Source organism: Patagioenas fasciata, chromosome 4, assembly GCF_037038585.1.
Source record: "Patagioenas fasciata isolate bPatFas1 chromosome 4, bPatFas1.hap1, whole genome shotgun sequence".
In the NCBI taxonomy this organism is placed as follows: domain Eukaryota; kingdom Metazoa; phylum Chordata; class Aves; order Columbiformes; family Columbidae; genus Patagioenas; species Patagioenas fasciata.
Genome location: NC_092523.1, coordinates 15,916,957 through 15,989,045, shown reverse-complemented (window position 1 = coordinate 15,989,045; position 72,089 = coordinate 15,916,957). Strand labels below are relative to the sequence as shown.

At 39.2% G+C, this 72,089-nt stretch overlaps 1 protein-coding gene across 1 annotated transcript; it reads left to right on the top strand.

Annotated features, from left to right (window-relative positions):
• Positions 1–34,485: 34,485 nt before the first annotated feature.
• BOD1L1 (biorientation of chromosomes in cell division 1 like 1) lies at positions 34,486–71,605 on the top strand. Its single transcript, XM_065837947.2, has 25 exons — positions 34,486–35,146; positions 35,572–35,696; positions 37,010–37,200; positions 38,435–39,067; positions 39,548–39,697; positions 41,259–41,428; positions 42,570–42,693; positions 43,045–43,189; positions 43,879–43,954; positions 44,827–50,971; positions 52,181–52,248; positions 53,724–53,793; positions 56,313–56,356; positions 57,275–57,362; positions 58,242–58,321; positions 58,942–59,026; positions 60,015–60,088; positions 61,400–61,475; positions 61,556–61,590; positions 63,930–63,975; positions 66,860–66,894; positions 67,009–67,093; positions 67,535–67,688; positions 68,870–69,013; positions 70,211–71,605. The coding sequence occupies exons 1-25, from the start codon at positions 34,943–34,945 to the stop codon at positions 70,317–70,319; spliced, it is 9,156 nt and encodes a 3,051-aa protein (XP_065694019.1). The 5' UTR covers positions 34,486–34,942; the 3' UTR covers positions 70,320–71,605.
• The last annotated feature ends 484 nt before the right edge of the window (positions 71,606–72,089 follow it).

The window sequence follows — 72,089 nt, the reverse complement described above, 5'->3', positions numbered from 1 at the left end:
CAAAGACACCATCAGGATTCTTTCTCCTGCAAAGCTCTCAGGGAAACCCAGCTGTTAACCACTGAAATATTATCTGCTGCTCTGTCTTCCCTGCCCTCCAAAATGGCGTGACAACAATAAACTTTTACAGCAATTTCAGTACCAAGGCCCATTTTAAATAGCATCAGATTGTTTTAAACCTCATCTTATGAACACACTGTGCCCTGGATCTCCCCTTGAAGTATCATGGGAAATACAGACAGATCATCACCATAATTGCTTAGGTTCCCTTCTCCTGTCTTTTCTGTTATTAATACTTTCCCCAACCATCACAGCTTCTCACCACAATGGTGCAAGGGGAGGTTTGTCCATGGGGCTGGACAGGTTCTGCCCTCCCTTCCTTGCCTCCCTGCTCTCACCCCCTCATCTTCACCTGGCTTCAAATGTAATGTATGCCTCACAATGTAATTTTTCCTCATCTGTGATTTTTTTTCACAGTAGAAAGAGAATATAGTTTATTAGTTGGATTCTGTGTGTTTTTCTCAATATTACTAGAAGAAGCCAGTATTTTACCAACTAAAGGAAATTTATAAACAGCCAACTTCTAAATTAAGCAGATGGCTTATTAAAAATGAGCAGTCACTTCTTTGGCACACAAAAACAGTTTTAATTATTTTTGTATTATAATATTACTGGCTGTGTGAGTGTTACAAGTAAGAAGAATGACAGTTATCATAGATGCACAATGTTAAGCAACAAATAAAGAAAAAATCAGTTTTGTGGTTTTGTTACAAATTGCAAATATCTTATTACCTAGCCTTATATGTATATAACACAACTAAGTAAAAAATCAAACTTGTAGTGAATTCACGAAAAACTGGTTTCATTTGTTGCCAAATATTTGCAAAACTGATCCAGACTTGCTAGACATAAAAATCACCGTACTAGACTTGTGAAGGGACTGCTGACACCATGGTGCCCCTTCTTCAACTAACTCAGTTAGATTGCTCAGGCAGGATGTAAGTAGTCTAAGTTAGCCTGAAATATAGACATTTTTCTTCTTAGAAAGTGAGCAAAAACCTCTTAGCATGCGAACAAAAACCTCTTAGCATGCGAACAAAAACCTCAGTAATTCAGACAGCCCAAACATGTAGCCTAAACAATCCCATATGAGAAAGTCTTAACTTCATAATTGCAAAAATTAATAAAGACACATTTTCTTGCAGTGCTGGACAAAAATCTGGAGGACTTTGTTTCACTTTTCATCAAAACTCTCCAAGAAAAGCTTCACACTAGCCTCATACATATTATATATATATGTATATATATATATGAACAAAAATGTATTAGTAAGCTGTAGGTCTGATATTAGAATACAGCTTTAATTTCTACAAAGTTAGGGTATTTGTTTTTTCTCCATTTATCACATCTTATCAGAAGACTGGAAACAGCACACTAGTCTGAGTCAAAACCTCACATGCCCAATATTTCCTAAGAGATAAAAACAAATTAAAAGCAGACAAGCTTGTCTACTACTCAGCTAAAGACTGTGGCTGTTCATCTGAACCAAACACTTGAGTCAAATCCAGAAATTTGGGAGATTTCTTTTTTTTCATCAGTGTACTGTATGAAACAAGCAGCTTTGAATATATTTGTTTGAAACTGAAGAATATTACTACCTAAGAATATTAATACACTTAAGGAATACTAAAGCATCTATATCTAGGTGTTAGGTATGATAATTCATCATCTGAAATCACTATTGGTATTTTCTTCACAGACAGAGAGCAACCAAGCATTGTAGAATTCTTTTCAGCAGAAAAGGGGGATTATTGCAAAAACTCTATACACACAAGCAAGCTGGCATTTTTATGGCCAAGTATTTGCATGTTCGTTGATTATTCAGTGTCTGCAGCTTCTAGAAACTTTAACCAAGAACTCACTGTGGCAGGGGAAAACGTTATTACCTTAGTCACAAATATATTCCCACAATGGATAGTTTCCCTAATTTCTCAAGTTAGCCCACACTGTACTTTTCTAGAGTGATGTTGCTGACACTACCATGAGATATTGGTATATTTAAGTTAAGCCTGAGGATTTAAAAAGATTTTCAAAGAAAGAAACCAAATGACTTTCTACAACTGAGTCTCCGTCTTGATGTTATGAATAATGAATTTGCAGTAATTTCATTTAAAGAGAAGCAGAGAAAAAGGTCAGTTCAAACATAGGAAAGTAAGCATTGTGATTCTATCAGAAATCATGTTGAAAGGATTCATTTTTTCAAAAACAAAATAAAAGAGCAGCTAAAAATATTAATCTTCTTCCACAGATCTTTGATAAAAAAGCATGAAAGGAGTCCCCAGCCTGTACAGACACACTGCCACATCCAGTCTATGATTCAATTAGACAAAGAAAGCACATATACGTAGGCTGCATTTTTCCTCATACATTGCCCACTTTCCATAGGATCTTACAGGTTGGAAACGCTGCAGAAGCTCAGTGCCACACCGAGGGACGCAGCACGGGCTCCCACTGCTGCAGGATTTTAACCACAGTAATGGGAGACACCGTGGCATTTTCTTGCCACCTTTTCCAGGTGTTAACAGAATAGTACATGGGAAGAGAGAACATCACAGTTAGAGTGATTTGATTTTTGAAATGTCTTTAGCCAGCAGGGCAGCAACTGAGTGCATTTCTAATACTCATATTTTATCAGATCATCCTCTTTAACCAACAATTGTTTTAGACACTGGTGGGTGTCTGCATATCCTTTAAATAGCTGGCCTCTCCTTTAATAAAGCACGATGTTTTCTATCTTGTAGCTGCTCTCCACCCTAAAGGGCTGTCACTTGTGCATTGGCCATACTGGATAACATTTATCCAGAGTAATAGTGATTGATATTTTTAAGTCTTAAAATATTAGCAATGTGGCAAGTATCTAATTGCTATATTTGGTCTAAAACCAGAAATAATATCCAGTCTGAGCTGAATTAGAAGCTAGACAGTGATAAAACCAAGAGGATTTGTGTGTGTGACAGTGCACTTGATTTATTGCCTCAGATTGCAAGCAGTAAAAGGCAGTGTCAGTACTCATTTTCAGGTGACAAAAGGCATAAAGAGGTTATTATAAGGACTCTAACAAGTTTCTACAGGCCTGATCTGGGAGAAGATAGTCATGTCAGTTGTTAGATAGGGATGGGGCAGAAGCACAAGAAGTTAACTGGCCAAGGAGGAGCTTCCCAGAAAGCAGCTGAGGGCTTCAGCCCCCAAGAGCTGTTTATACCCAAAACACAGATTTTCAAAGCTTTTATCTAGTCTTGAGACATTTTAGCTAACAAATAGTAAAATCCCCAGGCAAAAAACCCATGCTCAGAAATGAAGAGCTCAGCACTAGAACTCATGCCTAATTCCCAGCAGGATTGGTGCAGTAAGGTCCCTTGTCTCTCTGCCTGGTGAAGCCCCACAGGGTCACAAATCCTGGAAAGATGTACCCCAAGTAGAGCAAACAGTGTTCCCTTTGGGTCACTCATGGGCCCTGTCAAGGGAAACATGCTCAGATCCCTGACACACAATCCATTGCTCAGAGCAAGACCCAAGCATCCAGCTCCAGGATACCCAGAGGTAAGCTGCTGGCAATAAAAATCAATGGCAAAATCTCAGCAGAGCCACATATTTTACACTTGTCTCTTTTATGCTTTTGGTGGGTCACTGAAAAAACACAGTCAGTTAGGTTTCACCCTGTCTAATTTCAGCTGCCTGAAAGTTAAGTGTCTGTTCAAGGGGATATTGCCAGCACAAGGAGAGAGACATTTGCAGGAGGCAATTTATTCCGTGCATCTCAAAGAGCAACCTTAGGATCAGACAGCTCACGGCCCAGAGGGGTGTCTTTCTCCCAGTGATGTGGGATCTATCTGTACTGCAAGATGGTGCAATCCATGGTGTGTCCTGTAGTCCAGGTCACCCTGTCATCAGCCCAGAGAAATGCTGAGGCTGTTGGGGTTTCCCCCCAGCATGAGGGCTCAGGTTTTCCTACAGAAACAGCCAGGGCATGCAGAGGGACAGCAAAAATTCCAGTTTTGCCCTATGATGCAGCTGGGTTGCAGCTGGAGTAGATATCTGAAGATGAGGACCATGGAGGTTATTGCAGTGCTATTTATTGTAATATAAACACAGCCTGTATTCATAGCTTAGGTAAGGACCATTTTAGCCAGATGGCTAAGGTGAGGGGAGATGAATCCAGAATTTAATGATACATACCTTAATGGTACTTTTAATGTCACTTATGAAACAACACCAGAATAAACGCTGAACACACACTCTCACTGTCTTTCAGACTGAACTCATGCTAATGTCAAATATGTTTTAATGCTGATTACTTTCTCGAAAATGTAATATATTACAGTAGATTCCATACGAATATAGTGCTGAATATGAAGTAGCTGCATTGAAATTTCACTTAAAGGGAACTTTACATAAAGAAGAAGAAAGCTGGTAATATTTGGGTTTACTTTTTTGGTGACATTTAATATCACAGTGTACAGGTACCTTTAGCAGTGCTTAGTTTACCATGATTAAGTCTTTAACATTATGTTACCCCAATGTTAGGGGAATTCTACACAAAATGAATGGTATTTTGCATATTATATTCTTTACTGAGCATCACAAAGAGGTGAACTAGATGAGGACTGGCCTGTTAACCAAGTACACTTATTCTCAGGTTTTTACAGGGATTTTTTTAATTGTCTCAAGTTTCTGCAGGATTTATGAGCTCAGCCATAGAGCTATCTGCATGACATAGGGTAGATGAGAGAAGAGACATGCACCGTCAAAAAGACTTATTTTCATTTACAAATGCTTGCTAAAGAAAATGCTTCAAAAGGTACTGGAATAGCTATTCTGTTGCAAAACAGGAATTTAACTAAGGTGCTTTGTTTTACAAGCATGTAAGGTAAAACTAATGTGTGTCTGACGTACAGCAATAAAATATGGGCTGAAAAATCAACTATTCTGAGCAAATAAAATAATTCTCCAAGAGATGTCCTGTGTAATCCCAATTTATTTTAGGAAAGCAAGTAAGTTAAGACCTTCATGGCCTCTTAGAGAACTGAAGTACACATGCAGCTACCTCATCCAGCCCATTCCAGAGGTAAAGGGCTATCACTCAGCTCTTGATCTTGGGTAACATCCACGTCTGTACCACCAAAACACTATCCTAGCAGACTTTTGCTTAACAACTATATGAGTTTCATACCAGCTTAACCAAGAGACTGAGTGAGCTTGAAGATCTTTGGTTTTCAGTTATTACCAAAGTCTTCTTTTGAGGCAGCAGTAGGAAACTGTCTCCCTCATTTTTGCCCTTTCTTCAGTTATTTGGGGGTTGGTGACACTTTGGGCTGTACGGTCTCTTCTCCAGACATGCCTGGCCACCAATAAACAGAACTGCCAATAGCCTTGGGGAAAAAGAAGAAAACAAACAAGCAAACAAACAAACAAAAATATATATATATACACACATAGTTTGACAAAGTGTCTGGCAAATTCAGTCAGTAGCAGTAACTGTATAGCTATCTGGAAATCCTGGACAGCTGCAAATTTCTGCTACATGGGTTGACTCTACAGTGCATGGAAACCTCAACACTTTTTGGCTTTGTTTCTTATATCTGCTATCTTTGCTGCATTGGACATTCTGCAGTCATACCTGAATTACAGCGTCCTCAACACATCAACAGATGTAAAACCTCTCTTATTTACAGTAATCATTGTGTACATGCTACATGGCACATACACATACAGCCTTGCCCAAGAGAAAAAGAGAAGCCCAGCTTCCATGGAGCTGAGCCCCTTAGAAAATACTGGCTATGAAACCATCAGGTAGGAAGGCAATTGGTTCTCAGGCTTAAGGAAAGAAGCAAAATAGGTGCATATGCTACTATTACAGCTTTAAAAGAACATTTTCTCTTCTGAGGATGCAAACAGGACAGAGCCCTGCTGTCCTGGACCAGCCCTGCTATCCGTTCATTTCTTTGAACCTTTGTCCGGCAGATGTCGTATGAAAAAAAAAATATAGCTTTGTACCATCTACCTGCAGCATGTGCCGTCATGGGTTCACTAGAGCAGTTCTGATTTACCGTGTCTGGTCAGTGAACAGTACACTGAGCCGGTCAAGTCTTTGCAGCCAGGCGAAAAGCAGGACAGACAGGAACCTGGTGAGGCAGATCATTCTCAACAATAGTCTCTAATGTAGAATGAAGTGGCAGAAACAGTACATTATGGATATTATCATCATTATCTCTTGCTACCTCTAATAGGTTTTTATATCATTTTGCTCATTTTTATAGCTTGCTGGCTCAGAACCGACATTCTTCGTAATTCACTGGAAGAAATGCTTCATTTCAGCTCCCCTTGTTCTAACCATCCCCAGAATGGATGAAACAGGGATCTGACCACTGGAGTAGAACAACCTTTTCTTGTGTGATTCAAACTAAGACATTTCTAAAGCATGGTATTTTTTATACATAAAGGTATAAAGGAAGCTTCTTTTTACATTTCTTTTGGGATAGATTTTTTTTTCCCTGTCTTTCTGCTTAAGAAAAATCTACAGAAAGGTGCAAACTGGGCAAAGCACAGTCCTCATGAAACTGCAAGGGATTAAGCACTGAAAAAAATCTCAGAAGACATTGCAAAATGGTTACACAAACCCCTGAACCGATATCTGTAGGATTTTCCCAGAAGATAATTGATAGTCTGCCTCCTTCAAACAGCCTCAGGACATGGAACAGAATGATACCTCATTATAGAAATATCATAAATTGTTCCAGTATTTTTTCTCATCTGAAAATGAAACCTTTTCTCTGAGAAGGGTTAGCAATCTGTGTTATGATAGAAACCCCACTATAAATACAAAATAATTTAAAATCACCTCTCTCCAATATATTCAGTATATTCATCAGTTACTTGGATGAGGGAATAGAGTGCACTGTCAGCAAGTCTGCTGATGACACCAAGCTGGGAGGAGTGGCTGACACGCCAGAAGGCTGTGCTGCCATTCAGTGAGACCTGGACAGGCTGGAGAGTTGGGCAGGGAAAAATTTAATGAAATATAACAAGGGCAAGTGTAGAGTCTTGCATCTGGGCAGGAACAACCCCAGGTTCCAGTATAAGTTGGGGAATGACCTGTTAGAGAGCAGCGTAGGGGAAAGGGACCTGGGGGTCCTGGTGGACAGCAGGATGACCATGAGCCAGCACTGTGCCCTTGTGGCCAGGAAGGCCAATGGCATCCTGGGGTGTATTAGAAGGGGGGTGGTCAGTAGGTCGAGAGAGGTTCTCCTCCCCCTCTACTCTGCCCTGGTGAGACCACATCTGGAATATTGTGTCCAGTTCTGGGCCCCTCAGTTCAAGAAGGACAGGGAACTGCTGGAGAGAGTCCAGCGCAAAGCCACCAAGATGCTGAAGGGAGTGGAGCATCTCCCATGTGAGGAAAGGCTGAGGGAGCTGGGGCTCTTTAGCTTGGAGAAGACTGAGGGGTGACCTCATTAATGTTTATAAATATGTAAAGGGTGAGTGTCACGAGGATGGAGCCAGGTTCTTCTCCGTGACAACCAATGATAGGACAAGGGGCGATGGGTACAAACTGGAACAGAGGAGGTTCCACTTACATATGAGAAGAAACTTCTTCTCAGTAGGGTAACAGAACACAGGAACAGGCTACCCAGGGAGGTTGTGGAGCCTCCTTCTCTGGAGACATTCAAAACTCGCCTGGACATATTCCTGTGTAACCTCATCTGGGTGTTAATGCTCCAGCAGGGGGATTGGACTAGATGATCTTTTGAGGTGCCTTCCAATCCTTAACGTTCTGTGATTCTGTGATTCCTGGGGGTGTGCCAAGACCCTGCATCTGGGCAGCTCTGGGGAGCAGGAAGCGCGCGCTACTTTTTACCTTTTTCTTCAGCAGTTTATTAGTCTTCAGCATCTATTTGCTGAGATAAGCAATGTTCAGGGTTTCTGTGTGCTCTGCAGGGATGCACATCTGAGGGGGCACAGGGAAATCAGGGAGGTGCCAGTTTGGGGACCCAGAGGGAAAGAAGTGTTGTAGAGCATGGGTGGGGGAAAGCAGAAGCACCAGGACTGCAGAGTGGGAGTGGGACTGGAAGGAACATGATGGCAGAGAGGTACGAGCATGGGGTTCCAGAGGAGGAAAGCTGGCTCTGGAAACACAATGCTAAGATGGGAGTTCAATGGGAAAATGGGATTGTGCATGAAGCATCTGAGAGGTAGGAGGTCTGAGATGAAAGAGAAGGAATCTTCCAAGAGTACAGGAGAAAGTGGGATACAGCCACCTGCAACGCACTGCAAGGCTAATGGTCACCTGCAGTGTGGGCATTAGCTGCTTGCAAAATAAAATCTAGCTACTGAGTGTCATTACTTAAAGAGGCAGTTTCAGGTGTCACATCCACTGCCATTTCACACTGCTAAGTCTTTATTAACCTGCCTTATATACCCCACCCATACTGTTATTTCTGACTATTCTGCTAGCCCTGTGCTTATTGCATTTAGTATCTTTCAAACTGGTGGATGCTTGGTCTGTTGTGCAAAAGGAACAAGCACTCACTGGGGAATACAGGTGAGTTTTCTGCCTCACTTGCTTTGTGTCCTTTTCCAGACCATGCATATTCTCTTAACGTGTTTTCTTATTTTTTAAGGTAAGTACAGTCAATTCCTTACAGTCGCTCTTCTTTAGAGATTCTTCTTATGTTGTTTATTACTGACAGTGTTCTTTGGTAACCCCTCGTAGTCCTGCTTCTAGCGGGACTGGGCCAGTATTGCACCGGCTGTTCTAGGTGAGGTCAAACCAGGAGTGTTCTGGGTGACATGACAGATAACAGTCACACATCCCCTGAAATACTGTATACACATACATGCATTGTATATACATACATGCATATGTGTTCAGTGTTTGGTTTTGGTAGGAGTTTATATATCATCTCTAAATGTTATCATGCTACTTAGATAAGTACAAAGACTTGCACTTGAGGAGGAGTATAGTAGGTTTGGGATTATCCTCATTTCCTCTGGATGTTCAGTCTAATCTTAGACAGGCTGTCAAGCAATCTCTATTCCCAACACAGTCAAATGTAACCTTTATCTGTAGGAAGTTCTGTTCAGCCAGAAACATAAAAACCTTGAGACCACATTCTTTATCACAAAGTTTTAGCTAACGCTATATGTAAACTGAACCCCAGCCATCGGAGATCTGAAGCACGACATCCAAAGCCTTGAATTTTGGGGCCTGGGTTGGAGAAAAGAAAATATATATATATATTGTGTGGGTTCATGCTGTTGTTTTCTGCAATTTGATGGGATGGCCAGAGCACCAAGACTTTCCTTGTAGGCTTAGGGGATTGCCACTGCCTGCAGAAAAACAGAGTCATGGGGAATGGGTTGATGTTTTAGAGATGGAGCTAGAGTCCTCAGGATAGCTGAGGACGGTAGAAAGCATTCTATACTGCTACACTGCTAAGCAACAGCTTGTCTGAAATCTGTATATTTGGCTGGCACTCAGGTGTCTATTGTCTAGCCTCTTGTCTAGTGGTTGCAAATATAAGCTAAATAAGGGAGAAAAAAAAAGTCCTTCAGGGACTCTACAAGAGAAAGAGTGTCCTAGGGAACACCGACAGGTCCCAGGTATCATCCTCAGGGCTTATGCTGTTAAATTCTGTTCACAATGCATGCTCACACTCTGTTGTTTTTTAAGAAGGACTGAAACATACATAGTTTTTTATCCCTTTTTGGCAACTGGTGCCACTATAAAGTTTCCTACATATTTCTCAGAGATACTATCCTGCTATATAGTGCTGCATTTATTCTGGAGTGCCCACATGTAAATTAAACCATCAGCACCAAGGAAGCAACAGATATATCAGCCAAATACTGTTTTCTTCTTCAAGTTCTAGAAAAAAGTTCTATTTAATGAACAGATATTGATATGATTATTACTTCAAGACCTTTTGTCTCATCTGAGAGATACAAAGTTGTGTAACAGTATATTTTCGATCCATAGTTGACTCTGTGTTTTTTATGCATGCAATGATGTTTTGCAAAAAGAGTGAAAACCTCATCTTTTCCCTTTGAGTTCTCCCTATTAAAGTGGATGTTGAAGGTTTGGTTTCATCTGTTGAAACTCGTATTGAGAATGCATTAAGGCCAGACATTACTCACTGGTAGTTTGCTCATTAATACCACCAAAACTGTAGAAGCACATTTTTTAACTGGTGGCTTCTCACACCACTGGTTTTCTTTTCTAAAACTGGGACTAAATTCTAATGAAAGGGATGTGCAGTTGCTAGACAAGAGCTCACACCTATACAAAGCAATGGACCTGTGCCCACAGACTTCTTCCAGATGTCAGTAAATGCGCCTATGTGTATTTTTCACAAATAAAAATACCCTTGAATCCTGTCCATAAATCAATCCACTATAATTTTCAGTCTCAATAGTGGTACAGCGTGATAGATACAATAGGTTGCTACTCCAATTTCTTGATCCCAGTTGACTGCCTTGGACAACGCTGTGAGTAGTAGGAAAACAAAGTATTTCTATTTCATAGTAATGCCATGGTACCTTAATGACATTGAAGATTGTTGCTGAGAATCCTGCTTGCAAAACTGACTTCATACAGTTCCATCCTAGGATACATTTCTCAAGTTATAATTATGTAATCATGCATTCATTCAACGTGAACTTTGTCTTTTCATGAAAAGATATAATATTATATGGTTTAAAATAAAACATGGAACTGCAACCATATATTTTAGCTTTGCTTGCAATACTAGAATACACACAGTCATTCTAGCTTTTGAGAGGAGGCACAAATTAAATATGCATGTTATGAAATGCATTTCATGTGAATAAATGTCAAAGCAGCACATGGTTTCACCCCTTGACTAAGCTGACGAACTCATTTAATATATTAAAATGAAACTATATAGATGAAAATGGAGAAGATAATAGCAGAGTATCAAATTCAGATTATTGTTACCTGCTATCCTACAGAGATTGTCTAAAACCGAAGGCTCCTATTTTCTTGTTTTTGTACTTCAACCCACCATCCATCCTGCTCACTTTTAGAAATCATACAGTTTGAAAAAGCTATAGTGGGGTGGCAGATATAGCCCGCACACGCCTATGGGTGAGCTAGTAATGCAGAGCTGTTAAATCAAGAGAGCAGATCTTAGGAGCAACACTGCGCATTACAACCTCTGCATCACACAGCCTGGAGCCGTGACTGCAGGGATGCTGCAGGGTGAGAGCACACCAAAGGTACAGCCCTGTTTACAAGCCCTTCACAGTACTTCGCTAATACAAATTATGGTTAGATGGAAAGGAAAAAGAAGATATAGATTACCCTGTGCTGTATTAACAAATTTTCCTACAGCAGTGTGTTTTTTCAAGGATAAGCAGAATCTGAAATCTGCTGTGTTTTTTAAAGATAAGGAGAAAGAGCTAAGGCATCTGCACAGGTACAGGAGGCAGCTAATTTGAGAGTCCTTTTCTGTACCTGTATCTGCAAAAGACAAACATAAACATTCACAGTAGAAGCCCCAGTTTGGAAGTCTCTTCCACCAGGAGGAAGTATGTCACAACACAATCTCACAGACAGCAAATGCACATACCAGATGTGAAGAAGCTAGAGAAAATAGTTCGATTAGATAGGAAAGCATATTGAATTTAGCTGGTCCTTGCATGACCCTGAATCATGTTTAGTCCATTAGGTAAGAGCACAAATAGTTAAACAATAGCACTTACTGCAGCCTCAAGTGCTGGGCTTGCTCAAGGGTGATACAGGAGAAACTCTCTAGCCAATGGCCATGTATGCCTTCCTCCTGATCTGCTTACTGAAATGTTTTTCCCCACTGACAAAAGCAGTTAGGCATGATTTTCCATGCACCTGCTTTGGGGACTTGCACAGCTCTATAACCAGTTCAGCTGCAGAGAAAGAAGGCTATAAGTAACTTGGGTTTTGTTGTTTAAATTTTTACAACATTCATTAATGTAGCTGAGATCAGATCTCATCCTAAGAGAGAACAACACCAAGCAATGGTTGCTAAAAGATATGAGTATTTAGGAAGAATAGACTCCTTCCTTATAAACAGGAAACAACAGAGACAGAAACTGCTTTCTGCTGGAAAAAACGTGCCACATATGCAAAACTGGAAGATGCCTAGGGGAAAAGACAAAGTTGGTATCAGTGTGAGTGGCATCTTGGGGAAAACCCCAGCTGACAGAAGGAGGTTGCATAGAGGGAAGAGTGCTGGGAACTACTAGACGACTGACTGGCACATATGTGATTTCTGGTGATTAAAATAAGCCATTTAAAAACAGACCTGCTTGAAAAGCAAAAAAGTAAATGACATTATACTGGATGGAACAGCTACCAGATGGTCCAGTTACCAGCAGCTACTAGATTTTGGAGTGGTTTTTTTTTTTTTTTTTTTAAATACACACATGCACTCACATGAGCAAATGCTCATGGGCCAAACTGGACTGTAAAAGCCATCTGGCACTGACTGTGTAAGTTTACTACACTGCAAAACCTCATTTTCTCTGACATTATTTGTGGTTAGAGGACTAATTCTAGTTTTAGCCAGGCAACTAGGCTGCAATCTGGAGCATGAGAATTGGAGGGCATGGAAACAAAGCATGGAGCCACAGGCTGGATTCTCAGCTGTGAAGAGTCAGCTTCCAAAAGGAAAATGAACTTCACTTTCTCTGTTCCTAACGGGACAGTAAAAATAAAATTCCCCTAATTCTTTCCTACAAATCCAGACCTGTTAGAGCCTCCCCCCACCCTTTACAAATGGTAGAGCTCCGCAGTCCTTTTACAACTAGGATTTTTTAAATTTCTATTTCTATTTTATTATATATTTATAATTTTATTATAAATATATATTTGTGGATTTTTTACACTCACCTACTGCTTTCTTCTGTCTTCTCCAACTTCTGTCCATTAGGACACCACAGTATTCAATGAGTTTCTATTCTTCATTCGCTCACTTACTACCAGTTCAATTTCACTTCCCTGCTCTGGCATATTAAGGGGGTTGTGATCATCTCCGAAAAATGAAGAAATATCTGCCACCATGTATAAATTACATTTGATATGTCATCACAAAGCATCGATAATATATGCTTATAGCACTCATCATATTAACATCTCCTGTATATATTTTTCTTAATTTTTAAGGAAGAAGTTTAACAATGTGTATTCCTCAATGATCTCATTCTGCTAGGAACTTGGCATAATCTTTATTAAACAATCAAAGAATTTTTAAAAAATTTGAACACCTATCTATTATTGTACTACAGACAACGTCTTTGTCCTGGGGTCTAATTGGGTGAGTGACCCAATACAATCAGAGTTCAGTTTAGTTTCATTAAATACTCTCTTTGGCTGCAATGTAGAAAAGTTTTTTTGGTGTAAGGAAGGAAAAGAAATATACACAAACAACAAACTTCAGATCTATAAATGTCCATCAACAATCAGTATAGAGCCTATTCTATTTCTAGTCTATTAAGAATTAGATCTGCATCATATATGTTAGGTACATATTCCCTCCCACCTGTGACCTGTATCCGAGGATGTAATAACAGTACTTCATGTCTGTTGCTGGACCAAAGTCCAGAGCCCAAACTAAGGCTTAACACATGGTACAAACACAGCCCAAAGTAAATACTTGGCCCATGTTTACCTTACGATCCCTGAAATTCACTGGTAAAGTTTTGAACTGTGTGAACGTGAACTAGCTCTGATCTACAGAGCATCCTGACAAAGCTTAAATCACTGCAATCAATGTCCAAGCTACTAACATTGCCATACAGCCCACTTGTGAGGGCAGAGAGGCTCAGCTTTATTGAATTTATCTATATAGACTTGCCCTTGTCATACTTCACCAAGAAAATTGAAGTTACCTAAATAGTGGCTGAGGGCATTTACACAGGGACTGGATGTGGTTCAGTTTGTTTTCAATATTCTGAGATGGCAATTTAGAACTCTAAATTATGAGGTTATAAAATCTATGTCTTCAATATAACAAGAAAAATATTTGTGAAGGAGATCGTGGAAGCCTCAAGCTCCCCTCTGTAAAGCTGCTAACACTTTGTAACCAATTCAACTCAAAACATTCCTCAGAGAGTAGCAAGTCAGGAAAAATGTTATAAACAGCCAATTATCGCTATATAAACCACTCTAAAATTAATTCAAGTTACAGATAAAACCCAGAAATGCTCTGGTGACAAAAGATGACACCCGCATTGCTGCTTAGCCATTTTCCCCCCAGAAACACTTGGGGAAAGTAAACCAGATAAACTAATGTGAAAGCTAGGATGTCTCACTGGCATTTTCATATTCCCTTTTCCTCTCTCCTCCATCTTAAATGCTCTGTTTCATGCTTGGAAACATCTGTTGAGGAGGACAATCCACAGAGCTTCAGTCCAGTTCTCTCCAGAGGTCAAGGACAACTGCTCAGCCACACCTCTGGTTACTGATACATATTTTAGACTAATTATTTAAAGTAGATACATCACTATTTTGACAATAGTCATCTGAATCATTATCATGAGGCTGTCAGCATTTCATTTTATGGTAACAGAAACACTAAGCTTCTGTTAGGATAATTTTGTGGAATTTACAAAGATCCATCCTGCAAGGACCTGTGTATTTACCGAATGTCAGAGCAAATCTCTGACCTCTTCAGGACAACCCACAAAGCCTTCACACTTACTCACAATGCCTTTAATGGAATTTCACTGATGGAAGATAGCTCGTCAAAAGTTCTTGTTATAGGACTAGAGGATGACAAATATTCTTTGCCTTAATCGCTCAGAAGTTGTATACAAAAATGTTCACAAGTCAGACCAGAATTTCTCAGCCCTTTCCCAATTCCATTGCAAACAAAAAGTAGGTTGGAGGTTTGTCTCACTTCTTCAACTTGTAATAACCACTCTAGTGAAAAATAGTGGCACTAAAAGTACACTTCATATGAGATTTGATGTATTTTAATGATTTCTGGTTCATTTGGACTCAGGTGGAAAATGCAACTTTGCTGATGGAACTGTTGCATATAGCTGGTCGACAAACTAATAGATATTCCTCTGGATTTTTAAATTTTGTACAAAATTAACCATTGAGGTGCATTACTAGCATCAGCAAGCCCTACCAAAGATGAGATCCCTGAGGCTTTTCCCAAGGAAGACATAATCACATGTGCCATAGCACTGCATGCTCTGTTCCTGTGCTGCTGGAATCCCAGGCTACTTAATATGTCACCTCCTATTTACAACCAATTGCTCCCACCAAAAGAAAATACACCCCCTACCCTTCTACAGGAACCTTTCTTGCCTTTTTCTCCTTGCAGCTACAGGGCATTTTCTGATGGAGGGAAGAAGGGGTTAAAAGAAAAACAGCATAATCTCCACTCACACATTTTTCACCTTCCCCAAAATAGCTGCAGAATTTGAGCATAGCATGCCATTTTCCTTCCTGACAGGTTAATCCATTTATTATTCATCCATTTAATGAAAATACTGTGTCTCCATGCTAAGAACAAAACAAAACCTCCAACAACATTGGTTCTCTTTAAATCACATTCGTAATCTTTCACTATTTGATTTGTCCTTTAATTCAGCCTTATTTTTTAACTATAAGTGAAAAGCAGGAAACCTATTTCTTCAGATTTTGCATTGTTGCCACTAGTCACATTTATAGAATGTTTTTCTGGGTTTTGCAAAATTATTAGTGTTTCATTACCTGCTTCTGCAACAGCCATGCATCTACTGTGAAAAGGTCACCCAAAAGTTAATGAACCTCATGTTTAGCCAAACTGCTCTCCTCCCATGGGACAGAAATTTTCATGAAACTCTGCAAGGCTCATCTTGCAAAGTTTCATGAACATGCTCCAATAAAACAATAGTTAGTAAGTCACAGAGCAAATCTGTCCCCTTTTTGCAGGCAACTGGCTCTATTAAGCTTTCTGCAAAAACAGGGGTCTTGACTTTTCAATGGCATCATTTCTAAAGGAAAACTACAGAAGTGCTTTTAACACAGAAGTATTACAACCACATAGATATACAGAACAATCATATTCCCTTCCAGGCTTTAATTCTTCTAGAGAATTCCCTATCTTCATGGGAAGCATCTCTTTTGATGCACCACATATGGTTTTTTTTCACAGATTCATCATGTTGTAAGACTGGATTCCTGACCCATTCAGGTAGTATGCCTAGATCTATCTCTTCCTTAGGCATTTCCTCATGATAATTACCTTGAATACAGAAGAATTCTATAATATGCATTTTGAACTACAGAATTTCATACCACTCTTCTTACTCCAGTCCTCATTCCCATCTTATATCACAGACATTTTCTGTATGAACAGTGCCTCCAAATTCCAGTCAGCCAGCATGGTCCCCTATGTTTCAAATAAAGTATTAATGAAGGTATGAAATAGAAAAAGCCCAATGAGAACAATATTTGACTCTCTTTCTTGACACTTCCTTTCCGTGCACTGATGATTGTTGTCCTGTTCTCTGGCTTCCAGGTCCCTCAGGTCACTGCTGCTCCAGCAGCTTTTACTTTGGGACCACACCATATGTTTGCTTTTATCAAGGAGTGACATCAGAGAAATCCAGTAGAATCTGTTCTTCATGAGCCTGTTCTATTACGCCACACATTGCCTTCCTTGGGTCCAAATATGAGTGAAAAATCTGTGGCCATTTATTGCACATTTAGTTGGAGGTCACAACATCGTAAAACACCTTTGTGGAACCTGATGCTGTCTCAAAAGTGAAACACGGCAGTTAGTTGGATTTTGAATCTGATCTACTATTTAGACAGAATAACTGCATGAACAAATTGCTGGGAAAAGATGACTACATTATTATTGTTTTTTTAATTTAATTTTGGAAGGAATGTTCTGAATGTTCTTGCACCAAGGAGTACCTGTTTTTTTTATATATATATAAATATATATATAGGTGTAAAAGACAAGGGCAGTTGTTTTGAGGTTGTTCTGTTCTGCATTAGAGGCAAATCGCTCCAACAAGAAAAGGCATGTTTTGTCTTTTTACTCTTAGAGGAAATTATTACAGCATTAAATGTCTGTAGGCAAACTAGAAATAGAGCAAGACTTGAGGTTAAGAGATGTTAATTCAACTGAATGTAAAATCTACTAGACTCTACCGTGTCTGGATTTCATTCACTGATAACCAGAGTTTCTAGTTCAAGTGAACTGTGATTTCCACCTACAACAGCCACTCAATTTAAACAATGCCATTCCCAAAAGAAAGAGAATATGTTCTCTAATGTTTTCAGCTCATGATTAGGAGCTGGAATTTAATAAAAGGCATGTTCTGATAAAAAGACAGATTAACAACAAGGGAAAATATACGAGGACTCTGTTGTTTCAGGAGGAGAAACCAAAATAAGTCTGTAGAAACTGGAAAAACTCCTGGTAACCACTGGAAGAAGACTGGGCAACCCCAGAATACCTAGAGGTCAAAAGATCTGTGTTGTGTCTTATCGGCCTGGAGATGTTAACCTTGTCTCCTGTATGTCCCATAAGTGCCCTTCCCAGTTAGTTATTAGGTATTCTTTGCTCTGAAAAAAAGGTCTTCCTCTTTATCTTTCCTTTGAAGTGTCCTGGTTTCACCCTAGTACAAAGCAAGAAAAGAATTTGCCGTGGGAAAACAGTTCCTTCTCCAGGGGCATTGCCCTTACGGGGCTTCAGCTAGGGCTGCCTTTTCCATGGTTTCCAAACAGTAACATGAGACAACAGCTCACAGAACTACTGAAGGTTGACTGCTGTTTGAAGCATACCTTGGAAATTAATAGTACTGGCAGAGGTGTAGGTCTCAGGGCCAGCACATGTAGGGGAATAAGAGGTCTTAACCAGGTTCAAGCCTGGAGGCATTGCAGCAGTCCATGTGCACAACCACAACCACTCAAGCTGGAAGGGATCTCCAAAGGGCTCTGGTCCAATCTCCTTATCAAGGCTGGGTCAGTTGTGAGATCAGACCAGGTAGCTCAGGGCTTTATCTAGTTGGGTTTTGAAAACCTCTGGGGACAGAGACTGCAGAACCTCTCCAGCCAAAATGTGTAATTTAAGACATCTATTGTTCAAGTGCTGCCTCATAACAGCATTTTTTCCAGGCCTGAATATAAACTGGTTTTAAGTCAGCAACTGTTTCCTACTTATCTGTCTTGATAGAAGTCATCACCATAGCATCCAAGCATCTGGAACAATCACCTGAGGGACAATATGGAAACTGCAAGGCATCTCCCAGCACAGCTAAGAGGATTCAGGGCAATGTAATGCCCAGTGCATCTGCTGGGGGCTAACAGCACCCTCTCATTTCACCCTAAACCTGGGTGACTCCGGTGTGACACCTCCAGTTGCCCACCTGCTGTGAAAGCAGACAGCGCTTCCCAAGCTGTCAGCGGATGCTCGGGTATCATCACCAGCAGCGCACAAATACTCCTGAGCATAGGCAGAGTGACGAGGCAGGTCATAAGCAAAATAGATGAGCTCTTAAAAACAGGAGCCCTCTTTGAGAGATTACACTTGAAAATGTAGTGACCTGCACTTTTTTTCTTTATCTGTTAATGTTACTGCACAAATTCCAGAAAATCATCACTGTACTTCTTTAACTGAGCAAAAATAGTTTCATGTTCTGCTTTCAACCAACAGACATAATGAATCTGTGCAGGTTCATTTGTTCTGATGGACCGCATGCCCTCAGCATAATTGTTTAACTTAGCTGTAACTTAATTTCCTAGTAATCCTCATCAAATTTCCTCAAGCTGTTAGAATAGAGACCATATTTAAATAGCAGATTCTAGGTATTAATAGTCCAGAGCAAATGGCCGCTTAACAATAGAAAACTTTTTTTTCTTGCCACTGTCAATAGACAAGCAATCAACAAGCTATTTTAGCTTGCTTGTGTCCCTTGGACAGCAAGGCTAAAATAAAAATACCTGTTGTGAAAAGACTTACATGTCTCTCCCAGTCACAAAGAGAAATTCAGATTTCCCACAAAGGTTAGGCAAAAAAATCAGTATTCATCCATTTTCATATGAAACCATGCACTGCTGAACATTTTGGTATGCAAAAGAGATCTCAGAGTGGGGCAGGGAGAGGGGATGTCAGCACTGAAATAGCTTTAGAGCTGCTTTGCAAGACTGGCACTTACCCAGCAGAGAGCTCAAGGACTTGCTGACCTTGCCAATTGTTTCACAGGGAAAGGACATTAGATTGCTTGGACCTAACAAGCGAGACAAACGCTCAACAACAGGCACGGAAATACCTGTAATTTTCTCTCATTCCATCATCTGTTTACAAGATTCATTTGAAATATTAATAAGTGACATTAAGTCTGGACGCTAGAACATGCAAGTTTATGAGGTCTGAGTACTGGCATATTAATTAATGTCTATGGTTGACAGTAAAAGATATGATACACACAACTCAATTTATATGGCTCAGTTCTGAGTTGTGGGAATTCCTGTCTTTAACCGGGAGCTGAGGATGGGAAAGGAACAACTACAACTTGTAAAGCAATAGGCTTTCTAACTTCTGCTTTTAAAAATATTCAAAATAAGCGTTTAAATGTTAAGAGAGATTTGAAATGAGATCTCGCACAGCTCCCAGCCAGAATACCCGATGCAAAGCAAAACCAGCTATTTGAATAAAGAGTTTGTGTTGCACACGAACTTTTCTGAAGTTCAGACGAAAAGTAGAGATTGCCACCTGCTGACCAAACGGAGGGTAGCAACGGGGTCCAGAAAGAGAAACTTGCTATGAAACAAACCCTGGCTCTGACTAAATCAACGGGGATTTGCCGCTGCCTTCAGCAGAGTCCAGACTCCACCCTTGCTCTTAACTTCCCTCGCCAGCCAAACCAAGACATGCACTCGTAAAATCCCAAAACTGTCTACTTTATCTGCAGGAGAAAACATCTGACAGAACAAGAAACTTATTCAGCCAACAGGTCTCTGCTTCTGTCAGCTTCAGCTGATGAGCTCTTATGATCATAGTGATCAAATCATAGAATGGTTTGAGGTGGAAGGGACCTTTAAAGACCATCAAGTTCCAACCCCCCTGCCATGGGCAGGGACACCTTCCACTAGCCCGGGTTTCTCAAAGCCTCATCGAACCTGGCTTTCGACACTTCCAGGGATGGGGTATCCACAGCTTCTCTGGTCAGCCTGTTCCAGGGCCCCACCACCTTCATGGTGAAGAATTTCTTCTTTATGTCCAATGCAAACCTACCCTATTTCAGTTTAAAAGTGCTGCTCCTTGTCCTGTCAGTGCAGACTTAGTAAAAAGTGCGCAGTTCTGGGCCCCACAATTTCAGAAAGATGTTCAGGTACTCGAGTGTGTGTCCAAGAGGGCAACAAAGCTGGTGAGAGGGCTGGAAGGAATGTCCTGTGAGGAGTAGCTGAGGACTCTGGGTTTGTCTAGTTTGGAGAAAAGGAGGCTGAGGGGCAACTTCATTGCTCTCTACAGCTTCCTGAGGAGGGGACGTGGAGAGGGAGGTGCTGAATGGAAATTATTCAAAGCTGCGCCAGGGGAGCTTTATACTTAGCATTTCTTTACTGAGAAGGTTGTCAAGAACTGGAATATGTTTCCTAGAGAGGCAGTCAATGCCCCAAACCTGTCAGTGTTTCAGAGGCATTTGAACAATGCCCTTAATTACATGCTTTAGCTTGTGGTCAGGCCTGAAGAGGTCAGGCAGTCGGACTGGCTGGTTGTTTTAGGTCCCTTCCAACAGAAATTATCTGTTCTATTCTATTTAGAACTGTATGTTAAGCAAAAACAGGAGTTTCCAAATTACCAGAAAACAATTTATTCCCGTGAACAAAACGTTGCTGCAGTTATGCTCCAAGTGAAAAGCACTTTTCTGTGCTGCAGGCACAAGCGTTTGTGTTGAGCCTGAAGAACTTCCACCACCACCATTTGTTCATGACTCTTAAGCAAGTTATTTATTTTAGGTATGTATTAGTCATTCATTCTTCTACTCTCTTGCCTCCTCCTGCCCACCCCCCCCCCCACCCCAGCCAACAGACTTATCACTCCCTAAACAAGCTGTTGATGTTTGTCTCAGAATTGCCATTTTGCTGCAAGTGGCACACAAATCCCAAACTGGCTATTATACTTGGTTTTGATGAGGGCCTAACAATCCTGCCTGCTTCAGAGAGTCTAGCCAAAATGCATAAGTCACACAACACTGCACAGACTGCTTTGTCGTGGAGGTGAATTTTGGGCTGAAGAAGGTTAGACGAGCTCTGTGGATTACTGCCTGCCTCTTGTTATAGGGAATGTGGGAACAACAAATTTTAATTTTCTGGCTATAGGAGGGAATGTGCCCCTTTATATAAATACTGGAGAGGTTCTTCCTCTGAAGACCTATGAAATTAGGTTCAAATATACTTAGCTATTGAGTTACTTGAGTGTCCCCAAAGGAAGACTGACACAGCATCTTGGAGAAGACATAAGGACAAAAAACATAAGGGAACTGTCATCCTTGGGAAAAAAAGTGATGACCATTGTTACAGATCAGAAGAAATGGAATTACATGGTCCTTGTTTGGAAAATTAAGATAATAGGGAAAAAAAAGTCAGATATAAACCTACATATTGGCAGAAGAAATAAATAGATTACAATAAACAGACATGTAAATACGATCAGTATAGACAGTAGCTTATCTGAACTGTTTAAAGTTTGTTACTTTATGTCACACTGAGGGAACTATGAAGGGAGGGTTAAATGAGAAAGCACAAGGAAATAAACAATTGCAAAGTTTTAATGAGTTTTGCAGACCTTTAACAAACATGAAAGACCACTGGAGATTTAACAACGAACAAAGGCAAGATAGAAAAGGAAATCAGGTGCATGTTAGTGGAGATAAGAGCAGCATGCAGCCAAACAGCACATACTTAACGAAAATTTTCACTTCATTATATTTAAACCTTGAAGAGAAAGTTTGCTCTTTTACACTATCACAATATGAAGCCTAAAAGTAAAATTGTGCTTTGAGACTTTAAATAGATCATGTCTCCCCGGCAATTTTAATTAGCATGCTTCTGTTTATACAAATGTGTCTGTGGGGAGCTGGTTTGAAGAATGGAAGAATAAGCCTAGATGAGTATGTGGAATAATTTTAGTATCCATAACTTAAGTTTTCTTTGTCTACCCAGGAGCAAAAGGATCCCAAAAAAGCATAAAATTAGTATTTTAAAATGATCCAAAATCCCTGTTCATTTAATGCACTACTTACATTTCTAGCTTCCTCATATGCTAGTGCGAATAGCCATCTCAAATATGTTGCGATTACACAGAGTAGTATTTCAATAAAATGTAATTGTGAGAAACAAGTTCTAACTGCAGTGAAACTGGAGTGAAACAAAGATAGAGGGAGGGACAGAGAGAGAGAGAGAGAGACAAAGAGGGAGGGAGGGGAGAAGGGCGGAAGAGAGGAAGGGTGGGAAGGAGGGAAGGAAGGAGGGAAGGAGGGAAGGAAGGAGGGAAGGAGGGAGGGAGGGAAGGAGGGAGGGAAGGAGGGAGGGAAGGAGGGAGGGAAGGAGGGAAGGAGGGAAGGAGGGAAGGAAGGAAGGAGGGAAGGAAGGAGGGAAGGAAGGAAGGAGGGAAGGAAGGAAGGAGGGAAGGAAGGAGGGAAGGAAGGAAGGAGGGAAGGAAGGAAGGAAGGAAGGAAGGAAGGAAGGAAGGAAGGAAGGAAGGAGGGAAGGAGGGAGGGAGGGAGGGAGGGAGGGAGGGAGGGAGGGAGGGAAGGAGGGAGGGAAGGAGGGAAGGAAGGAAGGAGGGAAGGAAGGAAGGAGGGAAGGAAGGAGGGAAGGAAGGAAGGAGGGAAGGAAGGAAGGAGGGAAGGAAGGAAGGAAGGAAGGAAGGAAGGAAGGAAGGAAGGAAGGAAGGAAGGAAGGAAGGAAGGAAGGAAGGAAGGAAGGAAGGAGGGAGGGAGGGAAGGAAGGAGGGAAGGAAGGAGGGAAGGAAGGAAGGAAGGGAGGGAGGGAGGGAAGGAAGGAAGGAAGGAAGGAAGGAGGGAAGGAGGGAGGGAGGGAAGGAAGGAGGGAAGGAAGGAGGGAAGGAAGGAGGGAAGGAAGGAGGGAAGGAGGGAGGGAGGGAGGGAGGGAGGGAGGGAAGGAAGGAAGGAAGGAAGGGAGGGAGGGAGGGAGGGAGGGAGGGAGGGAGGGAGGAAGGAAGGAAGGAAGGAAGGAAGGAAGGAAGGAAGGAAGGAAGGAAGGAAGGAAGGAAGGAAGGAAGGAAGGAAGGAAGGAAGGAAGGAAGGAAGGAAGGAAGGAAGGAAGGAAGGAAGGAAGGAAGGAAGGAAGGAAGGAAGGAAGGAAGGAAGGAAGGAAGGAAGGAAGGATCTTCGAAATTCTTGGTCAGAAGACTCTCTCTTGGCTGTGTTGTGACAGGAAGAGAATTTGAGAATAACTCTATAGAGAAAACAGATGTGCCACCCCCCACCACCATGGTTTACTCTGAGTGTTTTAGTATCAGAGGAGTAATCTATAATATATATCCCAGGAGAATCTAGAAATACTTGCACCTGCCCCAGAGGTTTGGATTACTTGTCTAATAAATTATTTTAATCTGTCCCCCAGGCAAAGAGAGAAATTTGGCATATGGCAGCTCTGTCCTTCCTGCCTCTGCTATACATAAGGTAAAATCTGACTCTGGTTTACATGCAGTACTCCACCACTGCAATTAATGGAACTGTGGCAGGAAAAGTCAAGGTATAATCTAGTGCTATAGATATTTTTTGGGAATGGTAGATTTCACAAACTTTTGCTATTAACCAGCCTTCATTGAGTTCTGAGTTCATGTATCTTTCTCCTGACTGCCTTCTGCTCTTGAGATATTTTATTGCAGGCTTGTAAAGAAAGTTCTGTTTATGCTGTATAGGATTTGAGTTTATGGGGAGCGTGTGTACATCGTATTTTTGATAATCTTGTCTCTTCAAGACTCCTTTCAACAAGCAGTAAATCACAAATTTGGCTGAAAAAAACAAGCACAGAAGGATATTTTAAATTAAAAACAAAAATCCAGATCTTGCCAGGGAGATCTTTGTATTAAATTTTAAATAAAGCAACAAAACAAAAACAAACAAACAAACAAAAAAAAAAAAAAACCTCCGAAGTTCATGCCAGGAGACACATACAGGATACAGACAGAGAGTTGTTCTGTTTGTATGAAGAGACAGACAGAGGGACAGTGTAAGAGATGCACTTGGAGGAAGGACTTTGTAGCAGCAGTCCTGAGAAGTTTCTTTCCCCTATAACACGTAGTTTCATGGTCTCCCTCCTGTTGCAAGAAAAAGGAGACTAAAGTATCCTTGTCCAATGTGGGCAATTACTCATTCTGTCTCAGTGGAGGGAGAGTTGGAAGCTGATGCTTTTTTCATTAATGGACAAAAGTAGATACAATCAAAACTCTGGAAAACTTCACATTCTGTTTTCTCACAAGAGAAATCAAACAGTCCTGGGAAAGGGCTTCAGACTTATAGAGAGTGAAATAAATAAATTCCCATCTATACTCAATGTTCAGACTGAGAAAACTGTAATCACTTTATATTATTTCCTTTGATGCCAGCAGCCTTGGCAAGACTGGAGTAGTTTTTATCAGTGGTAAACACTGTAAAACATCCCACTGCATCTATCAGTCACTTGATGGCAGCAGAGAAGTGTGAGGTCCAAACAGAGTTGTCCTCATTTTTCAGGCAAGGTACCCCAGCTACCAAGCTCTGAACCTGACACATGTGCTTTCAGCACACCAAAAAACACATCAAGCCCCTGCAGCACGCAAAAGCATTTTCTTCCCTCTACAAAAACATCTACTAGCACTAGCTGGAAACACTGATGTTACTGCAACAGCAAAAGACAGAGATGCAGAGCAGGTTCTTGCTCAAGAGTCCTTAGGGCAGAGGGGCAAGTGAAGCCTAGGCTGCAGAGGACAGCAGAGGGTTACCAGTATACAGTTTGTATTTTAATTCTCCAAGTCTTTAATTGTTTTTCGAAGCCTGCCTTTCTTGAAGTTTGAATTGCTAAGACATTTTGGGGAACCCTAGGCAAGCAGGTACTTCAGAGGATGGGGTTCTCTTAGGTTGATCCACTGTGACATAACATACAGGATTTTCCCAGCACCTTACTGATAAAAGTGAAGAACATGCCTTTTAAGTCAGTGTATAACAAGAAATTAAAACTGTCTTCATGTAAAACATACAACACAGATGGTTAAAAGACCCTGCAGCAAATGGAAATAGCTTTAAGATATTCTAACTACACAATAAATCCACTGAAGTGCAATGCTGCTCTCTTAAGAACTACTCTTACGAAACAAGCTGTATGACATTAACAAAGCCAGTCAGGTGATGATCATTAACACACAGCAAGAAAGACCATGGGTAAAATGAAAAAGGACAGATCCGTGACACCTGAGGCAATGTCTGCTGAAGAGGCTGCAGACACAGCAGTCCTCCTGCCCTCTGTGCTCGAAGGCGCTGCAGACAAGCGCCTGGATCCAGCAGCTGTGTGACAGCAGTGCTGTGCTTCAGCCTCCATCCTCCTGCCAGCCAGCACACTTGTAAAACAGAAGAAAAAGGCTCTTGCAAAGTTGTTTTCCTCCTTTACAGCCTCAACAGCTCCCTTTTACTGCGCACAAAAAGTGTTCAATATTTTTTTACTAATCCTATTGCTGGAGTGAACATCACACTTCTCCATTTCAGGAAGGTTTCAAACCTTGCTAGGAACAAATAGAAGTAAAAAACATCAATACATTCAGATTTCTTACTGTTGTACACATTCATGAGAATAAATTTTTAAAATGCTCTCTTCCTACTATAGGATCAAACTCAGGATGCTTGAATATTTGGGGTTAGCATTGGTAATACTGTTAATACTTTTCCCTGACTTTCTGTTTTCCTCTGGTGAAACAAATGAAATAGAAAACCTTGCATTTCTCACACTCCACAGCATGAGCGAGCGGGTGCACTAGTCTGGGATTGTTCCCCTTGTCTGAGTCCTACATCAGTTTCTATTCAGAAAGCAGCTGGTCTCTGAATATATTCAGAGCTGGTTATCTCCATATACAACATAGCCTAGCGGATCCAGGCTTCTATTATTTTTTTCCCCTAGGAGACAGTTATTTCACTATTTGTCAGTCTTTCTCCAACCCCTGCCCCATAACTTTCGAAACGGTTGGCCAATTTTAATGAAATCTGGCAGAAGAGCAGGAATCTTAAAGACATTAAATTCCTGACATCTTTGTGCAAATCAATAGGTGAGGAGGAAAGATTTTTGAGCAAGCACTATTATTTCTGCTATTTCATTGAAGATTTTTTTTCTCCCATATTCCATCTTCTTCAGAACAAGACCTGAGGGCTGCCCTTGGCCTCAAAGTACACTAGTTTGGAGTACTCCTCTGGGTAGGAAGGAAATCTCTGGGCTCTCACTGGATGCCTGGATTTGCAGTGGGACCAGCCTGAGGTCCTAAGCCCAGCTCTCTCCTCTTCTCCCCCTGCTTGATGAAGGGCCAGGTGAGGATCCCCAGCGTGCTGCTGGTGTAGCCACTGGGATCTGCAACAGATTGGGAACAGAGGAACACCCTCGACTGCACCGGACCCACAGCCCAATTCGCAGCCAGACCCAGCAGGGTAGTGTGTTCCACCCTCACCTCATCACACCAGCCCTTGCTCTGCACACTCCCACTTCAGTGATGACTTCAGAGATTTCTTAATTGTCCAGCTCTACAGGGAACCAAGCACAGAAAGTAGGTCAACGGGAACAAAATAACCCATCTTGTTCCCTCCCTCCACGTCACTTCTCCTGAAAGAATGTTGTCGGAAGGTGACTCAGCATCCCTTTCCCTCTGAATGTGTGGCAACCCCAACACAAATGAACAAGTCAGAAGCCCAAATTATTTTTTTTCCTTTTTAAATTTTATTTCCTTAAACAACATTTTCAAAATTGTCCATGAAAAACATTATTTTTGTACTAGATACAATAACGCTAATTTTTACTTGAAGATTACAACCAAGGTTGTAAAAATGATGGCATGAGCAGTTTTGAGCACCCTATTACTTAGTAGCAAAGTCCTGCTTTGATCCGTCTCCCTGCTGACTTCAATGGAACTACACTAGGTATAAATTAAAGCAAAATTCAGTCCATCAGCTCTACTTTAGGCTTCATGCATCTCATTCAAGCAATGCCTCCACCTTGATTTCACCTTGCTGCAGTCAGCAAAGAATGCTGATATAAAAGGTGTCGTGCTTTTGTGTATCCACTCACTCTGCTTTCATGTTTAAGCTGTACCATTTTACCTTATCGTTAAAATTACATTTAGGTAAAAGTGAAAGAGTGTATAATCTCTTGTGCTCTCTCTGGAGAAAAAGCATCCATTACGTTTTTGTCTGTCTGTATACAAATAGCAAAACCATGTACTTTCCAGTCAAAAACAAACAGAAAAGTAAAAAGTCTATTAAATGGAGCACAGTCACTGATTCTAACATTTTTCATCCGAATGGAGAAATAAGTGGTATTTCTCTTGCAGGCAGGAACCTACATTTCAAAAAAGGAGGAAAAAATGCTGAGATCATCAATCACATTAGTGAGAAGTAGATGTCCAATCCCTTAGATGCCAATAACAATCTCAAGCATATTGCATCAATTAGTCACTGATGGCTTGTGAAGAGGTAAGAAAGCTTTACTGTTTCTCTCCATTACCACAGAAGAGTGCAGCACCAGGGGCTGTACAGGAGTCACAGCCACGGCCACATGGGTGGGCTTTCCTCTCATGGGCAGGTCACAGCTCCATCTCCCACTGACAATTCCTTCCTGGTTACAGAAAAAAAATAAAAATAAAGTAAGTCTGTGGATTAAGCTATTTGTGACAGCAATCTTTTTTTTTTTCTCTCAGATGTCATCTGCTAAGCAGGCTCTACTCGTCTTCTTACAAAATCTGGTGATCCAGGAACTCATTCTTTGGCCTTGACAGAGAAATAAACCGAGAACAAAGGGAAAAGAGGCATAGGTGTCACAATGAAGTTCTGAAATTGGAAAAAATAACCCTAACCTTTCAGATAAAGTTACACTAAGAAGTGTAACTTTAAATCATTTTTACATGTTAAAGCTAGATAAATAAAGATTATTTCATTTCTCTGCACATCAGTGCATTTGAAAATACAGTTTGTTGAAATATGACTAAGACGACTTTACGACTTTATACTTTTTTTTTAAACTTTAATCAAACAATCTTCTCAGTAGATACAAGCAGTAGTATTAGCTACTGAACACAAAAACCTTAGGTTTTTAAAGAGCCCTTCAGTCTATCTGACTAGCCATTTTGAGGAGCCACCACGTGCTGTTTCCATTGATCTGAAGTGTCACTGACAACAATCCCCTTGCTCAGCTCCAGTGGGAGACCCAGGATCTCACAGTAGTTCTAGTTTTGCTCAAGGAATCTCTTTATAAGTAACTGAAAAGTTCTAGAGGTGTCAGCACAAGGTCATGACAAGCTAGTTTAAATAAAAGCTTTCCTTTCATCACCCTAAAACACATTGTCCTGTCACTGTTTTCATCTCTGACGAGTCTTTCATTTGCCAAAGGCTTGCCTATGGAAAACACATAGGACATGCAGCCTCCTAGTGAATCAAAATACGTTTGTCATTCCATGGATAAGCCACCAAGCTTCACCTTTTACATAGAGGCTACTTGCCAGTGCCAAATGAAAAATCAGTCTGTATGTATGTAAATATGTGCCTGAACAAATAAAAACACTACCAACACCTAGATACATAGCTGTAAAGCTAGAAAGAGCAGTTCAAGCATTCTTTATTAAACAACAAGCAGTTTATCCAAATGTTCTTTACTTACCCTAAAAAAAAAAAAAAAAAAAAAAAGACAAAATCATACCCTCCAGTCTGGGAAGATCAAGAGCATTTCACCCACCACGACTATTGCCATGTCAGAATATGGACATCACTCTGATCACATCACAGCTGAAGTCACAGTCCATGTCTTGGCTACATTTTAGTTTGGGAACTAAAGCGTCTCATGCTGCAGCTCAGCTGAAGCCACTTTTGCTGTTATCGACAAAGCATAAAACCTCAGCAGTGCTGGCACAATTTCTCTGCTCTTTCAAAATAGGTTGGACTAGATTGTGATTACTGATGTTGCTCCTAGGCATAATAACTTTGTCCTTTTCAGAAAAAAGTCCCACATTAGCAAGCATCAGAAAATATGAGATTTTACCTAGAGGTGATCATAAAATACAGTGTTTCTGCACGGGAAGAAGCAAATATGAAATATGCATCAGGAGATGTACATTTATACAACAAATCAATTTATCACCACGTGTTCTGGGTTTTATTGTCCCACAATAAACATCACATGAGCTACACACCAGAAGAAAATAAGCTTCACAGAATGGAGCAACAGCGATAACACAGATGGTGCAAGGCACAGACATGGTACCACATTCACAGAGGAAGAAGTGAGCAATTCAGCCAGACCAGATCTCTGGCTGGCATTGGGCAGCTTTAGAGATTTTACTATCCAAGAATCTGCCCAGGAAGTCCAGTCATTCCTGGTACAAAGTCCTAGAAAACTCAGATTGCTTCTAAAGAGCTCCCCTTCCTGTGTATCCTCATTTCTAAACTACTACAGAGATTTAAGAGGAACATTATCCTAGTAAGCTTTGCAGCCTTGTAACTCAACAGTGCCAGCAACACTTCAGAGAGTACAGAACTTTGCAACAGAGAGCTCATTATGGAGGAAGGAGCACCAAGCTTGTTCGGATTGGTGCTTCACTCCTATGCAAAGTGAAGGATTTTTACCTTTTTTTTTTTAAATCTTCTTAATCCCGCTGTCACCTGTATTTCAGACACTTTATAAATCTAGATTCATTAACAGGATACACTGCATTAACAAAGTTTTTGAGAGGAAAAAGCTTGCCTGCCAAGTTCTGTTACTACTTTTATCCGTTACGTTATGAGCTGGTTTCGAGAGAGATTGATTTTATTAATGCCCAATAAATCAGTTGGGGATATTTGCTATGCTGAATTCGATGCTTGTGGACATTCATAGAATAAGGTTTCTGCAACATTATCTAAAAAAGAAAGAGCTATTGCAAGTGCTTTATTTTGACTTTTATGTACTACCACTATTGCCAAATTCAACATATTATTTTATTACTATTTAGGAGCAGATTTTCTGCTTCAAAGGTGGTGTGATTATTTCATTTATGTCCCCAACTACTCAACCATAACCTGAGACAAAAAGATGTCAACCTGAACTCACAAGCTGTGTGACTTGCTGGTGTAAGCACAATAGCTGATATGGATCTGTTCAGCCTTACAGTCCCATGTCTGGTTCAGGGAGACCAAAACCAAGCTTAGACCTAAACAGAGACTCCTATACTCTCCCAGCCCCCAGTAGCATACAGTGCAGGGATATTCAGAGTCAGAAGTACTCTCCCTGAATTTTGCAACTTCTTGTACTTGTGTGTCCTTGTCCAGGCTCCTCTTGCAGTGATTTCTTCCCACAGTATCATACGTACCACCTTTTTGTTTGTCTCATGTCTCAGTATTTCTTCAGTAATTTAAATGTTGCTTGAACTTTAAGAATGGCAGCTGAAACTAAGAAATATCTGTTATCTACATTATTAAGAAAATGTTGAGAAACCTGCTGGGGCTTTTAATATTAAATATATGTCAAGAATATTTTAAAATGAGACTGTTTCCCTAAAAGAGAATGAAAAAGCAACTGTAGTCATTTTCCGTTTGTAAATATTCATAGCAGGTTGCAGGATATAAAAAAAAAAAAAAATGAACAAATAACAAAACCGTAATTTATTTAAAACAAAAATATTAAGTTCCAGATAAGTTAAAATTGACCACAGTCAGAACCCAGAGTATAAAATGACAATTCCCATACAGTGATTAGGGGTCACAGATGTTAACACTGGAAATATTCCAAATGACTTTAGATAAAGTATAACTCAATGTACAGAAAGTTTGTAGTGCGACACATAAGTCAAACAGATACTACATGTAATTCAACTATTCACATGAGGTGAATATGGAAAAAGCAGAAGTTAAGGAAAGGTACTCTTAGACTTTCTGGAAAAAGAATTGTTCTAAGCATAAGGGAAGATATCAAGCATGTGCAAATTTCATGTGATAACAGAATTAGAGTTTAGGAAATTTAATTGGGACTATGAAAGTAAACAACGAGATAACTCAGAACAAAATACTGAAGAAAAAAGAAATCTTTGTATTCACTCCAAATTGTTTGTTAATTATCTGACAAGTCTTTTTCAATCTGTTATCTCACAAACAAAAATACTTTACTAGCACTGAATATCAGGCATCACTAAGTGATTACATCAAATGACAGTAATAACAAAACTGCAAGGATAAATACCAAGTACAAAATTAACAACTATGAGTACTGGAATAATTGAAACAATTACACTTAAATATGTACATTCATTTGTGAGCTCACTGAAATCAGCAGAATGGCTTAACATTTAGTTATACATTCGTAATTCTTTGTATAGCTATACCATAGCATAACCAATAAATAATGTGCATTTTTATTAGCATACAAGACTTCAGGTAACCATATCTCAGCTAATATAAGACTGCAAAGCAACCTTAAAACAACCTTAAAAGGACTGATTTCAGTTTAATTCAAATTCATGTTTTGGTTATTTTCAAGCAGTTTCCAGTTTCCTTTACAGCATCTTCCCATAGGACAATGTAGTCAGACCCAGGCAACAAAAGAGCCATTTTCAGTCAACATTTAGCATAAAGATGTTTTATTTGATAAATAAGATATTCAACAAGCCTGCAACATTTCAGTAAGTTGCAGGAAACACAGGATGATACAGAATTCAGAGCACAGAACAATCCTCTACATTCAACTGTTGAATCAAATAAGAGTATGGACTGCTTGTTGCAATAGTTTCAGAACACTGGGCATAACTGATCCCCAATAGCAGTTAAATTCTCCATCACACTAATGGATTCCCACTCCCTAGTATGTATCCTTCACGGCACATTCATTGACATAGTCTGAAACAAAGGCCACAGATATTCCAGGTTGTCTGTGATATCTTGTGTGTGAATGTTACACTCTTCTGTGGGGCAGGTATCTTGCTTGTGCTGTTGAAATAAGATTTCTCTCATTTTCTGCACCACCCTTGATTGGTAGTTGGGGAACAAAACCAAAAACCACAAAAAAAAAAAAAAAAAAAAGGAAAGCACAGGCAGTTGCAGTCACTTTTCCTAACACAAAGTTCTCAAATTGTTAACTTTCCACTAAAGCCTGAAATTTTTGTTCACTATCTGTCAAAGTTTATTTGCAAGGCGACAATAAACTGTGGCAGATGCCCTCTGTTAATCCCACCCCCCGCACCCAGAGAAGGTGATAAGAAGGATGAGAGTCTTGCAAGTTGGAAAAAAAAGTTTTTAAAAGGCTTCACTAATGCTACTAATAAACAGAGAAAATAATACAAAATATACAAATCCAATCTCGAATATCCTGGGGTAGTAGCTTTGCCTGATATGGAGTTGACGGCTCCAGCAGCTGCAGGGCAGGTACCTGGAAGTCCGGGGTGGGACTTTACAGTAAACCGAAACAGGATTCAGGGATGCAGGGACTGGATCCAGGCCTAGGGTCGCAGGCATGGCTGGCAGGTCCTCTTCAGATACTAGTCATGGTCGAAGACAGCAAGACCCTCATGATCTCCCTCTTTTATAGGGTATATGACGTGGATGGGATTGAATACTCAGTTGGTCAGTTTTAGTCACCTATTCTGTCCACCCCTCTTTGCAGATACGCCCTTTTCGATTATGGGATTTTACTGGAATTCTTAGTTCTTATAGCAATAACTCTAAACATGAGCGTCTCCTGCATTCCATCAGTCATCTTGTCAGTCCAGAGTGAACAGTGTCTCAAAAAACATGAAGCTAAATTCAGAAAAGTGCAGTTACTTAGAAAAACTTAGCTGAAAAGAAAATTCACTGAAAGAGAACTGGTCTTGTTAACAAAACCAGGACGCTATCACAGTAAGTCACACACTATTTCTAAAGTTAGTAGACGCATTTACCAAAATGACACCCTTCACTTCTGCCCTTTCTCATTTACTGCTATATGATCTTTAGTTAGCAGTGAACAAACTTTTCTTTATGGAGAAGAGATGTCACAAAGTCACTAGATCACACATTTGGATATACCAGCAGGGGCTGTACCAGGTTCTGAGCTGCAGATTGCCCACCTCTCTTAAGCTTTTGTGCTTTAATCCTTACAGACATCTGTGCAGAAAACAAGAAACTACACAAAAACATGACTGATTTTTAAAATTACTCTGGTATCCAGAGATAAAAATCTCACAATACTTTGAAATACTTGACAGACTTGTTCCCTTCCATGGATTTCTAGTCTAGGAGTACTTAGTTTATAGTAGGAAAACCAGATGCCAGCTTGATACTTCTGATCTACTTTTAAGTCTGCAATAACAATCTTGACACTCCTATCATTACAATCAAACTGATTTTTAATTACCACTGCAGAGGCCGATTCCTAACATTTGTAGCCAGACAAGATCTCCACTCATTATGCCAACAAATTTGTGTAACTGAAACACTACTACTGCCAAGTCCCTATTATTTTACTGTAAGCTAGTCATGCTTTCTAAGTACATTTTTATACTTCTTATCACCCTTCCTCATCCTGGTTAGGGCAGGAGCAAGACAAGAGAAGCCTGGAGAGCCAAATTACACCCAGTAAGGCAGTGCTGCTCCTCAGTTATTGTCTCACATCTTAACTTCTCTATTTCCAGATTTTGTTTCCTGCCCCTGGTGTCCTGGTTTAGTTACAACAGGTCAGCCCGGGCATCACCAGCTTGCAGTCTGCACTGAATCCAACTTGTGGAAGTAGAAGATACTCAGAGGAGCGACAAAAGAGGCCGGAGTCAGAGACAAGACTCCAGTACAGCATATTACTGAACACTAAGACAACAGAAAGACGGTGTTAACAAATCTTGTGGCATACAAGACGCGGTCTGAAAACATTTGTATTAGAAGAGCACGTGGGAACGCACTGAAATCTAAAAGAAACTCCCTGAAGTGTTTTAAATGCCACCACCCAGGTCTCTCACAGCCCCGCAGCGGCCGGGATCCCATGCAAAGACCTGAGCCTCCGGCTGGCAGCGACAGCGGCCGCGGCGGCAGCGCGAGGGGGGCGAGTGAAGCGTCCGTCAGTGGCCGTTAACGGGTCCCGTCCCCCGAGCCCCGCCGCACGCAGCGTCTGACAGGCCCCGCCCCCTGCCCCGCCCCGCGCCTCGGGGAGGAAGCGCGCGACGCTGCCCCCACCATGATGGCGGCCAGCGCAGGAAGGGGCGGGGCGCGGGGCGGAGCTGTGGGGACACCGCCGGGGAGCACGGCAGCTGCGCGGCGCAGGGCGGCGGGCGGCTGGGGTGGCGGGCGGCCCCGCGGTGCCCGCAGCGCCCAGGCGCGGCCGCGCGGTCTGGGGGGCTGCCGGCAAGGCGGGCGGGGGCTTAGGGCCGCCGCGGCCGCCCCTTTCCCCCGCCCGGCCGCCGGACCGGGGCCCCACTGGAGCGGGCCGCCAGCGGCTCCGCCCCCTCCGTCTCCTTAAAGGGCCCGCGGCGGCTGCGCGCGGTTCCGGCAGTGTTCGCCTCGCGCCGATGGCGCCGCTCTCGGCGGCGGCGTCGCTGCTTCCCTTCCCATCGCCCGGCGCTTCCTCCCTCCGTTCCCTTTCGCTTCCGGGGTCAGCGCTGCCGCGGCCGCTGCTCGGTAACAAGCCCCGTCCCGGGGTCCGGCCGGGAGAGCCGGCAGCCGCGCTCTGCGCAGGCCGCGCCGCCCCGCCGCCCCCATGGCCAGCAACCCCCAGCCGCAGCCCCCGCCACCGCCGCCCCCGCCGCCTCCTCAGCAGCCGCCGCCGCTGCCGGGGGCCGGGGCCGCCGTGGGGGGCGGTGCGTCCGAACCCGAGCTGGTCTCCATGATCGTCAACCACCTCAAGAGCCAGGGGCTCTTCGACCAGTTTCGCCGCGACTGCCTGGCCGACGTGGACACCAAGGTGCGGGCGGGCGGGCCCGGCTGCCGGCGCCTCGGGTGGGTCCCGGCGTCCCGCCGGTGGCTGTCCCCGGGCTCCGGCACGTCGGGGGCGGCTGAGCCTGTCCGGAAGCGACAGGTCCCGGCCCGGGGGTGGCGGCGGGGTACGGGAGATCGGCGAGGGGCTCCGGCCGGGCCCGGGGCTGTGCTCGGTGTACCGGGGCAGAGCGGAGCCCCTGTTGGCACAGGGAGTGTGGGCTGGCGGTGCCCGTGCACCCGGGTTTGTAGCGACAAGGGCCTGTTTAACGCGCTGTGGTCGCTGCAAGGAAGCAGCTGCACTTTTGGGGGGCTGGGGGCTCCGATAGGGCTTCCAGCTCTTCATCCCGGTCTCCGGGAGGATAACTGCTTCCCAAAACCCTCCTGTCCAACCTCTCTGTTGTTGCTTTGTAGCCTGCCTACCAGAATTTGAGACAGCGCGTTGACAACTTTGTTTCCAATCATTTGGCAACTCATACCTGGAGTCCTCATCTCAACAAGAACCAGCTGAGAAATAACATTAGGCAGCAGGTTCTCAAGTAAGTGACAGTCCTGGGCTTTCTCTGTTTGAACATGCTCATATACCGTAGGAGGTGACAGAAGCTTTAGGTCAATTGTAAAGTGTCTGCTTTCTTGGAAGGAATTTCTGAATAAGCTTTTTCTTTAGCATTTAAAACATGGTATTATTTCAGATAGAGACTCACCATCCATGTTAGTCAGAATTACACTGCAAATATTATTTTGTCAGATCCAACTTGATGCAGGGGTGGAAGGCTTGTTTCTAACTTTAGATGTGACACCCTAGCTAAAGTGTGTCTTTCCTGTTTCTTTTAAGGGAGATATTTGTAAAACTGCGATTATCATCAAGTTTTGAGCAAAGAAAAAATTATTTGACAAACTAAGATCTGCAGACTACAAAGCTAAATTTACTAGTCAAAACACTGGATGTGAATCTAGCTAGACAGAGAAGAGACTTTTCAGAGCTGCTGTTATGTGAAAATGATGTCAATCACTTATCTAATGTTACATTATTTCATGAGGGTTTTCTCAAACTTTTCTTCTCAAAACTTAGAGTCAAAAGAAATGTTAGGAAATCTATTCAAAGTAGCATGAGTTTTGTCACTAAATTGGGTCAAACAAGGGATTTGGGAATGAACTTATTCAGTTATGGTGTAATGATGCCATTGACATCTGGTACTATGGAGCTGTTTTGTTTGTTTGGAGGGGAGTGGTTGTTGTTTTGGGGGGCTTTTGGTTCTTTTTAGAGAAGGGATGACAACAAGAGACAGTGTACATTCCGCAAAAGGTTACAGGGGTCTAGAGAGAACCTGCAGTTACAAAGCTCTCTATTGTCATTAACTTGATTTTACTGAAGATTAGATGTGTTCTGTAAAGCTGTGGAACTCTGAGATGTTACACTGTATTGGGAAGAATGTAGCTTAGGGTGATGATGACTGGTGTAGTATTTGTTTGTCCCTCATGCTTTCTCAAATTGATCTGTTTTATGTCGTGGGAAATAATAACATAATATTTGTTTTATTTTTTTCTACGAATGTCCTTTTTATGGTTAAATAATACTTCTAGGCATGACCACTAATGACATAACAACGGGCTGTTTGATGCATTGATTCCATGCAGTTGGATTGCTTTGTTTCTGTAGTATTTTTTTCCTAGTTACGAAGCTTAGAGAGAGCAGCCGATTAAATACATACCTGAAGTGATGCTCAGAAAATGTTAATGTTTCATTAGAAGTTTTTAAGAGTGTTTACGTCGCATCTAAATGAGCATATTTTGTTAAGATGTTCTTGAAAAGTCATTTTTCTTATTAAGTATTCATGTAACTTTGTTTCAGGTCTGGAATGTTGGAATCTGGAATTGACAGGATTATTTCTCAGGTTGTGGACCCAAAGATCAACCATACATTCAGACCTCAGGTGGAAAAAGCTGTCCATGAATTTTTAGCCACATTGAATCACAAAGAGGAGGCAGGCCTCAGTACAACTCCAAGTGAGGAGAAAACAGATGGTTCTATTACAGTACAAGGTATTCTGCCATTTCTCTGAGCAGTCTATTAACAGAAGTTTATCAAGAGAGAGGAAACATTGACGAGGTTTGATGCTAGCACAGAATTGTTAGCATCAGTATTAACAAGCTGAGCTCCCAGCAGCGTACCATAATACTTGTCTCTTACTACCTGTATAAAGGTAGAAGGCAAGGGAGATGTTGCCAGGTACCACCATGTCACTCTGTCACTTCTGCTTGAGATTACAAGTGATCAGTTTACTGTAGGGGAAAAAAAGTTGGTCTCAGGGTTTGGCCATGTAAGTACTATAGGATCAGATAAGACATATCTTTAACAGAAGAATGATCTAATTTTTTCATGCATTGGTGGATCAGACCAAAAAAAAAAACTGAGACAGCTGTATTAATGCAGTTGCTGTGTGCTGTGAAATTTGAATGGCTAAGGTCCTCTCAGGAGCTTTAGTTTTTCTGTAAATCAGCCAATCTTCAGTTTGTTTATAAACACAGCACTTTTTCTTTATGATTTTCATTCATGTTGTCGAGTATCGACTTGTAAACACTCCTGCAGGTAATTGTCCATTCTTTCCCTTCCTAAGACTCCACAGCCATCCATCTATTTGTAACCATAGCCTTTATTTAAATCCTACCCCTTTTTCTGTGAGGCCCACTTCCTTTAAAGTACATGAGTTAACTACCTAGTTGCAGTTCTTAGTGCTAGTCAAGTTAACCCTTTCTCATCTGTCTTCAGAGGTGCTTCTAAGAAGATTGGAAAGTGATAAGTTATTTCTTATAGTCTTGTTGTTGTATAATTAATATGCTGAGTCCATTTTCCATGTCACTCGTGGAGGTATCAGAGGTATGAGATACAGACTTTCACCTACAGTATTGTATATTGTGCTTCTGCAGAGTCATCATCCCAAATGGGATGATGGTGAAATTGAACAAGGATTGTGCTCAGAACATCCTTCCCATAGACAACCCCTGCTTCATTTAGCTGATCTCAGGAACAGCGATATGTCACAGAGGAAAATGAATCTCCAGTAACCAGATCATAATCACTGCAGGAATGCATCATCTTGGGTTTTTTTTTTAAGCCAGAATCTCTAAATGCAAAATTAGTCAATCCTTTTAGTTAATTTTACTTATTTTAGATAGAGTAATTTATTGTTTTTCCTTTCAGTTGATTAAAATTCTGTCTGAATGGAATTACAGAAACTAAGATGTACTAAAACTATTTTCTTTCTTACTGTTCAAGGTGTCTCTGCCACAACTCCTAGTGGCAACGTAGCTAGTGATGCAATGTCAATATTGGAAACAATAACTTCTCTTAACCAAGAAGCAAGTGCTGCTAGGGCTTCAACGGAGAACTCAAATCCCAAGAACAATGACAAAGTTGCAAAAAGACTCTCATCTCAGCAAAGTGTGGATGGTAGCACTGACAGAGAGAGAAATGTGGAGGACTTGCCAGACAGGGAGAAAGCAATTTGTGATCTTTCTGGAGAAGGGGCTGAAACATTTGCAAAGTGTGAAGATTTAAATGAACTTCCCTGCCAAAGTGAAGAAATAAAAACTTCAGCAAAGGATACTAATAATTTGACTTTTATAAGTAAAGATACAAGTAAAGAAATTCAACAGGAAAGTGAAGATCAAAGGAGTAAATTATCGGATAAATATGACAAGAAACCAGACAGTAGTGAAAAAGGTGAAAGAAGGAAAGAAAAGAAGGAAAAACTTGACAAAAAGTCTGAGCATTCGAAGAAAAGTGATGATACTACCAAGTCAAAAGAAGAAAAGCAAGCAAGAGAGTCAGAACCAGTGAAACAGTTGGTGTCAGAAAAAAATAGCAATAAACATAAACCAACAGAAAGCACTAAAGAAACTAGAGAAGGTATGGTGTGGGCAATTCTCTTCCTTAAAATATGTATATGGTTTGGTTTTTTTAAGCATATTGATGAAGTGAATCAGAGGTATATTTGGAATGTAGATTCTCTGCTAGTTCTAGCCAAATTGTGTAGCTAGCCACAGCTAAGTCTTGGTTCATCTCCCTTGACTGAGGTACCCACATTAGGAATTGGATGAACTTTGATTCCTCAAGTGTGTGATTGGTCATCTGCCTTACCCTGACAAGTTCTCTCAAAGATTCTAGTCTGCATTTAAAGTTTCTGGTTGTACCTTGGGGTGATTTTTGTTTGGAGTAAACCGGGATTAGCCTAAGCACATTTCACTAAGGTGTTGCAAATTTTTTTTCTTATTTCTTGTTCTTAGATAAATCTGTTTTCAGTGGCAAAATCACTGTTTTGGTAGGAAAAGTTTGTCAAATACAGTACGCTGCATTACAGCCATTTCTTTCTGTTTCTTCCTTTGTAAGAAAATACATCAGTAGATTCAGATATGGATGTACTCAGTGACATCACTGTCAGCTCCGTCCATACCAGTGACCTTTCGTCCTTTGAAGAGGAGACTGAAGAGGAGACTGTAATTTCTGACAGTACTGAAGAGGGGGAGATCACATCAGATGGTAAAGTAATTAGATTGTTAAGTAGAAAGGAAGAATACACAATGCTTTTGTTGAATGCATCGTATCATAAATTTGAGGTTTTGCAGTATGCTTTTTTGTATTTATTTAGAGAAAGAATTTGTGGAATGGATAGTATTTTACAAAATTACAAAATACGAGTAGTGAACATACTTTTAATATATTTGTTAATAGCTTTATGTATTCTAAGCACTCTAAATCTCATTTGTACTACAGTATTTCGTAGGCAACAAAAACACTTAATGGTGATGGATATATCACTTTTCTTTGTTATAATATTGGAGTGTTTTGTTTGTGACTGCAGGGTAGTGGTCGTAGCTGACTTTGCAGATCAGGTTGGTTTTACAGATTTAGGACTGCAGGGATCTTCAAATTATGCCTGACCACAGTAGAAGGAACAGGAATGGATTTAGCTTGAAGAGTTTGGCAACACCAAATCTTTTCACTGCCTGGGTTACCTTTTTGTGTTTTCCTTATCTAGAGCAGGCCTCAGACTCTGATTCTGCAGATATGTGGCTTTTGCAGCTAATAAGACTTTCCACTTCATTGTATAGAGTGCCTTAATACCTGAATGAGTTGTCTCTTGTATGCTGTGAGCTTATCTTTTCTGTTCTAAAAATATGATTTAGAAGTACTGAATTACTTGCATATTCTCTGGATTTGGTGTTATCTTTAAACATGACATATTGTGTTCAGTTCTGACTAAATACTTGTGAAGTGAAAGCAAGTCCTGAGTATATTTCAGGGATACAAATAATTTGTACAGTACGAGACACAAATGTTTTTGCTCTGTTTCTAGTAATCCAGATGAAACTGAAATAAATTTATTTATTTCTACTTGAATAATGCATGAATAGAAACAACAATGTGTTTTGTGTATATATTTCAGTAAGCCTATCTAGTTTACATGTTCTCAAATATTGTACAAACTTTTTGGTGTAGGGAAGAAGCTTAATTTAATACATAGCAGAAATCATATTCTGATTGACTATGTGGTGTTAACTACTAAGTACTATATGTAAAAAGGCACTTCTTCTCAGTGAGGGTAACAGAACACTGGAACAGGCCCAGGGAGGTTGTGGAGTCTCCTACTCTGGAGCCGTTCAAGACCTGCCTGGACGCCTTCCTGTGTAACCTCATCTAGGTTTTCCTGCTCCGGCAGGGGGATTGGACTAGATGATCTTTCGAAGTTCCTTCCGATCCCTAACATTCTGTGATTCTGTGTGATTCTGTGATAACATGATTACAGGCAAGAGGGTAAGCCCAGTTGTTGTACCCCATTTTTTTCTGGGGTTTGTATCGTACAATTTTTTGGCTGAATGGTGTGCACAGATACATGAATATACCTTTCAGGTTTTCATAATCTAATGTAGGTTTGTGTTTGGTTTTTATTTATGTTAAAGAGTTCAGTATTTTTAACTGTTTGTTTTTAGAATAAATAATTGTTAATATATTTTGAGTAGCTTTGTCTCCTTAAAAGTCACAGTGAAAAGACTGCCCTAATTTATGAATATATCTCTGCACTTCACTAACCTTTCATCAGATGAAGAGGAGAAAAACAGTCAACATAAGACAAAGCCTCATGCTAATGAGCTGAGTGATGGGAAAGCCAAGCCTGTTCGTCACACTTATGTTCGCAAGCCTTTCTTGTACTCCAAATACTTCAGTGATTCCGATGATGAACGAACTGTAGAACAACGCCGTCAGTCCATTGTAAGAGTGCATTTTGTTACTGCTTGCGTTCTAGCTCCTTGAACTTTTCAGCACAGAGATTCCACTTCTTATTTGGTGATGGTTTGTGAGGGGGAGTCTTCTGTTTCTTCTCACTTCATTGGGTTTTTTTTCCCAGTGTGTTACAACTGCTTCTTCTTCAGACTCCCACCAATATTGCATGATCCACTCTCCAGGGAATAGTTATTTTTTTATATATATATATATATATATATACACACACACACACATATATATAAATATAAAATAGTTTGAAGGAATCAGGTGGTGAAAGCAATGACATACTTTTCCACCCTTTTTCCCCTTCTCTAAAACGAATAGTCTTTTGGTGTGGACAGAGGAGTTATGAATTACACACAGTGTCTTTGCAGAATCACAACAATAGGTGGATCCTTTCTTAACTGAGTGATTTGATATGGAGAGTAAAAACTGACACACATGTTAAAAGCTTGGTCTTCAGCAGATTTAGTGTATGTAATGACAATATGAGTGGAAAAAGTATCTAACTGCAACCTGCCTTCAATGTGGTTTTGTGTAATTTGAGCTTGTGTTGGCTACTGCAGGCTAATTCATTACATCATCTCTTTACAAAGGTAGTTCTTCCTGTCCATGAAATCAGTAGTTTGTAGCATGTCTTTGACCATTAAAAATGGAGAGAGAAGTTTAAGCGTGTTTCCTATGTTCTGTGGAAGAAAGACCAGAATACAGAAGAGGGAACAGCAGTTTTTACATCTTTTTCCTTTGGCTAAATGATTTTTTAATTTATATGTATTTGTGTGTATATATATATATATATATATATATATATATCTAATACATATATTCTGTGTATGTATTATATATATTTTTAAAATAATTAAATATTCTTTGAGAAGTTCTCATAGCCTCGATCTGCAGTATTAAGTGGCAATGAAACTCTTTGGAACTCAGCTATTTCACTTCACAGAAGTATTAGAGGATTCCATTAATTTCCATATAATGATTTCTAAGGACTATTTATTTTTTAGTTTTCCCCAAGCTACGATGTTCTGTTTTCAGTGGGTTTTAGACATGCATTTGTATTCAAAGAATACTCTTTGACCTAATGATAAAATAATTGTTTCCCTTGGTTTTATATCTTCAGGCCAAAGAAAAGGAAGAGAGACTCCTAAGAAGACAAATTAACAGAGAGAGACTTGAAGAAAAACGTAAACAGAAGGCTGCAGAAAAAACAAAATCCCTAAAAACTGGAAATCAAAATGCTAAAGGTATGAGAAGTATAACATTACCCCCCACCCCTCTTGTACTCTCTTCTGGTGGAAAAAACCATTCAGGGTAACATATTGGTAATAGGTCTCTGGTCATTTCCCTTCAAAACTCAACATTTCAACAGTGATGTAACAGAAAAATTTATAATTCAAATTATTAATGCAAAATTACATGTCTTTTTTCATATATGCTTTCATATATTGTTACATTGCTTAAACACAATTAATACCTGTATACACTAGTATTCTCTGCTACAGGTGAGTACTCTCTACTGCTTTCAGTCACTTTTATAGCTGAAACAGTAATATAAGGGCATACTTATGTATTTCACCATCTGTGTATTATTTTAGGAAAAAGTGGCTTGAACTTAGAAGAACCTTCATCAAGAAGTCATGAGTCAAAAGCTACTGGTACCAGCATTAAGGATGTGCTTAAAGAACAGAAATTTTTAGAAAAAAAAGTAGCCTTGAGCAGAAAAAGAAAAAGAGATTCAAGGTATTCATGTGTTTTCTCAAAAGGAATTATGTTTTTGTATATTCATTTTTGCAGACTTGAAAAGGTTCTCTTCAATTTTGCAGCTAGCCTTACCCAATTTAACAATTTCCTCTTAAAATATTCACATAATTTTGTTACTAGTAAGCATGAAGTTCAGGCAGAAAATGGAATTATAGCTGCTTAAGTATGCTGCAGCTCAGACTGCAGTAGCACGAGAATGGACAACTTTTAGATGTTTGTGCATCTAATACATCAGTTAGTTGCCTTGGTCTTTAAAGTGATGTTTTACATAGATACATACACGTGTATGCATCTGTCTATACATGGGTTTCTGAAAGAGAAAACTAGTGTTTTTAAGGTTCTCTACAATAAGGACACAGTGGATTTTTTTTCTAGGGCAAGGAGATCTCTTACCCATTTAACAGGAACAACTATAGTACTAATATGGTCATACAAATATTCTCTGCTTTAAAGCACTGATGTCCAAAGAATATCTGTGGAGTTGGCACATGTAATTTGCCAAGAGAAAAAAGCTTGGACAAATTGACTAGTCAAAAGTTACGTGACAGCATTCTATTTCAGTATTATTAGTGTGTGTGGCTCTCTCCTTCAGCCTTAAAAGCAGAAAGTTTACAAACCAATGTTAGGATGATACTCATTTTTCTTAATTGTCTAAATACCTGTTTTAGGCATGCGGAAGATGGCTGCAAAAAGAAGTATGAGCCATCTGAAGAAGATACTAAAGAAATGCAAAAGACAAATGAGGTATGTGTGTCTTAAATTATAAACCTTGTGATTTTCCTTTTAAGTTATAACTGTATTTGTTCATATGTCCATACTGAACTGCGTAATATTGAGTTTGTTCTTACTAGCTTGTTTTTTCTACTAGTTCTTTCAGTTGGGTTAGTGATCTGACATAGCTGTAGTAATGTTTTCTGAATTCCAGTAGCCACTAGAATATGCAGTTTATGTATTTGGTGCTGACGCATGTTGCAGTAGAACATGACATATAATTTAAGCCCTATTCTGTGACACATGCTGGGTTTTATAAAAGAGCAAAGTGTGTCTAATAGGCAAAGACTTGAGGAGCTTGATCTATGTAAACTTCTCAGTAGGAAGTTAAATGAAAACTGAATGTAGTGCAAACAATAAAGAGATTTTTTTATGGTGAGTTTTTACCAACAATATTATTAACAAAAAGAAAAAGTGATAGTTGGAAGTTCAAATGGAAGTATAGAATTATCTTTTGTGGGGGTTTTTTTAGACAGATAACATAATGGCTATTTGAAGTAATTTATGGAGTATTTGCAATTGTGATTGTCCATTTAAAAAGCCATTTAAATCATTTAAGGAAGAAAAATCACTTTATAAAGAAAAGATACTCAAATTCAAACAGACTGCTTAAGGTTAACTTCTGTTTCTTTGGATTTTCCCACAATGGCAGATAGTTAGGATGAAAATGGCAAGTTTCACTTTCTTACTGACAATATTTTAGGTAAATTTTTATTGCGATGTTAAGTGTATTCTCTGGTATATTGTTTTTATGGAGAGTTTGCCCTTAATAATTCTGTTTGGTCATGTGGCAAAGGAGCTGTGTAACACTTGCTTATGTATATATAATAAACTTTCTTTTATAGACTTGTGAAAAAAATTCTTCCAAAGAATTGAAGCATAATCATGGGAAAAGTGAAATCTCTAAACAGCTTAGAAGACTTTCAGAATCAGTGCATTCAACTGAGGAAAGCAAAAGTGATTCTAAAGCAGAAAAAGAACATAAAAGAAAAACCTCCACCTCTCTTCAGGCTGAAGGAGCTCAGCAGGACAGTGAAACAAGGGATCCAAAAAGACAATTGGATAGAGCAGAAGTCAATACTGAAGAACTACAGAAGCAGAAATCCATATTTAAAAATGAAAAACACCCCAAAAAAGATAGTGACACAGAAATTCAACATATGAGAAATGCTGCCAAAAAAGAAGCCAAGTCTTACAGAGATAAAAATGAAAAGGAAAGAACTGCTTTAGAAGATAAAGTTTCTTTAAAGCACAAGTATAAAGGAGATGGTCTTCACAAATCAGGTGAAGATGTTGAACTCCATTCATTTGAGAAAAGTTTGAAAGGAGAGGATGGTGGTCAGAAGCATAATCAACAAATTAAAGTTTCCTCAGATGACAAATATGAAAAAAAAAATAAACACCGAAGTGAACGTAAAATATCAGTAACAGGAAAAGATGGGAAAAATATTTCTGAATCAACCTTAAAAGCTGAAGAATCGCTGCGTAAGGAAAATAAAAAAGACAGACATCTCTCAACAGAAAAATCAAGAGCAGAATACAAGTCCAAAAGGTCCCTGAGTGATTCTAGGCCACAAAAGGATTCCCTAAGTGCCTCAAAGCAACTTGTTTCTGCAACACACAGAAGGAGCGAAAGCTACTCAGAAGATAAACATGAAATAGAATCAGTTAACTCTGATAGTAACTTGAAACAAGAAGATGGTGTTCATAAAGACAGACGAAGATCTAAGAGCCTTGTAGAAGACAAGATTTTGTTAAAGTCTAAGTCAAAGAGTCATAATAAACAATTCAAAGTGTCTGAAGCAGAATTACAGGAAACTTCAATAAAACAAGAGACTGGTCAGAAACTAGACAAAGAGAAGAGCACGGAAGAGAATGATTCAGATAAGCAACGCAAATCCAAGAATGAAGACAAAGTTTTTGAGGAGAGCGGTGCTGAGTTTGAGCTTGTAAGTGGCACACAATTGACTCAGGGATCACAAAAAGACTTCAGTCACAAAGTGAAGTCACATTCTGGAGAAAGAGGATCTGTGAAAGAGAAATATAGAGGTGATAAAGATTTAAGCAATTCCAAACTAGAAAAGAGGTTCTCTGCTGAAGGTCACAAAAGCAGAAACCTAAAGCACAACAACAAGGAAATAAAGAAGAAGGAAGAGAGTATCAAATCGGAAGATAAAGATATTAAAGAAATGGATAGTGGGCATGAAAAAGTATTGAGCACCATGGTGGCAATGGATAAAAAACAAAGTAAGAAGATAACCAGTGAAAACAGAAAAGGCAGTATATCAAACCAAGATTTACTTGGAAAGGCAAAGCAGTCAACTAGCACAACCGAAAGCAGCCATGCTCCAGCCTCTCAGAAGTCAAGTATGAATAATGATGACTTGCATTCTGGTCATGAGGAAGAGCTGATGGAACTTGATTTGGAACAGACAAAAGTACAGGAAGCATCTAATGTCAAAGGAAAAAACATTCAAAACTCACTCCAAGCCACAGGTGCTGAATGTGCAGCAAAAGAAAAAATACCTCTCTCTGTTTCAAATGAGGAATCAAAATACAGCTTGGCAGATCCTGAAGCTTGTGAATTGCAGTTTCTACCTGCAGCTGAAAAAACTATTAAACAAGAAGATATCTCTGATAAACAAGTTGGTGCCTTAAACGTTTTGTCCAAACAAGCTTCGATGAATCAAGGACCCAATAAACAAGGGGCTTATCAAATGAGTGGTGTGTATGAAAAAAGCAGTAGTGTCTTACTGAATGTTCCCAGTAAGGATCAAGCTTCAGAAGACAGCAGAAAACCAAAGAATTTTAAAACTGTGATAAATTCTAATTCAGATGATGTTCCTTTAGCAATTAATTCTTCCAGAGAAGATGCTGCTGATGCAAAGTCCATGGATATGGATATCTCTGATTTTACAGATTCCTGTAGTAGTATGTCTAAAGAATGCCATCATTCAGATGGGACTTCTGTATTTGAGGATACTTTCATTTTGAAGAGTGATGCAGCACAGGTTGTATACATGAAGCAACAAGATAGTGCAGTGCTGAGTTCTGTCATGAAAGATGGTGGTGACAACAGTATGACAAAGAGTATAGAAAAAGATAACGAGGTGCCCCAGCCTGATGAACCCACAATGGAAGACAGCACAGCTGGGTTACCTAGTCAAGATTATGATGAAGAGGCAAAGTTAGAAAGCACTCAGCGAAGTGAGTTGAAAATGAGGGAGGAAAACTTAATGGCTGACATAACTGAAGATTGTGGGGATATAACAGAAGAACTTCTCCTAAGTAGAAAAGCAAGAAAGTACTTGGGTAGAGATCCTTCCATAAAGGGAGAAAGCAGCTCAGTGATGGATAACGTGGAAAAGAATGAGGTGCATGATATTGATGATATGATACAATCTTCCTCTGTGTTAGTGCTTGAAAGAGTTCCTGAAGGAACAGTCAAAAACTCTATTATAGCCAGTGGGCAAGAAGGGAATAGTGTGATTGGTGTGGAAGATAGAAATGAAAGCAGTGCAGTAGGTACCAGTGCAGGAAGTAGTAAATTTAGTTTGTTGTACAGCGACCTGCAAACAACTCCAGCCACTGTGATAGGAACTAGCACAGAAAAGATCATCAAGAGCACTGTAATGGCCACTAGCACCGGAGAAGAAAGAGCTGACGGTGCATCACATTCTGAAAAGGACAGTGATGCTACAACCACTTGCTCAGAAGAAGAAGGTGAGGTGACGGTAATCTGCACAAGCATAGAAGCTGATGAGGGTTTCACAACAGGCATATGGGTAAAAAGTAGTGAGGGCAGCAGTTTCAGCACAGGAGCTGATGTTGGTGAGTGTACTGTTGCAGCAGCTGAAGAAGGTGGTGGCAGTGTTGTCACTGAAGGATTGGCAGAAAGTGAAAGTTTCCTAACAAGTACAGAAGGGGAAGAAGATGGTGACTGTACCATGGTTGATGCAGAAGAAAGTGTTAAGGATTCAGTCAATGCAAGTGGAGTAGAAATTGAAGATAATGTAAATAGTGCCGGGGCAGAAGAAAAAGATGATGCTGTGACTAGTGCAGGCTCTGAAGAAAAGCGAAAGACTTCAGCTTGTGTAGATACAGGCAAATTTGAAAGTTCTGTATCCTGCTTAGGTGAAGTGGAGAGTGATGGTGCTGTAACTAGTGCAGGAACAGAAACAGGTGAAGGGTCAACAAGTGGTGACAGCTCAAGTGAATTTAGGGGCAGTGTGACAGCTGGCCAAGTGAAAGAACATGAAGGTACTGTGACTTGCACAGGTGCAGAAGAAAGACGTCATAACTTCATCATCTGCTCAGTTACTGGTACAGATGCCCAGGGAGAAAGCACTGTAACTGGTGCTTGTATTGCAATGGTTGCAAACAACAGTGCCACAACTGGAACAAGTGACAAATCTGAGGATACTGTAAATGGTGAAAGTGCAGTGACCAGCACAGGCATAACCCCAGAAGATGATGCCGAAATTTCAGTAGTCTGCACAGGTCTAGAGGACAGCAACGAGGGGTTTGCAGTTTGCCTAGAAGCTGAAAAGTGTGAAAGTCTAATGGACAGTACAAGAGCAAAGGAAGAAGCCAATGTTGCTACAGTCAGTGTAGGTCTGTGTGATGATGAAGGTTTTGTGACTAGTACAGGTTCAAAAGAAGAGGATGAAGAAGGTGAGGACATTGTGACCAGTACAGGAAGAGGAAATGAAGAAAATGAGCATGCTTCTACTTGTACAGGAATGGAAAGTGAAAATGCACTGATTTGTATAGGTGCAGGAGAAGGTGAAAGTTCCATTATCTGCATAGTTGCTGAACAAATGGAAGCAGAGTCAGGAGTGGCTGGCATAAATATAAATAAGCTTACTGTTGATAGCATGATGAGTGCAGAGGAAGAAACTAATTGTGCCACAAACTGCAAAAATGCTAAAGGCATTGTTGAAAGCAGTGTAACAAGTGCAAGTGCTGCAGATGAGGGGGCATTGACTCCGCATATAGGAAAGCTTGAAGGTACCTTGATTCCTTTAGATGCTGAGGAATGTGAGGGTCCCATGACCAGTGCTATGGCAGTGCAAGATAAGAGTCAGTCTGACACTGAAGATGAACATGAGAATGCCATGACTTCCTTTGGCAGCAGAGAACTTGATGCCTCTATAAGTAGTGCAGTTCCAACAGAAGATGAGAATTCTCCTGTTCCTGCTGACAGAGAAGAAAAAATAAAAGGTGATATAATTTCTACCAGTACAGTGGAAGAAAGTGATGTTCCCTTACATTCAGCCTTGGATGCTGAGGAAGGTCCACTTACTGTTGCAAGAGCCACTGAAAGTCAGGAAAGCTCTATGGTCTTAATAGACACTGAAGACACAGATGTGCCCATGCCCAGTACAGCTACAGAGTTCAAGGAGTGTGTGCTTACTTGTAGCAGTAAGCAGGAGAAGGATGAATGTACTATGATTTCCACCAGTATTGTGGAAGAATTTGAGGCTCCTATGTCAAGTGCAGCTATTGAATATGATGGTCAGCTCCCCTCTGTGAAGGCAGAAGAAATAAATGAGAATGCTATGGTTTCTATAGACATGGAAATATATGAGGTTCCCATGCCTAGTGAATCTAGTGCAGGGGGAGACGATAATGACAATGATGAAGGCCACCCAACTGCTAGTGGTAAGGAAGAAAAAGATGAGTGTGCTATGATCTCCACAAGTGTTGTGGAAGAACAAGTAATCCTAATGTCAGGTGAAGTCACAGAAGAGGCGATTCAACATATGTCAGACACAGAGTCAAAAAATGAAACAGTAATGATACCTACAAGTACAGCAGAATGTTTTGAAACTCCTATGTCTAGTGTAGCTATGCAAGAAGAAAACAAACTCACTGCTTCAGAAACAGAAGGAAGATATGAAGCTGCTATGATCACTACAAGCATGACAGAAGAATGCGAGATAGTCCTGATCAGTGCAGCACCACAAGCTGAAAGTCAGCTTATTGTAGCAGATGGAGATGAAGATGCCATTATCTCCCCGAATGCATCGGAGGAATGTAAGATAGTGGAGACCACTGCAACTGTAGATGAACAGTTTGGACTAGCTGCTTTCAATGCAGATGCAAAAAGCAAAGGTTCTGTGATTTTTGTGGGAGAATGTGGAGCTCCTGTGCTGAGGGTCGCCACCAACAGTGAAGAACAACATGCTGCTTCAAGTGTAGGAGATAAGGAGGAGGGGGAAGTGATCACTCTGAGCACAATGGAAGAATGTGATAGTCTCTTCACTTTCACAGTCATAGAGGAAAGTCAGCTTGCTACTGAGACTACAGAAGTAAAAGACAAAAGTGAGGAAATTTTCAGTACTGCTGACCAGATTGGATGCATCCTATCGACTACAGGCCCAGAAAACAGCAGTAATTCTTTGCTTGTCATTGGTAGAGAGAACGAGGCCCATGAGAGTGATGTGAGGGGAGAATCAGCAGCATCTCAGACCACAGTAGACAGTGAAATCACAGAAACAGATGAAAATTCAGTGAACCTCATGAGTGTAGATGAAGGCCTTTGTGTGGAGATTAGCACAGAGACTGCTGTGAGTCCAAGTCCTTCCTCAGAGGCAAGCGAGGATGATGAGCAAGCTGAAAATGTTTTGCATGAGGATGTTACATCAGAACTCTCTTGCATGATTTCAGAAGCAGCAGTAGAGAGTGAAACTCTAAGGAATGTAAACTATAAATTTAACTCAAACTTGCTTTTAGAAAGTGACTTTTCTGAAATAAGGACTCCCCTGCCTGGGGCACAGGCTCCTTCCTTAGTTTCTGCAAATGAAGTGACTGTAAATACCAACAATGGTGAAGTTTCAATAGAAGCAGAATTAGGGGAAAAACGTAACTTCCCTGTGTTGCATGTAGAAGAGCTTTGTGGCAGTAATGACAAAACGAACTTGATCAAAATAGATGATGTTGGAATCGAAGTTACTTTTCAAAAAAGTAACTCAACCTTTAATTCAGGTGAGGTTTTCTCTTTTTTTTTTTTTTTTTTTTTTAATAGCTTATAAGCTGTCATAAATACATACATTTTACTGTGGAATGATGACAATCAAGTACTGCTTTTAAAACCTTTTCCTTCTCATGTTTGTCTTTGCTATTACTTCAAAAATACACTAACATTTTTATAATGTCAGTGCAGGTCCAGTTTCTCAAAAGTTGGCTTTACTCTCTAGTTTTATTGATATTTGGGATGAGAAATCTCACTCTGCAGATTTGGGCATTTTGGGAATTTGTCAAGGAAATATGCTGAACTAGTAAGCTTGAAAAATGTTACTCAACATTTATAAAACAAAGACAAACATGAGCCATGAAAATGTAAACTGCCATACTTAGGTATTTCTGTCTTGGTGCTTTGCTCAATCCTTGTTGTCTATCAGTGTAGCCTCTATAAGTACCAGTGGCAGTGGTAGTCTTTATTTTGTGGACTGCAGCCACAATTTAGTCACTTTGAATGCATCATTGATGAATTGTCATGTTATAACTATTTCTTTTTGTTTAGGAAAAACTGTATAAACAGGTTTTTGAAATAGGTGTCCAAAAAGTCTGTAGAAGTAATGTGAAGATGCTTTCAGCGTGGCCTGTTTTTCAGATGTTGAAAGTGTACAGCTGTTCCCATGGGGAATGAAATTGATGGGGTTTGAAGATTATATGAAATTACAGTAACACTAACAGGAGCTGCTGAACTTTCAGTCTATGGAAATTGGATTATTTCAGTGGTTACAGTGTTAGAACTTACAGTTTTACATCTTATTGTCACTTAAAGAAAAATATTATCCTTGGTATTAAATTTTCGTTCTGCATTTATTAATACAGTGGTGATTTGGAATTTGGTCAGAAAATCTTTTGGTGTTTTTTTAAAGGAAAAGCAAGGAAAAAAAGCCAAAGTCAGAATTGGCAAATAAGCTATGGTAAATCCTGATAGCCCATATTTTCCAATCCTTTTATACTTAAGGAAAACATAAAAGTACTTGTATTCTTGCAGATGCCAAGTTATTTTTTTGAGCTGGTTTGCTGCAGACAGACTTGCTATTGTTTCCATTGCCTACAGGAAGGGATTAAATTCCTGTGCTGTGTTCATGAGGTGGTACTGAGAAATAGTATCCTACTGTAGCATGAGATAAATGCAGCATAATGTAATCTAATAATTTTAACATATTTGTATTTCATTAGGCAATAATGCAGCTTTACCAAAGTTGGCTGAAGAACTAGAATGTGAAACTGACTTGAGACCTGAAGAGGTATTTATGTTATTTTGAAAATTTTGGCTATACTATTTATTGTGTAATTATACATCTTGCTAGGGTTTCTTACTATATTTTTTTATTTTTGTGCAGCAAATTATTTGAACTTCAAAACTTTCAAAGGGTTATTTTCCAGATTATTCAGCTGTGCTTTCCTAAGCAGCTGGCATTTAAATTGTAGGCTGGCCCTGTTAAACTCTGGTAGAACCAATCCCTGTGCCCCCCAGCCATGCTCTTCCTGTGGCTATGACATGCAAGTTTGCTTTTTTCTAGAACTGGTCATACTGTATGCATGTTGCTTGTGATAATCCTTGTAAAATAGTCATACATGCCTTAGCACTTAGAGCTGACAGTTGTTAGTTTAGTTTTTTGAAACTGTAAACATACACCACTCTTTGTTTTGTTGTATCGGTCCCATGTCAGTCTTCAGACATGCCACTTCTCTACGTGTTTGTGGAACACTCGCTGCTGTTCTGTGCTGTGATAACTGTAGCCTGTTATATGCTGGAACAGAAGAGTAGGGCATCCTGGCTAATCCAGAGTATTGGTGCTCACAGTCACTTACAGCTTGTGTAAGACCAAAGCTGAGGCTGTTTGTGTGTCTGTGCTGTGGTCCATGCTAGCCAGGATTCCAGATGGGTTAATCATTCAGACATAGGGCTGGATCCATGTATTCATATCTTGCCAAACTCTCATGATAAACATTTTGAGGGAAAGCATGGTTCAGAGGCTCCCAGGCGCATCTGAAAGGGTGGATCTGCACAGGCTTACTGACTTCAGCTCCAGCGCAGACCAGTTGAGTATTTCTGAACCATGGTTTTGATGCCTGGGATGCACTTCCGGAAAGTCCACGTCAGCTTCAGTCTAGTAGGTTTTATTGATTTGAGTTCCATCTGCAAACACTTGTACTGTTTTCCAGCTTAAGATGGCCTGGAGTCAGCATAGCCATGTTCACATGGTACTGTATCTGAGTTTACAATGTTCAGATCTGACTTAATGCTATATGGAGCTAAGTTTACTTACCTATGCATTGGTAACATATAGCTGATCTGCAACTTGAACTGGAAAAAAAAAAAAAAAGTTGAAAAGAGTTCATTGTACCTTGTTATACGTTGCAGATACATATTTTTCTGTATATGTGAACATTTCTAGAATATTGGTCATTTTTGAAACTCAGAGTAGGCATTGCACCTTGACTTCCTGATATTTCTCTTGAGATCTGCTTGTTAAACTGAACTCTGGTGCCAGTGTTAACCCTGAGGTCAAGGTTATGGCACTGTACTGTGCAACAGTAATGTGACTAAGTTCTGCTAGTACTTATTACTGTTTGTATTGCTGTCTTAATAAGAACTTTTGAAGCCTGTTGTAGATTATGGTAAGCCAATGTTCATCATGACATGAGGAAGGGGAGTGAGAAATACTTGTTCTGGATGTCTGTGTTATTTTTGTTTCTTTTTTGATTTTATGTGTAGACACAACAACCTAAAAGTTCAAGAAGTGAAGAGGGATATGTGGATCTTCATGCTAAAGAGTTTCAAAAAGGTGACTTTTACACTTATAGCGGTTTACTTTTCACACTGATTTGACTGTTGCTTGTGATGGGGCAGGGGGTCTAGATTTGATGAGTAGAGGGATTGAAACAAAGCCTTCAGAAATCTTCTTGAAATGTCTTTAGGAGCTCATGTGGCTTTGCATTTGGCGTGTGGGAAAGAGGGGCTCAGGGTAGGTCAACCTTTTCTTCCAATATGGTATGCTGAAAGAAGGGTGGAAAGCATTTAGGATTTTAACAAAGTAGACTGCTAACATTCTGTTCAAAATCGGTAAATACAGAAAAACATTTGCTTGGGAAAAATTTAGAAACTCCCCCAAAGAATGGCTTTTTTCCTTCTAACTTAGAATATCTTTGTTTTGGGTGTTGTGACAGGCCCTTTGAGGGTATGACAACAGTAAATAGAGTATGACTTTAAGTCACAGAGGTTATAAAGGGATGATTTTTTTTTTCTCTCTCCAGAAGATTAAAATATTTCTGGACATTCACTGAGAGCTGAGGAACATTTATAAGTAGATAATCACCTAGCTAGAAATCTCAATTAGTCAACTTGGATCTGTACTCAGTAATTCCTTTTCTATGTATTAAACTAATCTTAAAAGGAAGAAAAAAAAAGTCCCTGTTTCCCAAAACCACAGTATTTTAAAATGTGTTGTAATCGTTTGGCTTTGTTTTTAAAGCAGAAACAAACCCTTACTTTGGTCCCATCTTGAGGGATTTCGTGCTCCAGATGCATTACAAAGGTGTTTACAGCACTACCAGATAAGAGTTAATTCTCAGTTATTCGAGTAACAAGTAAAACTGAAGTGAAATACGAGAGGTACCAGTGATGCTGCTGTATGTAGAGTCCAAAGAGGTTAAAGATGCATTTCCTCTTATGAAGGATTGCAACTGAAAACCTAAATGCTATGAAAGGACACACTGTAAAGCTCACTTGCCCAATTAGACATGCACCAAAATGAGTGTTTACCAAATAGAAGACAAAAATAGAAGTAAGGTGAGATGTGAGTATTGGTATAAAACCAGATTCCTTTTTATCCTTGTGGTAGGCCAAATTCACATACCTCGTTTAGTGGTGACATGTGTTCATGTAAGTGATAAGAGACATGCTCTGCTCACCAGAAAGAAAATGTAAACCCTTAGGAGGGGGTTAGAAGAATGTGGTCTTCAAGACAGCAGATCGAAAACTGTGATCAGATTTTCTGTACTGTGAGCTTTATTTTAAAAACTGGGCCACATCACTCAGTCACCCAGACAGTACTTAAAATTTAAAATGTGCAGATTGAACTAGCTGTGATAATCTTGTTCCATGTAAAATGTTTAACAAAAACCCATTTGTTGTGTAAATCATGTTGGATATGACACACACCGAAGAATAATGCTTCGTAGCTCTTGGTAGAGGGTTTTTTTCTCCCCCACCACACAACAATCTCTCTCTATATATATGCATGGATATATACATATAGCTCAACGTACGTAAAAGGAAGTTGTTTAAAAGACAAATGTGTGTCCTGTCATGAATATGAACAGCAGACACAGTAGTTTAGTAGTCCAAGATTCCTTGGAATGTAAACAAATCATTGCTGGTTGAGTGGGTAGGATCTAGCTCTTCATTTGACACTGCTTTAAAAATTGGAAGATGTTGTGCAACTGAACAGTATAGCTGTGGAAGAATTGTTGCTAAAACATGTAGATTGAAGAAATGAGCTACTAATTATATAAAATCCTATGTAGAATAGAGTGGTTTTACTGGATCATAGATTTATGTTCTTATTGTAGCTGAAACACCACTCAGAATGTTTTAGGTTTGTTTTTGTTTTTTTTTTTTTTATTAAAATATTAATTCAGTGCCCTGTGAATTAGACTTCAAGGGTTTTGTAACACATTTGATGGTGCAGCATTTTGAAGATTTTCTTTATGTATCTACATGAAATGGCTTTTAAAGTTATTGAAATTTTTCAAAAGTGCAAAGGACTCATCAGTTCTTAATTCATAATTATTTTCCACATTTTTGTGGTATGGAAGGGTAAGGCTCTACTTTATCCGAGCCAAAGTTAAAGCACAGTACAATCTAGCAACTGGACAGTTTCTGTATGTGCACTGCATCAGCTGCAGATCTTACTAGTACAATTACTCAAACTCAGGTGTATGGAAGCACAATGTTACAGCATAGTTTTCATCACATTTTACTTCATCCCATGATCCAGCATCTAAGATTGTGATAAATAAAATTCAAGTTAATTCAAATGCTAGAATTATATTGGAAAAGTCAAAGTTTCAAAGATGGCAACCTCATGATTACCTGTATTTTAGCCATAAAATTATTCTCAGAAAATGGCTTTAGAAATCCATATTATTAAAGGTTGGATGCTTCTCATTTCCAACATTGCAAGTAAATTTTATATAGTTTCAGTTACTCTGGAATCCTTTCAGGAAGGCGAGGTAAAAGATACTATGACATTTTACTCTTGCTTAGTTTTTCTGATTATTTTTGTAATTATTTTTTTAATAGATTTGCTGCAGAGGAATATTGCTTTAGGAAGAGAAACTTGTCATGTAAGTTCTTGAGTTTTAAATTTACTCTCTGAAGTCTGTGCTGCTTTTTCTTCTTACTTGCATTTACTTGTATTTACATTAAATATTCTCTAAAGGAAAATATTATTTTTGTATATACAGAGCCTATGTATATTGAGACTGTGCAGCTGTGTAGGTTGATGTCTAATTATTCTTCCAAATTTGCCAGTAAATAAATCTTCTTGTATTGTTGTTCCACAGTCTATAACTATTTCAAGACTGTGATTAACTGGCAGGAAAGAGAAACTTGATTGTCCTCATTGAGAATAGAGGACGAAAATAGGGATTTTTCTTGGGGCTTTTGATGATGACTAGAAACCTGTTCTTCTAATGCAGTCTGCTGTGGTTTCACGAGAACTCGCAGCTTGTAGGTATAAAAGGGATGACTGGGAAAGTTGCAAATGTAAAGTGTTTCTTATGAAGCAGAAACAAGATGTAGTACAGATGACAAGCTAAAAAGTATTTGTCATTTCTTCGACTTGTAGTAAATTTATTTATTATTGTATTGTAATGGTGGTTGGCCACATTTCTGGTGCTAGTGAGCTGCTGCTTCTTTTTCTGCATGTAGGAGACTGTCCTTTTAAATCAAGAAATATTTTGTGAGAATTGCCCTGATAAACTGCTTTTAAAGCACACAGTAGGGTGCTTAATTGTAACTGAGACTTTTATCATTAAAAAATAGAAATTAGAACTTCTGAAAATGCTGAGTCAGAAGTTCTTTCATGGTGCTATCCTATAACAGTAACATTACTTGAGCTCTAGGAATAAATTGTTTTTGTGATACTGTTACGTGCATGTTTTACTTGAAAGTAGTAAGTAGAAAAAACTCTCCCTTTTGTGTTTATAACTTTATGGAAAAAAGAAGGTAAGGAGAGAGCTGTCTTTGTGTTTTATGTGTAGGCAGAAAACTTGGATACCCAGATAACTGAAGAACACAGATCCGGAGATACACAATGTAAATCTTCAGGAACAATGGATAAAGAAAAATGTAAGTCATACAGAACTATGTGAATTTGTGTAAAATTTTTCTGCTGCACAACAAAGTTCTACAGCAATTAGGCCATAAAATGGTATTTTGGAGAAAACAATAGAAAGTTGGGAATTCTAAACTCCAAAACAGTTGTACTTCCCAAACCAACTTTTTATAGTACACTTATCATATTTGATAAAAATATGGTAACAAATTTACTACTGCACGGAAGAGCGTTTAGTAGCTTTTTTGATCATAAGTAAACAAACTTCTTCTCTGTAGTCTTTAAAATAATTACTAATTTTATCCTTTTTAAATAAAACACAAGGAGGGAATACAAAGCCAAGGAATGCTGATCATCTCAGGAAAATCTAGCCATTCAATAGACTTTGAGGCTGGATGCTTCCTTCTGTTAGATTGGAAAGAACTAAGTTTTACTGTAACCTTTTATCTGTCTAGAAGTAAGAAGTGAGAAGGAAATCAGTCCACTGAGTGGCAGAAACATTTCTAAGTCAAAATTAGATAAAGTTAACTTATCTCTAAGTTAAACATTTTGTTGACATAATGAGACTGACTGTGTAACGTCTATTCACGCCCCACTCTCAACTGCTTTTGTCTTTTCAGAATCAGAATAATTTTTAAAAAGGATAATTAATTGTCTTTTTTATAACAGTTTTTGTTCTGCTTGTAAGAATTTTGATTTGATGAAGTGAGGGATTAGAAGCCATGCCCCTTTTCGAAGGGGGGTTAGCATAACATTCTGTCCACATTTTTGTAAATAAGATGCTTCTTTTCAGAATCTTTTGAATCACACTGAGCTGATATCAAAGTGATATCAAAATCTGGCAAATGCAGAAGACGCTTTTTTAGCACTTGAACTGTTGTTTGTTTTTGAAGGCAACCAACCGATTGCTCAGGATGTGAGAAAAGATGATGAAGAAAGTCAGTGTTCTGAAATGAAATCTGATAACATCAAGGTATTTTCGAGAACATTTTTTTAATGTTCTGCAATTTGTAAACTAGATGGAAGTTTTTATTTCTGTATCAGTTTATTTTAGGAGGTATTTTCATTATTAACAGTAAGCTACTTTTGCATTGTCTTAAATACAAATAAAATGACTACAGAATGATATTCCCTTTTCAAGGCAGAGATAATTAAAAAAAAAAGTCAGGAATCTGTGTGGTGCATAGCACCTGAATCCCTTTGAGGTGTTGTGAACTGATTTGCATACTAGTGAGGAGCTTGGGATTGCATGGAGAACTGCTGGATCCCAGCTGTCCAGTCAGTTCATCATCTTCATGGTTGTACTGATCTGACATCTGCAAGAGGGTGTCAGCCTGTACCTGACTTCTGAGTCTGCTCTGATCCATTCTAAGTCAAAACAGGAGTTCAGAACGAAATAGGTGTTCCTGTTAAGAGTAAGACTGTCTCACCCATTGATTCTGGTGAAGCTTCTCAGCATCAAAGCTTTTATAAGACATTACAAAATCTTGATGACTAGAATACTTATGTATTGGAGTGTGTGTTTGTTTTTAGTATAAGTAACTGACAATTTGTAGTAAGATGTTATTTTTTTGTTGTTTCAAAATAATGTAGGAAGTTATTTCAGGTGATACAGCAGAAGTGTCCAAAGAAACTGATGTAAAGCATACACCTCCTAAAAGTACTATGGAAGAAAAAGGTAATGAAACTACCCATTCTGGGCAATTTTCTGAACCTATACTGAATGCTATTTGAATGATTCTGATAGAAATTAGGAACTTAATCCCAGTTTGATCCCAGCAAATACTTGCATATGTTCTCTAGTTGCTGTCTATTCTGTTACTTCTATCTACTAATGCGTTAATCCTAGTTTCTCGTATGGCGAGAGCAGATTTGATGTTTCTGCTATGCTGTTGCACATCCACTCCCTTATTGCTTCAGTATGTGCCTTGGGTAGGAAAGCTAATTGCAAATAAACAGATGGACAAGGAAACAGCATGATTGGCGTATGTGACAAGAACTTCTCCTAACTCTGACTACAAATAAGGCTGTCCTTTCATTAAAAAAATAACATGACATTTTCACAATCAAAATCTGTGCTGTTTGTTTCTGTAGAAAAAGCAACCAGGAAAGAGTGTGCAAGTTGCAATGTCGTAGTTGACTCATTAATTGCACTAAAATAAATAATAAAAGGTGGTGTGTCCACAGAGCTAATAATGGCGTTGATGTAACTTGTGTCTGTCTCTGTGAGAACAGTGTGAATATCTTCTTAATGTTAGTTTGACATATTGATAGATTTATCTTTCCAGTGAGCACGTTAAGAAGTCTGAAACTGTTCTGCAATGAGCTTGTATCCTCAGTTTCCTGGTGGAACATGGGAGAAAATTGAATAGTGGCTTGTATTTGTCTTACCATTTTACAGTGGGTCACACTCTTGAGCTTTTGTTTTTACCTTAACTTAGAAGACCTCTCTAACTCATCTAGTGTTAGGGAAGCATTCTGGTAGACCACTATTTGCAATAAGGCAAATAGTGTTAATTTCTTACGGGTGTTTTTAGGGAATTTTGGGCTACAGAGTAAAATAACACTTTTAGTGAAGAGGTGGTGGCTTGTACCTTTTTCTTTGTCTAATTAAACAAAAGTGTACAGTTTCTCTCTTCTTTTTTTTTTTTTTTGTATGTGTGAAGATGAATTTACCATTGAACACGAAATGTCTGAAAAGGAAAAGCATGGTCTAGAATCAAATGAAAATTCTCCAGAGGTGAGTGGTCTTATTCATGTTAACTAACTGAGATAATGTAGGTTCACACTGAAAGTAAGTACTTTGTATATATTTTATTGACAGCAGTATTAAAACTTTGACTTCACCAACACAAAAATAGCTGTGAAAAGTCTTGTTTGGTGCTGTGAAGTACCAAAGACACACGTAGTTCTGTGTCAATAAGTATAAAACTCAAAGACCATGAGACATCAGTGGCTGATTATTAAAGTAGAAGGAACTCCTTTCATACATATCAGTACTTATAAACGGTATCAAAAGCAATTCTATTGAGTTGTGTTGTATAGAAATCTTGTTTTCTGACAGCCTCGTAATTGAGATGTGGACAGTTTAGTCACTAACAAATACGACTTGGCTTTACAAAAATGTTATCGCTGAACAACTTAAACTCTTTGTTATCTGTTAGGCATTTACTGGTGGTAGTCTACAGTGGTGGTTGTAAACAAGCGTCTGAACCCTAGATATTAAAATTGTTGCTAGTCCCTAGAAATAGACACGGTTCTCATCAAGACATTAGGTTTTGTCATTTGCTTTTTTGCCTCAAATTTGGAAGTAGAAGAAAATTTAAAGAATAAATTGTCACATTTGTTCACTCAAGGCTTGAGTTACTAAGATTCCTTGCCGGGGGAGACATCAACTAGACTTCAGCAAATGGTGAATGAGGCATTTTTTCCAATTTACAAGGAAAGAAGGTTAAGTCTGTTATTGGGAATTTTGTGATCTGAGATTATGGATCTTTATGATCCGAACATCTGACCATATTCTTTGTTTAAAGTTGTCTTTTGAAGCTTAAACTTCAAAGTAAGGGGCCTTTTTTACAAAAGGCCTTGTTTATACAGACAACCATCACCAACCTGTGTATTGTAATAACTAGGATATTGACTGTTTTAATGGCACTTGCTCAGCTGTTACAAGATACAAAGTTTGGAGTTCTCCTAAGACTGAAGAGATGTAGTGGGATATATGGGGTAAGCCAGCAGCACTTGAGATAGAGCTGTTGGGGGAAGGGAGCAGAAGGCACTGTGTTCTCAGGCATGCTTTGTGCCTGAGGCCAGCCACGGAGAGCTTTGTGTAATTAGGAGTTGTCTCGTTTCCTTTCAGCTCTATCAATGCATTTCATAGCAGGCAGCGTCTCTTCCTATGAAACCTGCCTCATCTATATTTTTAAACTGATGAGCACTACTTCTGCCAGTACCACATTCTGAAGTTAGCAGTAATCTTTGTATTATATTGCACAAATGCTAAATGTCCATTACAGTAGGTAAATTTTTTTTTGTCCTTTGCTTTTAATAGGAAAATCAGCCTGTAATAGTGAAAAGGAAAAGGGGAAGGCCTCGTAAATATCCTCTTGAAGCTATACAGCCTGGTGGTAAGTAGTTCATAATACCTGTGTGGAAAAACAAAGAAAATAGTGACATTCAAGTTCTGAATTCATATTTTTTCCCTCAGGTGGGGAGTCAAAAGCTGATATGAGCACTGGGAATGTAAGTGCCTTTATTTTGTTTGGGTGCATTTAAACACAGTAATTCAAGAGCCATTTATTTGTGAAACAGTTAATGATATTTCAGAAATATCTTATGGAAAACTTGATAATTGAGTTTGGTCTAAGCAAACAAAAGCTATTTATAGTATCTCCTAATATAAGTGAACTTCATAAGCAAAATATACTGTTAAGTCAGAGCACAGCAAATAACCTAGGAGGATCAAGTTTAGTACAACATGCCTGATACAAATCTAAGTGTTACGCTGGATAGCAAAATGCTTGTACACAGGGTGAAATTCTGATTGTGTGCACACATGTCTCTTAATTTGTGCTGAGAGTAATTTTGGTCTGAATATCAAGGGTGACTGTTTCAAAAATTTGAGATTATTTTTATCTCTACTGAACCTATCATAATAATAGCTTATAGTAAGTCTTAATATCTGTAAAATAAAGTATTGTGTAATACAGTTGTATTATCTGTATTACAGTGTGTACAGTTCATTCAAAAGATAGAGACGTGCTGGTTGGTAACTTAAGAGCTCGTGAAACGTACCTCAGCAATATCTTAATTTCAACCCCTGTGAAGTACATTCACGGCTAAGAAAGGGTTATTTTGGGACTGTTTCTGCAATTCAGTTGGATTACAGCACAGGGTGGTAATGGATCAGGCATATTTGTGAAGTCCAGCTAGTTGGATTTATTCTGGTGGTTCCTCTCTTGGGAAATCCTGTATGTCAGAATCAACATTATTGCGTAGAAAATAGGTGATTTTAACAATGAAGTTGCATTGAAACTCATGTTTTCTGCCTGTTTGCTTGGTAAGGCACTGGCTGGCATGGCTGTCAAGAAGTCTTGGGAATTGACCTAGGCAACAGCAGGAGTTTGTGTCCCTGCTTGGTCTGTGTCTGCAGCATTTCAGGCAGCCCTTTGAGTCCTGCCCTCTCAGCAGGTCTCATGGAGTTGTTTCAGAATTCCAGAGGAGGGCCATGAACATGGTCAGAGGGCTGGAGCCCCTCTCCTGTGAAGCCAGGCTGAGAGAGCTGGGGTTGTTCGGCCTGGAGAAGGTTCCAGGGAGACCTTAAGCAACCTTCCAGTACCTAAAGGGGACCTGCAAGAAAGCTGGAGAGGAACTTTTTACACGGGTGTATAGTGATAGGACAAGGGATAATGGCCTTAAACTAAGAGTAGATTTAGACTAGATATAATGAAGAAATTCTTCTCCATGAGGGTGGTGAGGCACCAGAACACGTTACCCAGAGAAGCTCTGAATGCCCCATCCCTGGAAGTGTTGAAGGCCAGGCTAGATGGGGCTTTGGGCAACCTGGTATAGTGGAAGGTGTCCCTGCCCATGGCAGAGGGGTTAGAACTAGATGATCTTTAAGGTCCCTTCCAACCTAAACCATTCAATGATTATAATTCCTAATTTTCCATAATATTTTTTCCCCAATACTAATTTAATTAAGTGTAATTTGAACTAGTGTGTTTTATGGTGTTTGGGATTGAGTTTGAGTTCTTCAGGGGTTTTTTAAGTTTTGTTTTCAAGTAAGAATTCAAACTAATTTTTAAATCCCCCTCAGAAATAGGTAGACCTTGGCATCCTCAGTACTGGAAAATAATCACCTTGTTCTAGGTTGATTATTTTAAAGGTCCTGTATCTCTTAGTGATGACTCATTGGTGTGTCAGTCAGTTACAGGCTGGCTTCAGGAGGAGCAATATCTGCCCTCCATTTGGGATAATGGTTCTGTAAGGTGAGATATTATCTTTGTGTGACAGTTTTCCCTAGGCTGCTTTGAGAACAAGTTGCTACTTCAAAGGAAACACAGATATCCTAGTGTAGTCGCTCAGTCATGAAAGCAACAGGATTTTTGGGACAGTCATGACAGGAGATTATTCAATTATACATAATTCTTTCTGCATTCTGAGTAAATACAAAATTCTGGTGACTTATAATTCTGCAAATCTGTGTGTGTGATTACAAAAGTGACTGCATGATTTCTTTTTTGCATTGTTGATAATTAAGTTTTCAGAAATGTATTTGACTGAAACTGCTTTTAACTGTGTCTTTTATTGCTATTACTTGAGTGTCAGATCAGTGCAACTGCTGTGATTTCTTCTGTGTGGGCTGATTTGACTCGTTTCACATTTTTATCATAAATGGGAAAAATGCGTGCTACTGTTAAGAAACTCCAGATTTTCTGTGTTCTTATTACAGTGTCCACATTTTCTAGATTTGCAGATAGGTTCTACTACAAATGGGAGCAAGTTTCTGTGTTTATGTAATACAATCCTGAATTTTTCTGATTTTCTTTAAAGAAACTACTTTTTTTTTTAAATTTCAGCTGCAGTTTCCTATTTTTGCGAATAGAGGAAAAATGCCTCAAACAGGTAAGGAAATTGTATCTGTTTTAACAAATAAAAGATGGAAGAAATAGAATAGGGTTTTTTAAGAAAACCACATGGGTCCTTGGCAAACATCATCTCTGGCAGTTAGTATCATCAATGTATGAAAACATCTGAGTAAACAGAACACGACAGATACGTCCCTAATTCTGCTGAGTTTTTGCTTCAAAAAAAGAGCAGCTTAATAACTTATTTCAAAGATGCCTCAGCACTGCTAAGTGCTGAATAATGGATTGCAGAATATAGCAAATAACTTGTTTATGTGGATAGACACACAGCAGAGCTTCAGAGGCAGGTAGGTACCCCATCAAACTGTTTCTTAGTGACTGCTTTCCATTCAATCCCACTTACTGCACTGTTTTAAAATTTCAAATTTTGTTCAGTTAATTGGATTATCTGTGGATACGTGTGTAAAGAACTTAGTGGTAGCTCAAGGGGCTATTTCCCCTTTCACAACTGCTGTAAGATCTTTAGAAGATGATCACTTAACTTTACACAAAAATGTACTTTTACTGCTTCAAACAAAAGTCAGATAAAGTGAGATACTTTTCTATTTCTCTATCTTGTTCATACATCTGTGATTTGTAAGAGGTCAAACTCTGGTGAATTGTAGATGGCATAGTCAATTTTTCACATGTATGGAGTCTGAACCGTACTGGTTGTTTAAACGTCAGTTTTTAATTATGGCAATTCCTAAAATAGACTTTAAAATCCATTCAGGAAGCAGACAAACCTGAAAGGCAGGTTAGAAAAGGGTTTGTAAACAAATACAAACATTCAGGCCACAAGTCTGAGAAAACAGGTCTTCAAAACAAATCTTCTGGAGTTTCCAAAAGTTTAGGTTTCTACAGAGATATTAATCTCGCTGCACTGCACATATGGACTATTTCCTATTTTCTCTGCATTTGTTAAAATGTCGGCTTTAATCCATATACACCAGAATTGCCTCTGGAGGGTTAGCTGGTTGTGTGGTACTTGGTTTCTATCAACTGTGACGAGAACAGACAAGAATGCAAGAAAGGTGTAAAAGTGCTTCCTGGTTTGCTTTTTAGTCAAAGGGACAGACACTTAACTGTGTACTTAAAGCTTGATTTAGTGTAAGTAACATTTCATTTTCCAGGTAAAAAGGCTGTTGATGTCACAGCAATATTAAGAAGAGTGTATGAAGTGGATTAAATATCCTGTTAAACTTTTCACCATAGGTTAGCATTCATGTGAGAAAAGGAGCTGAAAACACCTGACAGTGAAAAGAAAACAAAATGGAATCCCTCTGTGCAGTTCACTTATTCTGGAAATTCTGGGATGTTCTGCACAAGGGTTTGTGGTAGGGACAGACTCGCATGTAGGGTGAGAAGCAGAGAACTGCTCTTCAGTCAGTGCAGCTGATGCAGCTGAGACACATCTGGTTTCTGAAGGCAATGTCCCTCCATAACACTGATGCTGAGCTTGAAATTAAAATGATTTTGCACTAACCAGCAATTGCTGCTGTAAAGTTAGCAAGATTTTTAAATAATATGGCTTATTATTTTTCATTTATGTTGAGGCAAAAGTACTGCGTTCTTACATCCTAAAGAGAGGATTGTGTCTGGCAAGGAAGACATGTCTTGTACTTACATGGAGTATTCTTCAGTCAGAAACCATTTGCTACAAATTTGCCAAAATGTACCAGAATTTTCAAGTATCTGTGTTTTGAACACAGCAAAACTAATGTTAGACTTACTTTGTGTAAAATACTTAATACAGTGGACAGTCCTATGTTTTATTGTATCTCTTCACTGAATAATTAAACATCTTTGTGTGTTATTTCATTTGCTTTTATGTACAAGTTTTTTTCCACTTAACTTTAAAAAAGGAACTTCAAAAAACTTGTGTGTGAATTTTAAACTATGTTTCTGCTCTTTGAGATCTATTGACATCTATCTATTAACATTCTTCTGTCATTCTCTCAGTCTAATCAGCAATGGGTTTAGAGTTTGTGTTGTCTCTTGTGTAGCTTTCAGAAAACAAAAATAGGCAGCAATTTTATGACGGGGAAAAAAGGTGTAAAAACTTGCTTTTTTTAGGTTGCTTCTCTCCTCTTGCTAAGGATTTTTATCCTTGCAGTGTTGCAGATAATTCCATTTGACAAAGCTCAAAAGCTTTGTAAAATAATTTTTTCTTATCATGGAGTTAATCAGGGTAGAAGTGAAAGCATCTACCACAGAGAGAGGCCAGGCTGAGACATGGGTCTGAGAGTTATAAATGTATTTGAACATGCATAAGCCAGTCTAAGAAGTATTTCAATAGAGAAAGTCACATAATTTGCATGCCACATATTAGACAGGTTTTAGGTATTGCCTTGTGGAGCTACAGCTGCCTTGGTGCTTCACCATGGGCATCGTTAAGCGCTAGAACAGCTTGCCTGGGGGGACTGTGTTCCTGGAGACTTTCAGCATTGGATTGAACAAGGTCTTGAGCAGTATGATCAGATCAATTAATTTAGCCATGCTTTGAGCAGGAGGTTGGACTAGATGACTTCCAAAGGCTGCTTCCAAGCTAAATTTTTCTGTGATTCTGTAATTGGTTGACAGTACTTAGAAGGACTAAGTAACTTTTGCTTTTCCATTAAAACGAAACAGCATATGCAACAAAGCAATAAATAATGTCAGTCATATGAAGTCTTACTACTTTAAAAAAAAAATTAATCATTGTCCCAGTCTCTGTATATAACATAATACAAGAAAGCCGTATTCTAAATTAGATAAACTCTAAATGTTTCCTGAGCTTCTGTGATGTTTATGCAATGTTGACAGAATTGGAAAGAACTCCTTTTTAAACTGATTGGCAAAAGATTTGAAGTTCAGGATTAAGTCGTGTTCTTTCTTTTTAGGTACAGACACGTCTAGTAAGAAAGAAACAATAAATGTAAGTGCAGCCATTTTAATTTGTAAGTTTATAAGCAGTATGTAATGAAAAATGTCTGTCTTGTATTTAAATTAAGTTGTTCTTCCCTTACTTGCTTCCATTGTGTTTTTTCAGGAGGATGAAGCTGAGAAAGCAGAAATGATTGTGCGTAAAAGGGGAAGAAAGCCCAGGCGTTCTCTGGTTCAATCAGAGGAAACTGGTAAAAACATGAAACTCTACTATTCCTTAGAGAATGAGATTACTGTGCCTTTCAGTTTACTAATACCAACAAGATAAGCCTTATTCAATTTTCCTTTCTTGAGGAAAAATCATTGAGTTACAGCTAGTGTAAATATTATGTAAATATGTGTAAATTGCTGTAATCTTATGTCAGAATTGCTACATCCCAGATGCTTCTATAAAGCCTCATGAATTTTCTGTGAATTCTGGCTATGAGCTGCATAAGTAAACTATTGTGAATGTGTTAGCAAGATTAAGTCAAACAAGTATGAACTAAAAATGTTGACGCATAAAGGAAATGGAAAATTACTTACTTAAAATGGGGTTTGTGAGTAGAATACCTTTTCTAAACTTAGTGTCCATATCCTTTTGGAGGGCTTTTGAAAGATTATAGCACATGTGTAAAATTTTACATGGACAGAAACACTGGAGCCAGAAAGAAAACGTCGGAAATTAACGTCTTCTGAAGATGAACTAAAAGAGCAGGAGGAAGGTGAGGAAGAAGATGGTGAGGAAGATGATGAAGCACATTCCGGGGCCACAACTAGATCAGCCACAAGATTAGAGGCTCAAAGGTAATAGTGTGTAGAGACACCAATAGTAAGAGGTTTTTTCTACATTGCTCTCAGTTATTGTTGGGTTTGCTTGGGGTTTTTTGTTGCTTATGAGTTTGTTTGTTACTTTGGGGGTTTTACTTGTTTAAATTGATGAGAGCTTCCCAAATAATTCTGGTTCCAATTCTAGTATCACTTTTCTAGGGACGAAGAGAAAGGTGGGGAGGTGGGGAAACTGTTAAGGTCTCAATATATGTACTTGAATATAAGGTAAGAATTATTCCTGTTGGTAATCTTCATCCTAGTGATGTCTAAGAAGTTGGATCTGAGGACAGTTAGTTCTAATAGGTAAAAAGGGACCTATGACTTAACTGTGCAATTCACCATTTGATATTTGGAGTTGGAACAAGGTGAAAATATAATTTTCCATGTCCGTTTCTTTTTCCAAATATTGTCAAAGATAAATACATTAATCTGCAGCACTGGAGGAATTTGTTTCTAGCATGGTGATCTGCAAGCTCAGAAAGCAATTTTATTGCAAAAGACTAGTGTGGTAGCAAGAGTTCTGTTTTCAATTAGTCAGTCTTCATCTGACTGTAATAAAGCATCTGTATCTTAAGATGCTGCAAACAGTCTGCATTTTATAAGTAGCATTTGCGATAATTCTGTGGAAGGGGCTGTTTAAGCATTGCTGGGTTTTCATTTTTTCTGCCTTAAGTAACCTATTGCCCAAACTGTGAAGTTGTTTGCCCATAACCAGCTTTTCTGGTGGATATTGAAGCAAGTGTGAGTTCTGTCTTTACACTGGATAACCAAATTCTCTTTTCTTCTGCAGCCTGTCCACCTTTGCTGCTTTTGTCTTTCTGCTGATACTACAAGCTCTTTTTTTCAAACATGTACACTTATGTACCAGAATTATTGCAGATTTGTAACTATGATTTTTATTTAGTTAGATACTAAATACTGTCCGTAAAGTAGCCTTTTGATTCTACATTTTATATGAAAATACACAGCTTGGTGTTGCAGTTTGTGTCTTGAAGCATGCAAATGTTGGAGTTTATTCCACTCTTTCTTTTGGCAACTTTGATTTACTTGTTGCAAATACTGTGCAGTCTTAATTTTCTGCACTTGGAATGCAAGAAGAAAGTGACTTGGTAGAAGTATTTTGTTATATATACATTCATCATTTTTTTGTATTACAGAAAGCAGCCCAGCAAGCCAACTACACGTGCGACTTCTAAAGGCAGCAGTCCAAGTTCAGTTTCTCCTAGAAAACGACAGAACCTAGCAGCAAAAAAAAGATCTCCAAGTGATACAAAAGTTAATAAATCTCCTCCATTGACACAGTAAGTATTGAAGTTGAATCTACTTCTGTTATTTGTTTTGGAAGCCACTACATTGATCCTTTCCTTAAATAAAAGAGTGCTGCAAAATCTAAACAGCAGTCTAGCTTTGCTCTATTCTGTTCTTGTGTGATTTATAAAAGCTTTTAAAGGATTTTAATCTGTTTATGTTTCCTCTTTTTCTTCATTTCTTTAATGTTTGGAATACTAGAATTTTTTTCTTTCCATCCTCAGAAAACTCTTGGGGGAATCTGAAAATTTTGTTATGCAGTATTTTAACCTGAGCTGTGATTCTTTCCTGAATGGGAGGATGACCAGCTGTATTTCAGGTTAAAGCAACATATGATTACATGATTCTAATGCTTCAAAGATCTTTCTAAGATCAGCTGATAAAAGAGGAAAACCTCTGAGAGTCCTTATATCAAGTGTTGAAAATATTTCCCTTTCCCTCCTGCTCAACTTTTTAAAGTTGACATCCCAGTGTAAAATCCCAAGGGAGTAATAAATGTGATGCACAGTTAGTATTCATCTTGTAGTTTACCTGTAAAATGGGTTTTATGCCCAAATACATTTGGTTGTCATCCACTCTGAAATGTGGCAGTGTCTTCAAACTGAGCCTCAGGAACACGCGTATCGTGCTCTGATTGGCTGTCACAGTTCACCACGTGTTAATTACTTCGCATGGTTATGAATGGCCAGGAGTTTAAGCCACACTTAAAATTGGTTGCAGCTGAAATGTGATGGGTTTATACATGGATGCTTAAACAGAGATAAGGGTATGTGGTCTGCCCTGTACTCCCTCTTGTGTAAGCAAGACTATTGCTATTCTGCTGTCTGTGATACAGGATACAAGATAACATAGTTCATTATATTCTGTTGTAATCCACAAGTCTTTCTGAAAGAAAATGGAGTAAGGAGGAGAGAGCTCTAGCCCCAAATTCTACTTCTGGCGCACTATTCAACATACAGAACTAGTATGTATTACCCTGCCAAGATGCGATGGGAGTGTTGCAAGGTCGCCCTATGGAGAGACCTGTGTTTGTATAATGTTTTGGTAGAAGGCTTTTAAATAATCTATCCTGGTAATTCGTCAGAGACAGACAATTAAGTTGCATCCTCTAAACAGGATTGTGCCTGGCCACGCTTTTATTTTCAATAGGTCCTACCGTTGTTAAAATAATTATTAATAATGTGTTTCAGGTTAAAGGTGCAGTCTACCAAGCGTAAAAGGGAAGACAGCCCAACAGCGGTACGGAGGAAAGGCCCACAGAAAACAGAGGAGACACCAGTCAAGAAAGCAAAACGATAATCTTTACCAGCTGGTACTGTTCATGGAAGAGTCAAGAAAAAAGAAAAAATAAATCTGTGCTTCTATTTTTTTTAAAGCAAAGGGATTTGCACGTGCTTGTTTCAGAGCTCTAAGTTAATCAATGCAGTACTTTTTAAGTTACATTTTAAACAGCTTTATAAACTATTGTTTATACAGAATATTATGTACATTTATTTCAAATGAAAAATAAGTTTACTTTGTATCTGAATGAAAAACAAAGTAGTTATATATTTTATCAGTGACTTGGAAAGTTGGGATTTCCCAATGTGACATGCTAATGCAGATGCTTCCAACCCACGAGGCACCCCTGGGCCTACTAATACACTTTGTACATAAACTTGTAAAAATAGGTTGTATTTTACTCTGTGTATGAATCTAATCAATGATGGACATTTTATTTATTATATGGAAAGCATTGGTCTGTAAACTTTAGTATATACCCTAGGTTTTTTTAATTATATATTTTACATTCTATGCACATGTCAGTAGGAAACTTCCCGTCTGCTCCCCCAGGGCTGTCTAAAACCTGAAGTTCTCTAAAATATGCTCAGACAGTTGATAAAGTATTTTTCTCGCATGCGTTAAAGTAGTTTAGCATAGTGAAAGAGACTTGGCTCCTTTCTGTTCACATTTGTGGCAAAGTATAAAATTTAAAATGTAATCTTACTCGATTATATTTTCACTTGTGAATTTACTACCAAACTCAAGAAATAAATAGTATTAGGTTAGATTTACTCACAGTCAGCCAATGCTACCCTGAAATGAAACAGTTTTATTTTGCAACTGAACACCTGTTCTTTCAGTATTTGTCTTTTTCAACAGAGGGACCCATTGAAGTCAAATGTCACTTCTAACTATAGAGCTTCAGCATTTTGTGTTACATTTTATACACCGGTATTAAAAATAAAACCTGGTATTATTGCCAGAATCTTTTTTTAATGTATATTAACTCTGGTTAAGAGCAAATGTTCAAGTGAAGTTGTATATAAAGTTAAACTTTTCTTATGATCAAATGTGTCTCTTGTTATGATGTGATGAGTTGCCAAACAATCTGAGATTATTTTAAGTGTTTTGTTGATATTCTGGTTTATAATTAAAAAGCATTCAGGGGGGTTGGAGTTTTACTTTTTTTCTTTTTCTCTTTTGTGAGGTTTGTGTTTTGGGGTTTTTTTTGAACTTATTGTAAGGCAGATGTTTCCGTCAGATATTCTGCTTGGTTTCTTACTGAGATTTTTATATAAAAATTATAAAATGTTTGTCAAAAATCTGAGTTGCCATATTTTATTATCCTTTAGTTTTATTTCTGTGGAACTTGTTTTTATAAATGTATTTGGCTGGAGCCATATTTGTAAGCTTTACCTGATAAGTATCTTTAAATGTTTACTGGTGCATATATTTTAGGTATATAAACAGTAGGGAAAGGACCTCACCATTTACCAGGCCTAGTACACTACAAAAGCAGGTGCACACAAGATTTTTTCCTGAGCAAACTTGAGTCTAAAAGAAAAGACCTCTTTGCTCCGAAAATTAACTCCTTTTAATTTGTACCTTAACTTCGCTGCAATACTAACACGAACCTTGCTAACATACTACTGGTACACAGCTGTATACTACTAACACAAATGTTTATGCAATTTTTCATACACAGATGTAGGATAAGTTGATTATTTTCCTTTATTTTTTCCTTTTTTTCCCCTTTGCCCCCTGCAGTAGGTGTAGACCAAAATATTGTAGAGTTCTTCTCAGTTG

Coding starts and splice junctions, on each gene's coding strand:
- BOD1L1 (XM_065837947.2), top strand. CDS start 34,943: ATGGCCAGCAACCCCCAGCCGCAGCCCCCGCCACCGCCGCCCCCGCCG. Junction 35,697..37,009: donor ATTAGGCAGCAGGTTCTCAA/GTAAGTGACAGT, acceptor ACTTTGTTTCAG/GTCTGGAATGTTGGAATCTG. Junction 60,089..61,399: donor CAAATGAAAATTCTCCAGAG/GTGAGTGGTCTT, acceptor TGCTTTTAATAG/GAAAATCAGCCTGTAATAGT.